This window comes from Miscanthus floridulus, chromosome 8 (genome assembly GCF_019320115.1).
Source record: "Miscanthus floridulus cultivar M001 chromosome 8, ASM1932011v1, whole genome shotgun sequence".
Classification (NCBI taxonomy): Eukaryota; Viridiplantae; Streptophyta; class Magnoliopsida; order Poales; family Poaceae; genus Miscanthus; species Miscanthus floridulus.
Genome location: NC_089587.1, coordinates 42,024,106 through 42,085,053, shown reverse-complemented (window position 1 = coordinate 42,085,053; position 60,948 = coordinate 42,024,106). Strand labels below are relative to the sequence as shown.

Genomic DNA, 60,948 nt, shown 5'->3' with positions numbered 1-60,948 from the left:
ATAGTGAACAGTGAAAGAAAGCAACTAAACAGCCTGTTCGTTTGGTCGTAAACAATCGTAAATTTCCAACCAGAACAGTATTTTTCTTTCACACCAAACCAATCAGCAGTAATAATCTACGATCATATACGATCGTATCAGCACTGGCCAAACATGCTTCTAGTTACTTGGCCAAGCCTGGCCCGTGGGGTGCAGCTTTAGATTGTTTGGTTGCCTGGGTGTGGCGTTGGGCCTGGCCCGTGGTACGCAAAAACATTGTTGAAGCCTGGCTCTCCAGAAACGAAAACGCGATCCGTTTCTCCTCGGCCAGGCTCGAGCGGTGCGACGCGTGAAGTTTTCGGTGACCGCTCGTAACTATCGCTTATGAGTCGAGTCCTTTCCTCCTCCACACGCGCGTTGGCCATGGCGGACGCACGCACGTTGACTCCGACTACTCAGCCTCCTACGCAGCAGCCTACTCCGTCTCCTCCTCCTCCTTGTGAAGGCCCTCGCCCATGGCAGACTACTCTACCTCCTCCTCGTGGCGCCACCGAGGGCGTCGAGCTGTGCGCTAGTAGCTGCATCGGATTTCAGTGAGAGCGGCCGACGGCAGCGGCGGAGGCGGACTAGCCGGATTTCAGTGAGAGTGGCCCGCGGCAGCGGTGGAGGCGGACTCCTGGTGGCTACTCTTTTGGGGGCGAGCGACCCGTCATGAAGTAGCTGGATCTCTAGGCCGTTCGCTGCTCGCAAATTTAATTTGTTTCTTCCCGGCATTAGTTGGCAACTTGGTATGCACGAGAGCTTGAGCTACTTGCTTGCTTAGGCGAAGAAGAGAACAGAAATCGTTGAAGAACTTGCTTGCTTAGATGAAGAAGAGAACAGAAATCGTTGAAGATGTTGGGTGGTAACTCTACCATGGACTCGTGCAAAGGTAAGCATAGACGGTTTGTACAACCAACCAAACAACTGATAAACTCATCTCGTACAGCGTGGTTCAGCCAACCGAAGGATGCTGCCGCCGGAAGCCAGGTCGCCACGGATGACGTTGGTCTTAGAATCAGCACACACATATTTTATCTGCTGCGTCACTGTCGATAGAATTTTGTCGGCAATGGGTATACAGTAGATAAATTGGTGGAGGTGCGCGAGATACACATAGATGCACGAGATATGGTATTAATATCTTTTTAATACCTGCGCAGGTGCTATGTCGATCATTTGAAAGACAAGGAACGATGTGGTGTTCAATAACAAGGTGATGACCTCGCCGACCACGCTCATCTTCGAGACGCTGACTTTGGTCAAATCCTGGCGCCCACTGCTCAAACCGAAGCCGAAGAACAAGGCGGATGATGAAGTTATCAGCTTGCTGACGGCACGCGCAGTGTAGAAGCAGTGTTAGCTGAGTTTTAGCTAGTGGTCTTTGCTAAGATGGATGTAATCACCTTTTATCTAGCTTCTTTAGTCGAGTTTGGTTCCGGGCGCTGTGTTCATAAGAGATCCAGAAGAAACTCTGTGTGCTTGGCTGTAAAACTGGAAACCCATCTTTGGTGTTCGATAAGCTTTCAATAAAGCCGGGGAATACCTTCGATCTAAAATAGTGACACAGGTGCAGAGACAGCGATTTAGACAGGTTCAGGTCGTCAAGTCGACGTAATACTCTACGTCATGTGTTTTTGGTGAATTGTATATTATGATGAGATGAAATCAAGGAGGGTCCCTACCCGCCTTATATAGCACGGGAGTAGGGTTACAAGTCGGTTGAATCTAATCCTGGTCGGTTACATGATATCTATTTATAAGGAATACGTCATCTTAGCATATCCGATCAGATCATCCTTCGTCATCAAGGATTCTTCATGTAGTCGTGCGGTGCACGTCGACCTGTGCCGTGCACTGCGCGGCTTGATCTTGTGGGTTGGGCTTCCCCTAGCGGCATGGCTCATGTACAGCCCTGTGGGTATCCGGGGTTATACACCCACAGCTAGTCCCTGAGCGCCTTGTATCCGCTAAGCAACGCCGTCTTGAACTTGTCTGAGCAGTTCAACTTGTAGCCGATCATCGAGAGCAGGCGTCCGACCAGTTTAACTGGAAGTCGAGCTGTTAAATCGAGTGTCCAACTAGTTTAACTGGTCAGCTGACCTCGGACTTACTCAAAGCTAAGGTTTGCCAGAAGAAGAATGTAAGGAGCTCAAGTTTAAAATTTAAAAACTCTTCACCTTAGGTGAAGTGTGCCCACTTAGGTTTCATGCGGCAAATTTGGATGCTTAGCATCCCTGGCTTAGTCAGTGCGGAAGAACTTAGTCCCTCGTGTGCAAAGTTAGATGCTTAGCATCCCTAACTTAAGTCAGTGCGGAGTTGGATGGTGATCACCCATGCCTTAGGAAAAAGAGACTCTTAGAGCCGAACGAAGAGCTTGGATGATTATCATCCACGACTTAGTCATTTAGGAAAGCACTGGGTCCTAGAAATAATCACATTCACCGTAAGGTGAAGTTTGTCCACGTAATCCCCGAGCCTGACAGTAGGTGAAGTATTCACGTGGTGCTATGGTCAAAAATAGTGGATTCTCGATGCCAAACCAGTACGGAGCTTAGCTTGAAACTAGTCCCCAGCTTAGCTAAGACAAAACCGATATACAAAAAATAGTACAGTCATCGCCAGATGACGTGTACACACGTAATCCCCGAGCCTGCTAAAAGAATAAGAAAAAATCTTGTGTCAGGATCAGAGAGAAAAACTACTTTTGATAATCCCAGAAATATCGACGAAACAGTGCTTAGCACTTAACTTCTACCGTAGCCCTCTATAATGTACTTATCTAAGGCCCCGACATGCTGCCCAGGATTAGCATCATGATCCAAACAGCATGGAGCAACTTAATAGCACATCCTCAAGGGACTCCTCAGCTTAGCTGGCGACTCTTGCACGAGGAATCCAAATACCGATTAATCCCCAACTTAATTGGTGAATCTTACGCCAAGAATCCAAAAACCAAGGAGTCCCCGGCTCAGCTGGCGAGCCCCAGCGTTGCTGACAATGAAGCCCAAGCGACGAGGAGCAATCTGACGAACTGGTCGGCGGTGAAAGGATCAAGATGCCCAAGAGGGGGGTGAATTGGGCTAATTCTAAATTTTCTTACAATAATCAAATCCTACGTATAGCCCAATTAACCTCTTGAGCCTAGAAAAGTGTTTCTATCAAATCAACGCACAAATGACTTACACCCTATGTTCCAAACTTACTCTAGCATAGCAATTCTATGAATGTAAAACAAGTATTGAAATGCTCAAGGTAAATACTCAAAGTAAGGGCTCAAAGTAAATAGGGAGAGAAAAGAACGCGGCGATGTTTTGCCGAGGTATCGGAGAGTCGCCACTCCCCACTAGTCCTCGTTGGAGCACCCGCGCAAGGGTGTAGCTCCCCCTTGATCCGCGCAAGGATCAACTGCTCTCTACAGGTTGATTCTTCGACACTCCGTCGCGGCGAATCACCCAAAGCCGCTCACAACTTGAGTTGGGTCATCCACAAGCTCCGCCGGGTGATCACCAAGCTCCCAATCACCACCAAGCCGTCAAGGTGATGGCGATCACCAAGAGTAACAAGCACGAACTCTCACTTGACCACGCGAAGCCTAATGAGAAAATGGATGCACACTTGTCTACTCTTGATTCACTAATGAGGTTTCACTCTTGGATTCTCAAATCACAAACACCTCACTAGAACCTTGCTCTTCTTTGCACTCACAAACGTGTTTCTCAGCTGTTGGAATGAGCAAAAGTATGTCCACTCACGAGTGGAGCAACTATTTATAAGGCAGCCTAAAAAACGAACTGTTATGAGCTTCTGCGGGGTGACCGGACGCTCCGATCGTTTTGACCGGACGCTCCGGTCAGTTCAACCCGCGCAACAGTTTTCACATGATGACCGGATGCTGTCAGGGTCCGGTCAGTACTGACCGGACGCGTCTGGTCGCTCTTGGATGCTTACTGTAAACGACCGGACGCTGGATACTCAGGGTCCGGTCAGCACTGACCGGACGCGTCCGGTCACTCTTTCTCAAGTCTGGACCCTTACTGGAGTCAACCGGACGCTGGCCTTTAGCGTCCGGTCACACGACCTTCCAGCGTCCGGTCACTCGAGACTTGTTCTCCTCAGTCAAATGAACTAACCGGACCCTACGGCCAGCGTCCGGTCGCACCGGAGCTAGCGTCCGGTCAGTGTTTGACCCTCCATTCACTTCCAACTTCCGATCATATGTGAATAAAGTTTGCTCCAAAGGATCTTAGGCATTCATAGGAGCTACCTAGAGCTAGTTTTAACAAGTGTGCACCACACCTAACTCACTAGACTCAACTAGGTAAGCTACCCGTTCATACCCCCCTTCATAGTATGGCCAAAAGAAAAACAAAGTCCTAAACTACTCTAAATGTCTCTCCAACTTCAAATGACACTTAGGACTAGTTATCCTTAACCTTGTCATCCATCCTTTGAAAACTGAAACGATTTCCATCGTAGGGGCATGACAACCTCGATTGCCCAATCGATCTCCATTACTATGACCTAACTTAATTGCCTCTGCAAAACACATGTTAGTCATAGTAATCTTGTATTGTCATTAATCACCAAAATCCACTTAGGGGCCTAGATGCTTTCAATCTCCCCCTTTTTGGTGATTGATGATAATACCACCTCGAGTATGTTAAAGAGTGAGGTTTTTGAAGGGCTTGGTTCATATAAGCTTTTGTCGATAAGAACAAAAGAGTTAGACAAGCTTATATGACCCAAGCCAACACAGTGTACTCAAAAAAATATGAATTAAGCATGCATACAAGTAACAAAGCTCATTTGCTTCGAAGTATAAATGCGGAAGCAAAAGCAAATGAGCATAACACAAGTGATATGACATATAGATAATGCAAAGTAGAAATCACACATGTCAAATATCACAATCACGTAGATAGCACTATCACATATATATAATAGAATGCATGAAAGTAAACACACGAATGCATAAGTAATAGTGTATCACACAAATTAAACTCCAAATGTATATAAGAAGCTAATACTATATAACTAGCTCCCCCTAAATGTAGCTCCCCCTGAGACTACATACTCGAACACCCTCTCCCCCTTTGGCGTCAAACACCAAAACCTAGGGCGGCGCTGCAGCGGACGAGCCGGGCGCTGAAGAACGTGGAGCTAGCTGGAATTGGGCACCATCATCATCGGACCCTGAGCTCTGAACTGACTGACCCTCTGTGGCAGGAAGTGTCGCTGAAGCAGTCTGGGTCTGAGCTAGGGCTGGGGCTGCCTATGAAGCTGCAAGTATGTCTGTCGTAGGATCGGACGAGGCGACAGACGAGGGGAGCCTCTGAGTAGTCACAGCGACTGGAGCTGCTGTAGACGGACCAGCGGTATGCATATGAGGCGGAGTAGGCATGCCGGTCAACTCGTTGAAGGATGCTCCAAGACTCTTGGAGACTGACGTCTCAGGCACGAATAGCGAGGAAGACTGTTCTGGTGTGAAGCCCGTCTGAAGTGGAGTGAACTGCGGGGCTACCACGGGTGAGGCTAACCACTGGGACACTTGTATAGGAGGTGAAGCAAACTGAGCTGGAGGCTGTCCCTGACTCTGGAGCCCACTGGGCTGTACTGCTGGAGTCATCGAAGTGGTAGGAGGCTGTGCAAGCTGGGGTGAAGGCTGTGGCAGTGGGACCCCAATGGCTGTCACTACATGCTGCATGAATCCTATGAGCTGCTGCTGCATAAGTAACTGCTGGTGCTGAAGGAGCTGCTGCTGCCGCTGGAACTTGTCCTGACGAGCTTGAAACTGTGCGAAGTTTGCAGCTGTCTCCTATGCCTGTCGTGTCTGATCCTGCTGCGTCCGCTCAAGAATAGCAATGAGAGCGGGGTCTGTCTGCAGAGTTGGTGGAGCAGAACTGGAGCTATCGGCCTCTGCATCGTGTCTGTGTGGCGGCATCTGAGGTATAGGCTGGTAGTCGTCGTCAGAGCTGTCACTGTACTCGCTCACCTCCTATTATGCCTCTAGCTCCTCCTCCTCAGTAGTTGCAATCCCTCTAATGATCTCATCCTGCTGAGCTGCTGACTCTGGCACGTCGGGACGACGGCTAGGCTATCTGGGTGCCTGAGGAGTGGTGTGTCTGATCCTCTGTGACAGGTTGTAAGCTGGGAACTCTGTGGTGGCACCTGTATACTCATCCATCATACCAGGGGGCTTATCAAGCACTACTCTGCGGATAAGAAACGTGATCTAGTACGCATAAGGAAGCTGCTTGTGACCCTTGAATCCCTCAGCTATAGTGTCCTCCATCTCTGAAAGAAGGAGGTCCCAGATATCAAATATTGTCTGCTGCATCAGGGCATTAAGAAGCCAGAGCTGTAAGCGAGTCAGACCCTCTCTATATCTCAACCTAGGAAGCAGTGTCCTCCTGATAATGGCCTCTAGCACTCTTGCTGTAGGAGTTAAGTCACCGGGGTTCCTCCTCGACCCCTCTCCAAAAGGCTCCTTGAAGCAATATCGCACTAAATCTGTAGGAGGCACCAACCCTCCATGAGGACGCCTAGGAGGCTCCTACTGTCCATAATAGACCTCATGCATCTTAACAGGCTGCTCCTGTAGCCTCAGTATTTCTCTGACCCCGCCACTCGTCACTCTGTAATCTTTGCCTCTGAAAGCAAAGTGAATAAACCTGTGATGTGGATCGATGAAGAGTGAAGCATAAAACTGACGAACCCAAGATGGTACATATATCCCCATCCATCCAATCAAATCTGTCAATCCTGGCAAATATGACAAGTATGGCCGAATGCTCTCTCCGGCTGCTGCCACAATAGACTCTATCTGACAGACTCTCTGAGATCTGAACACTGCCCCACTGTTGAGATAAGCATTGTAGAAATCCTCCTGTAGTGGCGTATAGAAACCCTCAGCTGCTCTCTCATCCCTCCTTGGAGGAAACCAAACCTCAAACTTAATAAATCGCAGCTGCTGAACCTGTCTAGCGGTGGCGGCCCTTAAGTCGAGGTGAACCACTGGAGGCGGACCCTGAGGTCTAGGCGGAGGACGTGAACCTCTGCGCTGCGTAACTGGCCTCGGTGGAACTATAGCACTGGTATGACTCGAGCGGCGTAGCTGAGGTGCCGGCTCGGTCTCCTGACCCTCCTGAGTCTCCTGGGCTGGCTGAGGCTCTGCTGGTGGGGGCTGCTGCTGTGCTGACAGACCCTCCTTAATGGCAACCCGTCGTCCTGCAAACGTGGCAGTCCCAGCTCTCAGTGCTGGTGAAACCGGCTGATCTGCAATGACAACTCCGCTGTGGACACCACCTCTCTCGGCACGCTCTACAGCCTCTGCAACAGCTGCTGCTCTCGCTGTCTCTGCGTCGGAGTACTTCCGCTTCTTGGATGTCACCTGCTTGGTTGACTTGCCCTTTGATTCGGCTGGCTGGCGAGGCGGGGGCCTCCGATCATCATCACCTGGGCCACCACCAACATTCTTGGTGCGAACCATCTAAACTGACAAGATGGTGAATTGACACTGATGAGGATCAACAGACAAGCTGAACCTCTCGAGGCTTGGCCTCGATCCTTACTCACGAGCTTGGCTCTGAGATGACTACCAACTGCCACAAGAACCACAACAGAACTGACTCGCTGCACGATAGAGTAGATGGATATACAAATAAATACAGTATGTCTAATAGATGCGAAACCCTAATAGAGAAAGCAATGTAGAAGCGAACTTGAATCGAATGGCTTTCTACCTGACGATCCGCGAACCGAGAAAAGATGAGATGTCGCGCGAGGAACTCAGAACCGGCTAGGGTTAGGTCAAATAGCCTGAATGCAATGGGGAATCAATGACTGCAACTTGATCTAGGTCACAACAGATCGAGATTGAAAAATTTGGTCATACCAACGATGTAGGAGGTAGGACTAGGGCATGACGATTCTTGATGACCCTGGAAGACCGGAGGCACGGTGGCGCACGGGGAGTTACGGCGGCGCGGCGAGCTCTGGTGGCGCGCGGGGAGTTACGGCGGCGCGGCGAGCTCTGGTGGTGCGCGGCTGGCGAGGAGGGCCGGGCGAGCGCGGGCAAGGGAGGTGCGGGCCATGCTGGCGTGGGGGCGCGTGGGGAGGCTCGGGCGCAGTGGGATGGCACGGCGAGGCAGAAGCACGACGGCGCGCTTGGCTGCGGCGACAAGATGACGGCGGCGCAGGCTAGGGCTCGAAGGTAAGGTCGCGACGAGATCCGAAAAAAAATATGCGGTGGTACGATTAAGTAATCCCCCAAACATGATAGAAAAGGAAACGGAAAAGAGTCCTAAAAACACGCGAGATCCACTGACCGGACGCTCCGGTGGTAGCGACCGGACGCTACCACCCAGCGTTCGGTCGATTCCAGAGAGGTCCAAATCCTCTGGAATCGGGACCGGACGCGTCCGGTAGTCCATGACCAGACGCAGGCAGGGTCCGGTCAGTACAACTTGGTCGTCCTTCGATCGACCGGACGCTGAACCCTTCCTGACCGGACGCACAGACGCAGCGTCCGGTCACTCCTTCACCAGCAGTTCACCTCCTATGAACTGACCGGACGCTGGACAGCAGCGTCCGGTGCAGCGTCCGGTGCACCTTTTCCAGCAAATCTTCAAACTTCCTTCGCGCTGCCTGTTCCCAATCAAGTCCCAACTTAAATAAGATCCAAATAAACACCAATTGGGACTGATGTGAGTGACCTCTCTCAAACCCTCATATTTTTCAAAATATTTTGCCTTAGGCTATAATTCTTTTTAAGAAAATAGGCAACAAGAGGGCAAAAGGAACAAAATGACAAAACAACATTCATGCATATGCAATACTTGTAAGTAAATCTAGTTACCTGTCAAGTTTGATCCAAGGTTAAGCTTCTTCACACGCTTTTCGGCGGTTATCTTAACCACGTTAGACAAGCCCAATGTGCATTGCCACAAATTAAACATGTTGTATATTACAATGAATGCAAGGGACAACACAAGCTCAATTTTTAGTGAAGTTACTAAAATCAAGTACATTGAGCTCATTTCGCAATCTACAAAATGTAGCCTCATCTAGCGGTTTTGTGAAGATATCCGCTAATTGATCTTCGGATCTTACACCTTCTAGTGATATATCATTTTTAGCCACATGATCTCTTAGAAAGTGATGGCGGATATCTATATGTTTGGTGCGAGAGTGTTGAACCGGATTATTTGCAAGTTTTACCGCACTTTCATTGTCGCACAAAAGAGGTACTTTCTCTAGAACTACTCCATAGTCTAGCAAAGTTTGTTTCATATATAATATTTGTGCGCAACAAGCACCCGCGGCAATGTATTCCGCTTCAGCGGTGGATAAAGCCACACTATTTTGTTTCTTGGAGGACCAAGACACAAGTGATCTACCAAGCAAATGGCACCCTCCGGATGTGCTTTTTCTATCAACTTTGCATCCGGCGTAATCTGAATCGGAATAGCCAATTAATTCAAATAAAGCTCCTTTGGGATACCAAAGACCAATGCTTGGTGTGTGCTTAAGATACCTAAGGATTCTTTTTACGGCAATTAAATATGTTTCCTTAGGACTAGCTTGAAATCTAGCACACATACACACACTAAACATGATGTCGGGCCTAGATGCGGTTAAATATAGCAAGCTACCAATCATAGAATGATAGAGAGTTTGATCAACCGGGTTACCTCCCTCATCTAGGTCGAGATGTCCATTTGTAGGCATTGGTGTCTTAATTGGCTTACATTCATCCATCTTGAATCTCTTAAGAAGATCTTTTGTGTATTTCTCTTGAGAGATGAAGATGTCTTCTTTCATTTGTTTGACTTGAAAACCAAGAAAGAATGTAAGCTCACCAATCATTGACATCTCGAACTCCTTCGACATCAATTCACCAAATTCTTTGCATGAGTCTTTATTTGATGATCCAAAGACGATATCATCAACATATACTTGACAAATGAAGATATGCCCATCAAGTTTCTTGGTAAATAGTGTGGTATCAACCTTCCCAATGGTGAAGCCATTCTCAATGAGGAAGTCCCGAAGGCGCTCATACCAAGCTTTTGGGGCTTGCTTAAGCTCATATAATGCCTTGGACAACCTATAAACATGATTAGGATATCTAGGGTCTTCAAACCCAGGAGGTTGATCAATATAGACTAATTCATTTATAAAGCCATTTAAAAATGCACCTTTCACATCCATTTGATATAGTTTCATTTTATGATGTGATGCATATGCAAGAAGGATACGGATGGCTTCTAATCTTGCAACCAGTGCAAAGGTCTCTCCAAAATCTAAACCTTCAACTTGAGAGAACCCCTTTGCAACTAGTCTTGCCTTGTTCCTCACAACAACACCTTGATCATCTTACTTGTTGCGGAACACCCACTTCGTTCCAATGACTCTTGCACCTTTTGGTCGCTCTTCAAGGTTCCAAACTTCATTGCGAGTGAAGTTGTTCAACTCTTCATGCATGGCATTTATCCAATCTGGATCTTTAAGAGCTTCTTCTACCTTGGTAGGCTCATAGCAAGAGACAAAAGAGTGATGAGCAATAAATGAAGTAAGTTTTTGAGATCGAGTCATTACACCCTTTGATGGACTCCTTATGATGAGATCTTGTGGATGATCTTGTAGGAGAGGTGTGTTTCTTCTATTGACCACTTGAGGAGGAGGTTGTGGAGCATCAACATCTTGTGCTTGTACCACCATTTGCTCATGAGAGATATGAGTATCTTCATTTTCCACTCTCCCATCTTTTTCACCATCTTATGGTACATTTGATGAAGAAGGTTGGTTAATGACTTGTACATCATCTTCATCATCTTTTGGCTTGATGTCTCCCACCGAAATGTTCTTCATAGCCTCCCTCAATGGTTCATCACCTACATCATCAAGATTCTCATGTGCTCCTTGGGAGCCGTTAGATTCATCAAATTCCACATCATATGTTTCTTCAACCAAGCCGGTGGCATGATTAAATACTCTATATGCTTTAGACTTCAATGAGTAACCAATAAGAAAACCTATATCACAACGTCTTTGAAACTTCCCTAGGTGTTGTCGCTTCTTGTAGATGTAGCACTTGCAACCAAACATCCTAAAGAAGGAGACGTCTAGCTTCTTCCCATTGAGCAACTCATACGGTGTCTTGACAAGGAACTTTTGAAGAAATAGGCGGTTGGATGCATAACATGCGGTGTTGATTGCTTCCGCCCATAGAGCTTCGGGGGTGTTGTACTCATTTAGCATTGTCCTTGCAAGAGTGATCAAAGTCCGGTTCTTCCTCTCAACTACACCATTTTGTTGAGTATAGGTTGCGGAGACCTCATGTTTGATTCCAACTTCATCACAATAAGCTTCTATGTTTGTGTTGTCAAACTCTTTGCCATTGTCACTTCTTATCTTCTTGAGCTTCACTTCAAATTCATTTTGAGCTCTCTTGGCAAACTTCTTGAAACAAGATGCAACTTCAGATTTGTCATGAAGGAAGAACACCCATGTATACCTTGAATAGTCATCCACAATCACAAGACAATAGAGATTTCCTCCCAAACTCTTGTATGTTGTTGGTCCAAATAAATCCATGTGTAGGAGTTCTAGCACTCTTGTGGTTGACATGAAAGCTTTGGTTGAATGAGTGTTTGCAACTTGCTTACCGGCTTGACATGCACTACAAAGCTTGTCCTTCTCAAACTTCACATCCTTCAACCCTCTTACCAAATCATTCTTCATAAGCTTCTTGAGTGAGCTCATCCCAACATGAGCAAGTCTTCTATGCCATAGCCACCCAAGTGTTGTTTTGGTGAATAGGCAAGTCTTCAAGTTTGCATCTTCGGAGGTAAAGTCAACTAGATATAAATTGTTGTATCTAAATCCATTGAATATCACTTGTTTGTCATCTACTTTGGATACAACAACTTCCTTCTCGGTGAATAAGCATTGGAAGCCAAGATCACACAATTGTCCAATGGATAGCAAGTTGAAACTCAATGAGGCAACATAGAGCACATTTGAGATGGAATGATCATTTGATATTGCCACTTTGCCCAATCCTTTAACCTTGCCCTTTGAATTATCTCCAAATATTATTTTCTCTTGTCCATCTACCTCTTCATCTAGTGAGGTGAACATACGAGGATCACCGGTCATATGTTGAGTGCAACCACTATCAATAACCCAATAACTTCCACCGATCTTGTAGTTCACCTACACACAAGAGATTCAAGCTTTAGGGATCCAAACTTGTTGAGGGCCCTTCACCTTCTCAACAAGTAACTTAGCCACCCAAATCTTCTTAGGCCTACTTTTGTTTAGGGGTTCTAAGAACATGACTTTTATCTTTCCACTAGAATCTTTTCTAAGTATGTAGTGAGCATTGAAAGCAAAGGGTCTAGCATGCTTGGGCAAGGGTTGTGGTGGTGGAGTTTGACACTCATGAGCAAAGTGGCCTTCTTGTCCACACTCAAAACATCTCTTTGGCTTTAGCTTTGGCTTTGATTGTTGGTGTTGAGCTTGAGCCTTCTTCTTCTCTACACTTGCCATATAACCAATGCCACTTCTATCCATCTTTATGACGGTATTCATGAGTAGCTCACTTTGGAGATGCTTGCCTCTAGCAAACTTGCTCAATCCCACCTTGAGATGCTCTTTCTCCATCTTGAGCTTCTTGTTCTCTTTCTTGAGAATATCATTATTCTTCTCTTCCTTGAGTTTCTTGTTTTCTTCTTTGAGCTTCTCATTCTCAAGGATCAACTCTTTGTCATGATCAAGAGTTTCTAGCACAATGGTGTTGTGACTTTTCATCTCTTCAAGATCTTTCATGAGCTTCTCATGGTCACTCTTGAGCTTGACATACTCATCATAGTCATTGCACTCAACCACTTGCTTGCCTTTGCTACTAGATCCATGCTCAATGCTCTCATAACTTAAATCATCACATGAGGTAGCTATATCAATCTTAACAACATGGTTAGTAGCAACATGTGGCTCATTTGGTAAGAATTCTTGTGCAATAACAAGGGTATCATAATTGATCTTTAGAGTTGTATATTCATCTTTTAGCTTGTTGTGACTAATGATAAGCTCATTGTGCACCCACTCAAGTTTATCATGTTTATCTTTAAGCTCTTTCTTAGAATATTTGAGCTCCTTGAGTTTGGATGATATAGAATCATTTATTTCTTTGAGCTCATCATTAGCCTTTTCTAATGTATCACACTTAGCTAAGAGTGAATCATTTTTAGCATCAAGTTTTTCATTTGTAGCTCTACTCTTTCTAATGATCTTAGTGTATTTTCTTAATATTTTGACAAGATCATCATATGTGGGTGAATCATCATCGCTATCACTATCATCATCACTAGCTTGTTCATCATCACTACTATCATCACTCTTAGTTACCTTGCGTTCACCCTTGGCCATAAGGCATAGGTGTGTAGAGGATGATGGCGATGGTGGCGATGGTGGCGGTGAGGATGCAAGATCAATAGCAATGGTGGCCACCTTCTCATTGTCACTCTCATCATCGGATGATCCACTTGATGAATCAATGTCCGTGAGCCAATCACCGACAATATAGGCCTTGCCACTCTTCTTCTTCTTCTTATAGAAGTCTCTCTTTTTGTCATCTCTCTTCTTGTATGGTTTGTTCTTTTTCTTTTCATCTTCATCACTTGAATCATCTTTCTTGCCCTTGTTCTTGAACTTGTCTTTCTTGGGCTTTGTGCATTGATGAGCTAGGTGGCCAAGTTCGCCACAATTGTAGCAATCCATCTCGGAGATTGGCTTTCTTCTTGAGCTAGTGAAGAACTTCTTTTTCTTGCCGTCAAACTTGATGCCACTCTTGTTTAGCTTCTTTAGCATCTTGGCGGTCTTTTTCACCATGAGAGCAAGACTTTTTTCATCATCTTCATCACTTGAGATCTCATACTCAAGTCTTGCCTTGCCCTTATCTTGGCTAGCTTTGAATGCTAAGTCCTTCTCTTTCTTCTTTGTAGAAGATGAGCCATCTTGTGGCGTGATGTGCATGTACATCTCATGAGCATTGATCTTTCCCAAGATTTGTGTCGGTGTAGCAGCGAAAAGATCACCTTGATGTAGCACGGTCACAATGTGCCCATATTTGTCAATGGGGAGGACACTCAAGATCTTTCTCACAACGTCGGATGGTGACATTTGAGTAAGTCCAAGCCCATTGACTTCCTCTACAAGAACATTCAAACGAGAATACATTTCATTAGCACTTTCTTTGGGAAGCATCTCAAAAGAATTTAGTTTTTTAATCATAAGATGATAGCGTTCCTCACGCTCACTCTTGGTTCCCTCATGGAGCGCACAAACGTCCGACCATAGTGCATGGGCGTCTTTGTGGTTCCTTACACGATTGAACACATCTTTGCAAAGGCCTCTAAAGATGGTGTTGCGAGCCTTTGCATTCTATTTTTCATAGTTTACTTCATCGCCTTAAAGTTGTGCGACATTTTTAGGTGTTGGGAACCCTTGAGAGGCTGCTCTAAGAATTCCAACATCTAGAGCTTCTAGGTAAGCCTTCATGCGAATTTTCCAATATGGAAAATCATCCCCCTCGAAGATAGGAGGAGGTCCATCCCCGTGAGACATCTTGCTCTAAGCGGTTAGGCTTAAAAACGTGAGCATGAGGCTCTGATACTAATTGAAAGGATCAAGATGCCCAAGAGGGGGGGTGAATTGGGCTAATTCTAAATTTTCTTGCAATAATCAAATCGTACGTATAGCCCAATTAACCCCTTGAGCCTAGAAAAGTATTTCTATCAAATCAATGCACAAATGACTTGCACCCTATGTTCCAAACTTACTCTAGCATAGCAATTCTATGAATGTAAAACAAGTATTGAAATGCTTAAGGTAAATACTCAAAGTAAGTGCTCAAAGTAAATAGGGAGAGAAAAGAACGCGACGATGTTTTGCCGAGGTATCGGAGAGTCGCCACTCCCCACTAGTCCTTGTTGGAGCACCCGCGTAAGGGTGTAGCTCCCCCTTGATCCGCGCAAGGATCAAGTGCTCTCTATGGGTTGATTCTTCGACACTCCGTCGCGGCGAATCACCCAAAGCCGCTCACAACTTGAGTTGGGTCACCCACAAGCTCCGCCGGGTGATCACCAAGCTTCCAATCACCATCAAGCCGTCTAGGTGATGGCGATCACCAAGAGTAACAAGCATGAACTCTCACTTGACCACGCGAAGCCTAATGAAAAGATGGATGCACACTTGTCTACTCTTGATTCACTAATGAGGTTTCACTCTTGGATTCTCAAATCACAAACACCTCACTAGGACCTTGCTCTTCTTTGCACTCACAAACGTGTTTCTCAGCTGTTGGAATGAGCAAAAGTATGTCCACTCACGAGTGGAGCAACTATTTATAAGGCAGCCTGAAAAACGAACCGTTATGAGCTTCTGTGGGGTGACCGGACGCTCCGATCATTTTGACCGAACGCTCTGGTCAGTTCAACCCACGCAACAGTTTTCACGTGATGATCGGACGCTGTTAGGGTCCGGTCAGTACTGACCGGACGCGTCCGGTCGCTCTTGGATGTTTACTATAAACGACCGGACGCTGGATACTCAGGGTCCGGTCAGCACTGACCGGACGCGTCCGGTCACTTTCTCAAGTCTAGACCCTTACTGGAGTCGACCGGACGCTAGCCTTCAGCGTCTGGTCACACGACCTTCCAGCGTCCGGTCACTCGAGACTTGTTCTCCTCAGTCAAATGAACTAACCGGACCCTGCGGCCAGCGTCCGGTCGCACCGGAGCCAGCGTCCGGTCAGTGTTTGACCCTCCATTCACTTCCAACTTCCGATCATATGTGAATGAAGTTTGCTCCAAAGGATCTTAGGCATTCATAGGAGCTACCTAGAGCTAGTTTTAACAAGTGTGCACCACACCTAACTCACTAGACTCAACTAGGTAAGCTACCCGTTCATACCCCCCTTCATAGTACGGCCAAAAGAAAAACAAAGTCCTAAACTACTCTAAGTGTCTCTCCAACTTCAAATGACACTTAGGACTAGTTATCCTTAACCTTGTCGTCCATCATTTGAAAACCGAAACGATTTCCATCGTAGGGGCATGACAACCTCGATTGCCCAATCGATCTCCATTACCATGACCTAACTTAATTGCCTCTGCAAAACACATGTTAGTCATAGTAATCTTGTATTGTCATTAATCACCAAAATCCACTTAGGGGCCTAGATGCTTTCAGGCGGCGAAGTGAGCGTCGAGCAGAAAGCGAGTGCCAAACAGTTCGATCAACTGGTCGGCGACGGAGTCCATGTGCCCAACGATCCGACTAATTGATCGGCGGTGAAGTCCGACTGCCAGGTGGTGCAACCACCCAGAATCCTCTTGTCCTTCTCGACTGATCCAGTCTCCGAGCATAAAAAATAAGCTCGGAAACCGAGCATGGCCCCTGTAATAAAAATATGGACAATGAATAGTATATGATGTAAAAATAAAATATATGAGCTCCGAAGAAAATCAGCACTTGATAAAACATTACGTTCGTTGTTGTATAAAGTGTTTATATTTAATATAAACGGTGCACGAGCAATTAGTTCGTCATTGAGCCCCTAGCCCCGACTAGCCTGTAGTCCATAACATAGAGCGCTAGAGGCCGTGCACGAGTAGGAAAACAAGCGTCACCGAGTAGCCTCTGCCGACCACCCATAATGCAGAGTGCTGGAGCTCGTGCACGTATAGGAATAAGCCGGGGACAGAGCCGTCTCTGGAAAACACAAGCGAAAACGTGGTGGTTGGGCGAGTTGTAAGGTGAAGTCATATGTCATCTTTAAGATGGTATAAATGGAGAAAAAATGGAGTGTCTTAGAGACATTACGCATGGAGAACGATCGAAATATCTTAAAGATATTAAACATGGAGAATAATTGGAGAAATAATAATTGGAGAAACACGACGAAAACTTGGATATAGGAAATGTACTTATTTTTTAGTCTGGATGGCAACGTATGACGTTATCTGGTCAGCGTTGACGAAATTGCCTGGCTCTTGAGCTTTTTGGACTGTCGTCGTGACGACGGTCGCAGTCATGGTAGCGCCGTTCGTCGCAGCGGTCATTGTTGCCATGTGACGCAGCCGTTCGGTCGGAACTGCTCCCGGTAGGTTCTTGATGCTGCCGAGTAGTTCTTGATCGTCCTCGTTGTTACCGTTGGTATACATGCAAGAAACCTGGTTTGGCTTGCATGTCGCTACACGAAACTCCTTGCTTGCTTGTGTTGCTGCCGATGCACATCGTTGTCGTGGTGCTCCGGCGTCAGGCGTGTGTCGATTCAGTTGAAGTCGCAGGGTCTATTCTCGCCCTTTAGCCGATCTTGCAGGGTGGTGGCGATTTTTGGCAGAAGTCCCCAGATGACTTGGGGCATCATGGTACCGGGGCGTCGAGCACTGGGGTCGCCTTGTGACGTCGCGTCGCGTTGCTGGAGAACGTCATCGTGGGACATCAAGTCCTTGCCGGCCGCCGCGTGCAGCCAACAAGATCCGTGCCGCCAACGTGAGACGACAGCGAAACGACGACGAACACGCAGTCAGATTCCTGCCGAAGTAAACATGTGCATATGTAGATAAAGGATACTAGATCGAAGATTAAAGAATTGACTTAGGCCTTGTTTAGATTACCCCAAAGTTTTAAGTTTTTTCACTCTCTCTCCATCACATCAATTTTTGGACGCATGCATGTAGCATTAAATGTAGGTAAAAAAAATAAATAAATTATACAGTTTAGTTGGAAATCACGAGATGAATCTTTTGAGCTTAGTTGGTCCACAATTGGACAATATTTACCAAATAAGACAAAAGTGCTAATATTCATCAATTTGAAATTTTTTGGCATTAGCATGTGCGAGGTCGAGCGGAGACGCCGACCGATCAGCTGCTGTAGAATCGCTCCATGGATAACATACGTGTATATAGCATTGCTTCAGTCTAGTTAGCCTGCCATGTAGATCGAGTACACCCTATTTTTCGTTGCTGGCTTGCGTGGTGATGTAGATCAGACGTGGCCATGTTTGCTGTTGCTAATCGGGAGAAGTAGTAGTGCATAGCAGCTTTGCCTCCGACGGAGACGAAGAGTTCGGCGCGGGATGACGACGTCGGCGCATGACACCGATGAGTCGATGTCGATGACAGCAGCACATTCGAGATCTTAGCTTTGGATGAAAGTGCATGAGTACGAGGGAGTCTTGCTATCCTGATTATTACTAGCTCGCATCCCACGGCTCCGTAGATCCAGATGTATAAGGCCTTGATTGGTTACCGAAATTTTTTAGGAAATGTTACTGTAGCATTTTCGTTGTTATTTGGCAATTAGTGTCCAATCATAGTCTAATTAGGGTTAAAAGATTCGTCTCGTGGATTTTGTCTAAACTGTGTAATTAGTTTTATGTTTTATTTATATTTAATGCTTCATGCATACGTCCAAAATTCGATGTGACGGAGAATCTTGAAAAATTTGGTAAAATTTTGGAAACTAAACTGGCCCTAAGTGCTTGTATATCTTCCTCGATTACTCCAGTTAGCTTGTACGGCCGATTACATCTCCGATGGAAACACAGCTCTATGTTGATTTATCGCCGGCCGCCGCTTGATCGTCGGAATGCAGTAGATGCAAAATTAGATCCGGATGCCGAAGGATGCTGCCGCCGGAAGCCAGGTGCCATGATGACGTTGGTTTTGAGATACGCTATCTGGTTCGTTATGGGATCAACACGCACATTCTTTACCTGGCACGTCGCTATCGACGGAATATAGTTGACAATCTATCGAGGGGTATACTTATGATAGTAAATGAATTAATGAAGGTGCACGAGATACGAACTAGATGGTAACACAAGCGCGGAGACAGCGATTTAAGTAGATTCAGGCCGTGAAGTCAACATAATACCCTATGTTATGTGTATTTGATAGATTGTATATTATGATGAGATGAAATCGAGGGGTCCCTACCCGCCTTATATAGCACGGGGTAGGGTTACAGGTTGGTTGAATCTAATCCTGATGATTACATAATATCTACTTCCTCCGTTCCAAAATAAGTGATATTTTAGGTTTGTCATAAGTCAAATCATTTTAAGTTTAACCAAATTTATAGAAAATACTATATCAATATTTATGATACTAAATAGGTAGAATATATAAATATATTTCATAATAAATCTCACAATACTTATTAGGTGTTGTAAGTATTAGTAGTTTTTTTTTTGTAAATTTGGTTAAATTTAAAAAAGTTTGATTTGGGACAAACCCAAAACATCACTTATTTTGGAACGGAGTGAGTATTTATAAGAAATACGGCATCTTAGCATATCCAATCAGTTAATCCTTCGTCGTCAAGGATTCTTCATGTAGTCTTGTAACGCGTGGCTTGATCTTATGGGCTGGGTTTTTCCTAGCGGCGTGACCGATGTATAGCCCTGTAGGTATCTAAGATTATACCTCCCACTTGGTTTGGTTTAGTTTGGGTTAGCACCTGGTGTGGATCGGATTGGTTTAGATCGGTACGCACTTCCTTTTCCCCCAAAAGGCCCGAGTCCCCTACCCGATCCCCAGCCGGCCGTGGTCGTCGCTGCCGTCAGCAACGACGAGGAGACGGTGGAGGCACAACTGATGCATCTCGGCAACATCGTCGGCCTGAGGACGGACGCAGTCAGAGCCACAGCCTTGGCGAGCTGCGCTAAGACGTTCTTCATGCCTAGGACCTCGCCGAGTCACCGTTGCCTATGCCTACGGCTGTGACGAACAACTCCTACAGCCTGCACTTCGAGTCCCTGGCAGAACAACGCGTGGGAAGAACAACTTCATCCGCGCGCATGCCGTAGATTGGGTTCGTTTGGTTTAACCAATGTTTTGGTTTAGGAGAAAGGAGAAACGGAGTGGAGACAGTTTGGATGCACGTGCATTAATCAAATGGTTTGGTGTGGGTAATGTTGGGGGTTTTGGCCCATTACCAGGTTTACTTGCGACTCACGAGGTGAGTGTCCGCTAGAATCCGCTTGATTCCTTAGGTAAGGTGCAGGGCTATTTTGGTCTTTTATTGTGACCTGAGTATATATGAGAATATATTAAGAATGGATAGAAAATGAGAGAAAAAGATAGAAATTCCTCAGATTAAATTTTCAAAAATATATGAACTGAATGTCGAATGTAGAGAGGTGCGCATATTGAGAGTGAAATATCCAGATTTGTCTTCTCTTTTTGACTAAGTCAAATGCATACAACTAATGTTCATCGATTGCCAAAATCCAAAAAATCACTGCACCGGAGCCTACATGCATTCAAATATGAGCTGCATTATAAAGTTGCAATTTTATTTTATTTAAAATCAAAATCACATATAACATCTGAGTATATTTTTTAATTGCTTAATCCCTGGCAATATCTTAATTATTGGTTGCAGTTCGGGGTTCCGTCCATTTCCCTCAGGCTCTCACAGAGGACTGGCCCGCACGAACCCTAAAACCTCCAAACCCCAGCAATGGCGGATTCCCCCTCGTTCCGCCGCCACCCGCTCGCCTCCTCCGTCGACCTCGTCCGCTGGCTCCCTTCCTCCTCCTCCTCCCCTTCCGGTCGCCTCCTCGCCGCTGCCGTCCACGACCCCACCTCCGGCCCCGCCGCCTCCAGCATCCACCTTCTCCCCCTCTCCGACCCCGGCTCCCCGCTCCCGTCCCGCGCCACGGCACTCCGCTGCTCCCCTGCTGCGCTCGCCGCTGCCACCTCCTCGGGCTCGCTCCACTTCCTCCCCTCCTCGTTCGACTCGGACGCCGCAGTGTCCGTCCCCGGCGGCGCGGGTTTCCATGTGGGCCCTGTCCGGGGCCTCGACTGCGGTGGGGAGGAGTGGGTCACGGCGGGGGAGGACGGAAGAGTGCATTTGGTCGGCGGTGCAGCGGACGGGAGAGTGGTGGCGAGGAGGTTGTGGGACGGGAAAGGAATGTCAGGGTATGAAGCCGCCAGGTGGGCGTCGCCGGTGGAGTTCGCCACGGGGGGCGCCGGATGTGGTGTGCAATGGTGGGATAGGAGGAAAGGGGACGCCGTCGTGGCGCAGTGTAACGGCATCTGGTGAGTGTAGGAAAGCCTGGATCTTTAGGATTGCCTTTCTGGTTTATGTTCCTGTTAACGATGGATTTCTGGTAGTTGTAATAGATTACTTTTATGGTTTCTTGTGGATTGGTACATTATGTCAGCACCTTTCAAAATATTGGTACATCCACACATTGCTTTGATGAACATGTTTCACGAACATTTTAGTTATGTCAGCACCTTTCAAAATATTGGCACATCCACACATTACTTTGATTAACATGTTTCACAAACATTTTAGTTATGTTATGTCAGTACCTTTCAAAATATTTTCACATCCATATCTTCCACTATGAAAGCCCAACTCAATGTTCACCATTTGTAATAAATGTTCCTAGCTATGCATAAGCTCTGGTGCAGAGTTCGGTTTATTGTGCATCTCTATCAATTTTGGTTTAGGCTGTGCATTACCAAAGATGCTTTCAGTACGGTTTGGTGCATGCCTGTTAATATTGAAGATACTTTCTGGATGGTTTGATGCATGTCTGTTTCTGTCTTTGTTCTGAACTGATAAATGGGACTGCCATTTAAGTTTATTGTAGTTGTAGTCACTGCTTGGTTTCATTCCAATCTCGCCCACTACACTTTTATGTGAGTACATTTGTAAGATCTTGATGACATCTGTGAATTATGGTTAAAAGAAAATCTGGTGTACCAAAAACATGCTTATTCTCCAAAACTCGTGTCATGTATTACAGATTTATGGTACATACACAGAAAGTTTACATTGAGCCATTGAGGTGAAATTTATAGATTTAAATTTGTTTTCAACTGGTGGCTGAACCATGTATTCTACAAGATCGAAGTAGTTTTTGTATATTAATTGAAAATCCCAGCTCTGGTGGCCTCCTGTAACTGCCCTCTTTAAAGTAAGCTGTCAACTATGCTGCTAACAGATGAGATAAAATAGAAAATAGCGAACTCCAAACATTCTTGGTGTCATGTGTTTTTCATTGTATCTGTTATGCCAAGCGCTGCTATCTTGCTGACAATGGGTGAACTTGCAAATACAGGGGTCGTGGCATAGTTACTGGAATGGTGCATTCCATTGACATTCATCCGTCAAGAAAGCATATCTGTGTGGTAAGATCAATATGTGGTATCAAATGCAAGTTTACTTTGAATAAATAAATGATTTTAGTTAAGTGTTATGTTTCATCTGAATAGATTTGAGGATCTAACCTCTAGGATAACAAATCGTCCCAAGTACCATGTAACTAAGTGATGAACTGATTTAGGTTGTTGATGGTTGAGCAAATTAATGTACACCAATAAGCTTCCATTTGAAATATGGAATTCATTTGGGAAATAAGATGTCAAGTGTCAACTATATCAAGCAGCGTTCAATCTTTTTTCCCCAAAATTCCTTTGAAAATTCATATATATCCCAAACAGGTCTTGATTTTTCAATAAGAGGTAACCTAGATCAATGCACTAGAGAAATCTTGCAAGTGAGGTTTAGACAAATGGAAAAGAATCAACAGCACCTTGTTTGTCAGTTTCAGTTGTGTTATTTTCTGACTTCGGCGGTTCGGCCAGTGGTGTTATTTTCTGACTTCAGTCTCAGAGCTAATGGTAATTAATACCTTTGTAATGATCTCCATGTTAAGAAGAAGCTTACCTTGTGTATAATCCAAAGTATTAAAATGGAAAATACAGAACTATGATCTATATACACCTTGAAGGCATTAGGTTATATTTGTCGAAGCCGTTTCACTTTCTATATTTTTCAAATGTAAAATGTTTAACAGAGCAGCTTTTTCATGCAATCAAGAACCAGAGGTTTATGTTGGCTTACCTCTTTTTTCTGAAACTGATTTGCTGTTTTATAGAATTATTTTGCCCTATGATATGAAATATCCAAATTCATCTAAATATTTAGTTAAATTGAGATGAGTTGGTTAATGTACTAGTGTCCATGCCCTCTAGTGTATGCTCTTGCACCCGCGGATACCTAATAAGTGAGCCTGAGCAGTGAGGCATACTGGGCCTAGAGGACTCTAGCTAACATAGTCCACTGGGAGCTTGGACTGTATGGATGCAGGTCACTGCATTGGTGACAGTGAGGAGCACAAAGCTCATGTTATTGCTAGTGCGCAGACCCTTACTGTTCCAATTTTAGTCCACCCCTGTTGAGCACATAGTTGAAATGAGTTTTATGGGTGTGATTACGTGAGTCATATCTGCAGCATGGCTCATTTCTGAATGTTTGCAGGTGGGAGGGTCATCAGGGACCATATTTGCCTGGGATCTGCGGTGGCCGCAGCAGCCGATACCACTCTCTGGTGTAGGCCTTAATGGAACAGCTGAGCCTGTGTGTGAAAGTGAGGTGTGGGAGGTTCTTTTTGACACTTACACACAGTCTTCTGATATCATCTCGTCTGCATCCGCAAGAATATTGCCAGTGATGATGTGTTCAGAGGATGGGATCCTTGCAGTTGTCGAACAAGGTAAGTGAGATGTACATGTAGCGTTCGGGTTGTCGGTGTTTAGTGTTCACCCATCTTTACTTAACGTGCCTTTTTTCGATTAGCAGATGAGAGACCTTTTGAATTGCTTGCTGAAGCTTGTGCTATCAACTCCTTTGACATAGATCCTCAGAACCCCTCTGTAAGTCCTTGACTTCACCTGGTCAAGTGAACAGTTTTTGTTATTTTTTGAGGGGTAACAGTTTTTGTTATTTATAGGTAATGTCAATATGTTATGTTAATACTGTTATGGATTTTCGCAGGATGTTGTTTGCGCATTGGAATGGGAATCGATTGGTGTCCTAACTCGTGGGAGAGATGCAATGGCAGAAGAATGAAAAGTTTCACCACCCAGGGATCTCAATCAGAATTTTCTGCAATGTTGCTGAAACTACTGTTATCTTCTGACTTCTGAGAGCTTCCATATTCAGGGACCATTCTAATACTCATGGTCTTGGGCAACGGTAGAAGGAATAAAGCGTGCATGACAAGGGCTCTTTCCTGTCTTACTAACCCTGTGTTGTATCGTTGGAAGTTTTACTAATTATATGAGCTTCTGTTGCCATGGGTAGTTGCAGATTGTAGAAACCTTTTCTGGTCTAGCTTCAAACTGTCATGCTAACTGCTGACAGTTTGAAGGAGAGTGATCACAAACAATTCAATCCTTTTAGTTGGGGGCTAATGGACTTGAGCTATAATTTGTTTCATAATGTTTCCGTTTTCCCTAGCACGCCGTGTGGTATTAAATCGGCTCCTGGACATTATGGATTCCATTACGTATTTGGTTCATCTGGCTGACAATTTAGAAATTCTTGTTACTACTGCATAACTGAATCTGAAGGTGGACAGTGCTTGTCGAGGGGTACATCCATCTATGTATATAAGCCAAGGGCAAGACACCGACAGCTCACACTGCTGCTATACAAATTTTGAAATGGAATGGATGTAAATTTTGAAATGGAAAGGATGTAAATTTTGAAATTTTGTTCATCTAGCTGAGCCAACACCGACAACAAGACAGGAAGGCACCGTTTTGTTTTAAAAGATATCTTGTTTCAGGGTCCGTTTGGTTGGGCTTTTGGTTTTGGCTTTTGGCCCTAAAAGTCAAAAGCTCAACAAAAAAGAGGCTGCTTTTTCAGAAGCAGCTGTTTTTCTGTAGTACATTTTTGAAAGTTGTTTGACCCTGTTTTTGGCTTTTGGCTTTCTGTTTTTCGAAATTGGTGGAATAAAAAGCTCTTCCATAGTTGTTTCAAGAGAGATAAAGATAGAAGGTATATTTTATACTTGTTTAATCAAACAGTTTTTAGCTTTTCTACAGCTCACAGCCCACATCAGCTTTCCCATAGCTCACAGCCCACAACAGCTTTTTCCCACGGTCACAGCTCAACCAAACACACCCTCATTTTGTTCCAAGTGTAACTTCTTTAATTTTGATCAAGTTTACAAAATGGTGTATCAATATTTACAGCTTCGAACTAGTTTTGTTGAATCCGCCTCCAATTGAGGTTTTATAGAAGCATTTAATGATGGAGGAGATATCTTTTATTAGAACGAAACTGGATGTACACTGTTTTCAAAACTATAAGGTTATGAAACATGTGGAACTATCATTCTAAATTTTGATCAAATATATATATAAAAAATATTCTCTCGATTTATTTTGAGACGGAGAGAGTAGACACGTTTGGATCCGAGTACACTGTTTGATTTGTTTATCTATTCTCTTGATTTATGCTTAAAAAGTTTTTATTGCTAGCAAGGGCGAGTCAGAACTGTTCCCCATTCCTAGCAAAGGCTAGCCTTGTCGAATTAGACAAGGCGATGTGGGTACGTGAGAAAACCAAATGCATCCTAATAATTTGTTCCGGTGGGAGAGCTAAATGGGCTCCTGTGGCGATGCAAGGCAAAACCACCAAATGGGCTGCTTGGTTCTTTTTTCCGTGCACACCCGTCAACACGGCATCTTTTTTCCGTGCACACACCGGCCGCTCGCCGCCAACGCGGGAGAGCAGAATCGGCTTGCCTGGTTCGGCAAGGAAAAGCTTTGCCCAAACAAGCTAGCTTGCTAAGCAAAGCAAGGTCCTAAAACAACCCTTGTTGCGCACTATTGTGCCTTGCTGGACGAGGATACCAAAAAAGGCATTGCGTTTGGTAATCTTGTCTGAGCGTTTCGTGGACCGTGCTGACAAGATTCGGCTTCAAATTGGCTCGCCCGCAGAAGCGAGCCGGGTCAGCCAGGTGAGGCGAGGCAAGCCTTTGCCAACAACCAAGCAGACATTCTTGCCAGGTAAAGCTAGGCAAGGCAAAAGAACCCAGAAGGCCAGAACCCCAACAGGCAGAGAGAGTCCACAGCACAGCTTGTTCCATTTCATATACCTACCCCTTTACCAACCATGGCCGCGGCGGACCCTCGCCGGTGGCCGCTCCTCCTGCGCCTCGGCATCGCCCTTGGCATCCTGCTCGCGGCGGCTGAGGCTTGGACGGGGGAGATCCGCGGCCGCGTCGTCTGCGACGTCTGCGGCGACGCCGCCATCGGCCCGGAGGATCACGCCCTCGAAGGTCAGTCTCAGCCCCGTACACCTGCCTCCTCTTCTCCCCTCGTGCGGATTTATCGACCGCCGTCTGCGCTGCGCCCTGTGGTTCCCCAGCTAGGACCGCTCGAGCGGATCTGGGGTTAGGCGGTTGGCTGCGTCAGGTCTCGAAGTCATCCGATTAATCGCCAATAGTCGTCCTAATTGATATCCTGAACTCGCCTAGGGGCCACGACTCGATTAGGCCGATTAGTTTTCTTGTCGCCTGATTATTCAACGACTAATCACGGTTAATCGGATGACTAGAGAGTGGATGGCCAGAAACAGAATGGAATTGCTGGGCAGCTAAGAACATGGGCTGCATCTGGGACCCCATTTCAAAGGCGTCACCAGACGTCCAGGCGTACCCAGCTCGCCTTGGGGAACAGTGGCGCCTTGTCGCCTAGGTGCCACCTAGGTGTCCTGGCACACCCAGCTCTCGCTTGGACGCCTAGTCGCCTTTGAAACCATGATCTGGGATGGTTTGGGCTTATGCTTTTCATCCCAATTTGCAACTCAACATGCAGCCACCACCCTAACCCTTACTCTCACTCTGTCTCGCATCTCACTTGTCCAGCCACTCTACCAGCCAACTGATCAATCCAGAGTCATCTTCATGATCTGTGCTCTAGAACATATAGTATATTAGTATATACTAGCTAAATGCCTGTGCGTTGCTACAGGCAAACAAAAGAATTCTTGCAATACCTCAACAAATAAAGATCCAGCATTTTGTTGTTCACGTTAGCGTGTAGCAGGACATCTTTCATCCAAGGTTTTCTTGGAACTATGGATCGAGCAAGATTAACATCATCACATTCTTCACCATTTTCATAACTAATTATTCACATTTTTGCTGGAACCAAGTCTGAACACAATAAACTACATGCTTGAATAACATGCTTGATCAAAGACATGTCCATTTACATGTTAATCAACCTCAAATGATATGTCATTTTCTTCAAACAAAAAAGGATGACCAGAATAGGCCTGCAAAAGGTGCGGATTGATGCGACCCATTTGATTAATTTAGAAGGTAAAGGTCCATCAGTTGGAAAACTTTCTTATTCACCACATAAGAAATGCTGTTATTCTCATTGTCTGATGAATGTGTTATACTGAAGTTTGCTTCTGTTGTTATTGTCAGTTAAGTTAGCACTAGAATTCTAGTATTAGTACGTGTGTCAAACATCATATCTCTAGAACATGCCACAAGCATGATTTCATATTTCGAATATAACATTTGGGAGATGCTAAATCCTTTATAATTTCTGTGAAAGTTGGGTCCAAATTTCTCCAATGCTCTGTTACTGTGTTTCCAGTAAAAGGTGGGCCTATGCCCTTCAGTAATCAGTATTTTTGAATTAAAAAAAAGTCCATTTGATGTGACACGGTATTTTACTATATTTCAGTATTTATACCACTGTTTTCTTGATTTGGGTTCAATATGTTCTGTTCAAATTGTTTTAAGATCGTTCCTAAACTAATCTTTATGATGTTTCTTTCTTGTATAGGTGCCGAGGTTGCTGTCCTTTGCATCACAAAATCCGGTGAGGTTATCAACTACCAAGCCTTCACAAACTCCAAGGGCATGTATACTGTTGCCGAGACTATGCCAGAGAGCGACAGGTGGGACTCGTGCTTGGCGAGGCCTATTAGCAGCTTCCATCTGCATTGCACACGGAGGGGTGATGCTCACTCTGGGGTAAAGTTCACTTACAACAAACCGTCTGGGAACTCACACACTGTCAAGACTTTCCTCTACAAGCCGGTCACCGCCCCTCTGTATTGTAGTTAAACAGTTCCATCACATTTTGTTGGAAGGCAAAAGATAGGAACATGCAGGAAGGATATGTATTTGTGCCTCGACTCCATATATAAGTAAAAGTAAACATAGTTTTCATTGTAAATCAAAGATTCAGTTGTCTATGGGAATGTGTTGTCCTAGTGTCTGGTCACCCATACCTGCAAGGAAACAGATGGTGCGTGCTTCATGTTGATAAATCAGTGTTTTTCAACTGTTGTAAATGTTTTGCGAGTGCTATTCTTATCTTGGTTATGACCAGGATGATTTTGTTCATGTATGGTGCATGTCATTGCTCTCGAGAGGGACCATCCACCTGGCTGTGGTGCAGTAGGGTTGGCTTAAGCTTTGGTGTGAAGCTGACCAGGCCCAACACGCGGGAGGGACCGAGGGAGCGGATGTGCTCGTGCATCCACTAGACATCTCTACTCCTAAATAGACAAAAGGAATTGCTAATATAATTGGTACTTATAAATCTGTAGCTCTCTCTATGATGTCAGTTAGCCTGTTCGTTTCGTCGTAAACGATCGTGGATTATTTACTGCTGGCTGATTTGGTGTGAGAGAAAAATACTGTTGCAGCTTATAATCCACGATCGTATACGAGCAAGCGAACAGGCTGAGTATATATATGCCCTAAATGTTAAATTCAGCGAAGAATTTATTGCGTACCACTAACCTGAAACGTAGTGTTTTTAGTGAGCGCATTACATAGGTATTTGAAAAACGAAAGCGAAACCAATGGATGACATCTATGTTTTTTCAAGTACAGACTGAATCTGCTGTAAAAGTTTCTTTCTCTGATAGTGCATGGCTGGTAATAACTTTCTCTCCGTGTGTGGCCAAAAGTACTCTAGCCGCCATCAAATTGGTCCAATCAAAACAAATTAAATTGAACCAGGCACATCAAGCCAGCTATTCATGTTTTCCACAAGTCTAAAAGGCAATGCTGTGACACAGGTTCGTTTGATACCTTGGAGTGGGGACATGGTTTTGATGTTTTCTTAGGTCTGTGAATCTGATTTCCATCCATCCCTTGCTTTGACGTTTCTTTCATGGTGCATGTTTCTGCAGATGGTTTCTGTTCTACGTCTGTTAAGTATGAGATACGTTGTGATTATGGATTCTTTATTTGAGTCTACATAAATTTCAAAATAATAGCAGCACAGTATCAATGGTTGAATTTGGCTCGACAGTGAAATGTATTTGAGCATCACAATATAGCATGGGCTCAGCAGATGAATATTGCCCCCGCGCAGTTGGAAGTTCAATGCTCAGAGCTCATGCCGGCCTGTGCTGAAACTAAAAATACCCTACTCTTTATTCTGGCCATGAAACATAGAATTAGAATACTATATCCAAGAAGTTCAAATTTCAAAATACATATTCAAAACACACAAGTAAAGGGCGTACCCAGTGCAGAGAGCTCCCGCTCCGTGCGGAGTCTGAGGAAGGGTGTCAGTGGTGAGCCTTACCCTCGCCTGTGCAATAAAGGAAACCGCAACTCAAACCCGGGACCTTCCGGTCACAGACGGTAAGACTCTACCACTTGCACCAGGCGGTAAGACTACATATTCAAAACACGCAAGTAATGAGACAAAAATATAATTGCCTACATTTTGGATGCATCCGAGTGTGAAATGCCCAGAAGTTAATTCTAGCATAATACAAACACCTGACATGATTAAAAATACTTTGCAGGATCAAATCCCCTGCTCCAGCACCTTGTATACATAGTAACACTCAACAACGGTCCACATGCTCGGTGGTAAAAAGAAAGGTAAAATTGCCCGGGCAGTTTAAAAAAAGAAAGAAAAGAAAGGTAATTCTATACATTAGAATTAAAAGGCAACTGGTTCAATACAACAATTGCTACCTACTATTTCGAAACACTAGCATTACAATAAATGTGCGCTTGATATCTCAAAAACTAGGCACCGATGTGGTTAGCGATCAACAAACTTGACTTGATAGAAGAGAAGAAAAACTGTGACCGGATAGAACCCCTCCAAAAAAAAACATTTCTGGGTCTTACTTTTTACTGCCTACTAATTTCCGCAAGTTAACTATGCAATCAAATCTCATCTCCACTGAAGCTTTGCTTCTAGCCTCAAAGCACCAAACACCAATAATGAATCCCAGATTCCATCTTCACCAATTCTTTGTGTTATCCAGTGATTACTGACAGATGAGGAGCAGTCAGTAACCAGTGACTAAACAACCCTTATTTCTGTGGTTGAAGTTTTCCAACTGAGTGCAGGTACACTGAGACAGACACAACCCTGAAAGTTTACCAGATTACATTATTCTATCATGAGTTTGAAAGCTCTGATCAGCAGAAGCTGCAATAAAATTATCATTAAAACTTACGTGGATCCAAGGAAGAATGCGAGGGATAAATGGAAGCTAAACAAGAAGACAGATACAACTGCTGTCAGAAGCATTGCGACTGAAGTTGAATAAACCTGTAAATACATATTGTCAGTAAAAACTGCTGTAATATTTAACTGCATCGAAGCACACTAAGAAGACCAAAATTAAGGTAGTGTTTGCTTCATGGGATGGGGCAGGACGGGACACGATAGGAAGGGCCCATTCAGTTAACATCCACATAAAAGATGCATCTGGGTTAAAGCACCTATATGGCTGATGTTGTTTGGGAGTATCTATATTTGTTCTCCTGGAGCACTGCCAACAACAACAGAGCCTTTTAGTCCCAACCAAGTTGGGGTAGACTAGAGATAAAATCCCCCTTTTTGCAACACAAGAGATAAATTCAAGTGCTCTAAATTATTACTATTTAAGCTAATGACCTAGGTACTTGCTCCCAGAAAGATTAAACAAAAATATGCATGTCTGAAACAATAGGAAAACAGTAAAATACATGCATCAACAATGTATCCAGTATCGACTTCAGTGCCATTAAGAATTATTGTGCATATAATAAAACAAGTTTACTATTCCTAGCTACTTCTCTGAAATGATCTAATTCAAATCTAATCCTCAATTTGTGACCCTCATGGCAGGGTCTAAATCCAGGGAGTTAGCAGGTTGGTGGATACTTAGACTAGAGATTTCTTTCATATTTCTATTAGCTTAATTGAAATGATGACAGTGACCTAGGGACTAGGGCTAACTCATATGAAATATTCAACAGAAAACACCTTAATGGCAGCAATTAAACAAAACAAAATATCTAATTTGGAAGCTAACAAACCTATCCATCTAATCCTAACTAATGTAGTCGCCATACTCACGAGTTGCTGCAGTAGCCATTTATTGGCTACAATGCCACATATAAACAGTAGTCAGGCTCTAGTGGGCAGCACATATATATACAATACAACTGAATCAACAGTAGGTCAGTAGCACCATCTATCATGCTCATACATAAATTTAAATGCTAGTGCACATGCCTTGACTATGTTATCAGCATATTTCATCACCATTGAAACAGCAATTCCACTGCACAGTAAATGAAACCATTGTAAGCTGCTTGGTTAAGTCACCAAGTGAAACAAGTTAAACTGATAGTGTTTGGTACCTCAGTGCATGGTTCAGAATCATCAAAACTGTGATGAATGAATACCCATGGAAAAAGCCTCTGTGTCAGATATAAGTCAGTGTTAAATCCATAAATTATACTGAAGACAACATAATAGTTTAGTAGTTTCCATGTGCACTAACTTATTCATAACTGCATCATAATCCTGAACACAGATTGCAACTAGATTGAAGATCACCCCAAAAATGTATAGCCAAAAGTTCTGCACGTTGATGTTTCTTGATGGCCGTTTTTTAATGATAGCCTGCAGTGTTCAAAGATAAATAAAAACATTCCTAATGTTTTACACCCCCAATGAATTCACTTAAAGTCAGACATATAAGAGAACATAAACAAAGAGTAACAAGACGTACTTCTGTATATACCCCAGCAAAACCACTCAAAAGAGCCATCACCTGCATGAGAATGATCAATTCAGCAACGTGAGTGAAGACACTTCCAACAGTAATCTTAATGAAACTGTATATATCTTCTATTACAACTCACAATTGCCATCATCCAACCTTGAATAGGTGTTTGAAGCACATGGTCAGACCTAAATAGGGGCAGATAACATTTCAACTAATCAAAATTCATGTTTAATTAAATGACCAAATGATGACTAGATAATGAGAGAGAGAATTGAAGTGGAATATATTTAGTGCTTACGAAGGATTAAGTTGAGCTGTTGTGCAACCAGCACATAGAAGAACAAATGCTGCCCACTGAATTTCACTTAACCTAAAGGGGACAGGGAAGAAACTGAATATATATACACACAGAGTGAAAGACTGCAGAACAGTGAACAGGTACTGATGACATAAAGATTGTAAGACGTTCTAGCAAGAAGGTGAACAAAACTTGCGGTCAGCTAGAAGGCCAATCACACAGAGCTATAGTTCTTTTCTTTCAGGTCTGGTATCTGTCATAGACTCATAGGCCAAAAAGATTTGAAATTCTGATTCGGCTTCTATCCAAGTCAAACCATAATAGAATCAACAAAATAAACTGCGACCATGATCCTTAGAGTTCCACTTCTAGAGTAAAGCAAATATGTAAAGATAATTTCCAATTGCTCAGAAGATACTAACTTTTTCTTCAAAATGATACGGTACAAAACACCTGTGCTGATGATATTTAGGTTCTTCAAGATCTGATAAGCTGGTGCGTCCACATAGGCAAAGATATAGTACTGGCAGATAACAGCAAATGGAAGGGCATGTCAACATGCTTAAACATCATGGAATTAAATTGGCCATATCACAAAAGTACCACCGCACCTGCAATAGGTTCTTTACCATGTAAAGAACAGCAGGAATTGGATATACACCAACTTCGTCAAAAGATGTGGTTAACCTGAAAACAGCAAAATCAAATGGCTGCTGAACAGAGTTAACAGAAGCAACAGTTTTTAGATTGCAATCGCAAGTCTCAGTTTCCCATATTCACAGAAAAATTCATAACATGTTACAAATTTCTTTGAAACATAATTGCCATGTTAATGACTTGAATTAGTAAAACAAACTTATAATAAATTGACTTTAGCTTAATGTAAAAGTATAATTATACACTCATGTTAGAAATGTAGGAACTAAGGGCGTGTTTGGATAGCACCCTGACCCAGGCAGCGTTGGCCAGGCAGCGCATTCGACCCTAGGCGTCCAAAATCGGACGCCTGAGAACTCTTGCCTCGGCCAGGCAAGTTCTCTGGCGTTGAAGCAAACACGCCGTTAGTCTGAGTAGCACAGTTGCCATAAGCCCAAAGTGCAGTCCTCACCTATTATCATCAGTGACACCATGGCGGTTCCACGTCCTAAAAAGAGCAGCTAGTGATAGAAGGCATTTTAAAGCCTCCACCTAGACATATACAAACAAATATTACTAAAATAAGATTTATTGGAAGAACAAAAGGGATAATCTGAGAATACAGTCTACACACTAGTTCATGCAAATTGATGGGCAATCAAAGATATATGTAATATACATCTTGAGACGTGCTTTCTCACCGAAAAATTAGCTGTTGTGACACTATATTCATACTTTCCAGCTCTTTTTGACCACACAATTAATATTGCCTGAGAACTTGTTAGTAATGTCAATGCAAGAGTAACAACAGACCTGTCGCAAATATAAGGATAAGAGATATGATAATATTCAAGAAAGTATGTGGTCGAAAAATAAGGTTAAGACTTAAGAGGAAACTGACACTTACTTTAGTTTCCAACTAGACTTGCCTTTTGCGCCTCCTGCAGAGCTGAGACCACTAGCTGTAGCTGACGGAATCCATAATGAGTTCCAGTGTTAAAATAAGAAGGGAACATTTCGACGAAGTATCAATAACTTACTGTTGGCGCTAGATAGTGTCCTCCCGCTCAGGCTTTCCACATCCTTCTGAGATAAATCATCATAAATCTCCTTCAGGGACAGAAGATACGTTAGAGAGTGTTCTAGAGATGAAATACGGGGCTGGCATAGTGAATAAACAAACAAAAGCAACATGCAGGCTAGATACTACTAGCTTTTCTTTTCATGTGGACACTTCTGGGAGATAGGGACTGGATCAAAGCTGGTCTAATTAAACCCCTACATACCAAGAATGGCACAAGCTGGTCCAGTGTAGTTCACCCTGCAAGAGTTGCGTAACAGATATACCATTTTGTGAACCATCAGTTCAGTCTTCAGCTTACGTTTGAAGCAGTTCAGATACAAGTTCTCATAACCAGTGTACACCAAAGAACAGAGTTCCAGAGCAAAATGGGGGGAAAAAAAGGATATGCTATATTTAAACTGTAGATGTCCCAAGCACAAATAGAAAAAGGTTAGAATTCCAAGTTTGCTGAGTTATCAACAACATGAGTCAGTCGAACAACTGAACTGAATCACAATGCCTTTAGTTTTGGAGTTTGGACACTTCCGATTGTGCAAGCACCAGCCAATTATCAAGTAGTGAATTATCCAGCCAATTATCAAGTAGTGAATTATTTTTTAATCCCTACAGCAGCTGTGCCAAAAAAGCAAAACTGAACTTGTTGCACGTGAAAGAACTAGAGCAAACTTGTAGCTTCAACCTAGGCCCAGAACAGCGTTCTAGCAAGCTATTCAACAGTAAATGCACAAGCGTCTTTAGTTCAAACCGTCTTCCAACTTAAACAATAAATATATGCCACAATCTGGGTTCATTGAGTTAAACCAAAATGAGTGCTGCCATTGTCGATGGCATGGCCAATCCGAGTAAACAATACAGTTATAAACTCCGATCTCCTTGCCAAAACCAACTAGCCGGGACACGGACACGGAACACGGCCAACCTCCCAAAACAGAAGTTGCAAGCATGTCAATCTCACACACATTCAACCTGGCACTCGCTATGGCCACAAGATTAGCAACCCTATTCATCTAAGGGTTATTTGGATTCATACCATTATAATTTTCTATGTTTGGAGAAACGCCATTACTATTCGCCTATTTTGAAACATGCCATTATAATTCTTCGTTTCTCACGAGAATGCCACAAAATACGTATGGAGACGATTTGGGCCCAGCTGCAAGCGTATACAAATACGTATATCTCATCGCAGCCCCTTTCCTGTCACTGACGCGCGGGCCCCACATGTCATCTCCTTCCTCCTCTTGCCATCTTCCATTGTTGAGCAGCGTATCCATAGCGAGCAGCAGCAGCAGCACGCGGGCGCGCAGCAGCAGCACACGGGCGAGCAACCAACGGTGGGGCGCACGTGGCCGGCGGAGCACGCGGCCTGGGCAACGCGCGGAGCTCGCAGCCTTGGCGGCGCGCGGAGCACGCAGCAGGGAGCTCGCGGCCTGGGCGCGCGGTGCGCGGAGCACGCAGCAGGGAGCTCGCGGCCTGGGCGCGCGGTGCACGGAGCATGCGATCTTCGCGGAGCTCGCCCGACGTGCTGCTGCTGCTGTTGCTCTCCCGACGTGCTGCTGCTGCTGCTGCTCGCCATCGACGGCCGTCGTGGAGCTCGCCCGACGTGCTGCTGCTGCTGCTGCTCGCCATTGGCGGCGCACGGAGCTCGCGGCCTGGGCGGCGCGCCGAGGACGCAGCCGGCGCGGAGCGGGCGAACTGGGCGGCGCACGGAGCACGCGGACGGCGTGGAGCGGGCGAGCTGGCGAGCCGCCGCGGCGGCAGCCACATGGCCATGCGGGCAAGCAGCAGCACGTCGGTCTGGGAGCTCCGACGTCATGCAGCACAGTCATGCGGGCGAGCAGCAGCAGCACGCTGGCCGCGTCCTCCGCACGCCGCCCAGGCCGTGAGCACCGCTCACCAGCGTGCTGCTGCTGCTCGCCATCGACGCGCTCAGCAAGGGAAGATGAGGAGAGGTGGTAGAATATGATGACATGCTGGCCCAAAATCGTCTCCATACGTATTGTGTGGCATTCTCGTGAGAAACGAAGAATTATAATGGCATATTTCAAAATAGACGAATATTAACGGTGTTTCTCCAAACATCGAAAATTATAATGGTATGAATCCAAATAACCCATCATCTAAGACCTACAAACAACGAAAGGTACAGTACATATGCACCGCCCAGCTAAACAATTCCCAATAGATTGTACGAACCCTAGGTAAAGACAATGCCGCAAAAACTTTGGGGAAAAAAACGAAAAGGAAGAGATTCTTCCTAGATCGAAGAGGCAGCCAACGCGACCTCATCGGAGGGGCGCCTTGAATCTGATAAACTCCTCTAGGTTTAGACTTTAGAGGCTTCTGCAATCGCTAGTCTAGACATGGGATTTACCTGATCCTTCACCCTCCTGTACTCCATTGCCGCCTCTCCGCCACGCTCCGCCTTGGAATCGCTTAATCGCGTGGGGTCGAGAGACCGAGGAGGGCTGCAGCTGCCGCTCGCTGGTATGGAAAGGCAGGTGGGTGGGATCCGGCGGTCGGTGGCACGAGCACTGGAGCCGAGGAGTGTGTAGTGTGGAGCAGGACGGCGGCGGTGAACGGTGGTCGGTGGAAGCGTCGAGTTAGTACTCGACTCGAGGAGTCGAGGGTGACTGAGCGAGCGCGAGTGGCGAAAATCTCCAGCAAGCGAGTTGGGGCGGACCGGCCGGCGGTTCACTGTACCCACTGCATGACTGTTTTTTTTCTATTTTAAGTCTTTTTAATTTTTTTAAAGTAACTCACCTGTTTTTTCTATTTCTAACTCTTTTGCGCCTGCATGGACAACAAAACTACGCTACCACACCACATGCGTTAATGCGGTAAAATTCATCATATCGAATGACGATTTTCACGTGAAAAAGGTTGCATTGGAAATCCTAGAATGCAAAATCTTACTGTCGGTGTTTTGAGTTGCCATCGACGAGTAAATTTCTAATATTATGCGTCTGGTTCGGATGGTGTGCTTAAAGGACACAGGATTTATACTGATTCGGGCAGAATGTCCCTATGTCCAGTTCGTTGCTGCTGCTCGTGTTACTAGCACTGAAAATTCGTAGTAGGGGTTACAAACGGGCGAGAGAGGGACAGGTCCCAAGTCTCTAGTGAAAGGAGTGAATGGGTGCGGAGAGAGCTCGGTTGCTACTCAGTCGTGTGTTCGGGGTTCAATGGGTTCGTGATGGTTCGATCGGATCTAGCCTGAATCGATGTGATGTGTTTCGATGCCCTTTATGGGACGTCCTGCTTTCCCTTTTACAGGCCAAGGGAAAGCATGGGTTACAGCGAAGGAAAAAAGAAGAACGAAAGAGAGAGAGAGAGCCGAAGGCCTTCAGGATCGTTGGGTACTTCTTCTCCTTCATACGGGTCCCGTCGACCCTGTAGATGTCAACAGGGATGGCTTCGCGTCGCGGTCCTGTCCGTCACTAGCGCCATGCGCATGCGTCCTATGCCGGTCATGGCGCTCCACTCCGTCCTAGCAAACGTCGTGGTGAACTGACGCGCCCGTCAGTGCTCGTATGGGGGTTAGGCAGAACAACACCGGTACGCCCGACGTTGTTCTTGATGTGAATCCTCCGGTATGGCCCGTCAAGGCCACGGGTTACATCGGGACGTGCCGGTCTCTTTCCTGGTGTTAGAGCTTTGACTCAGGCCCATACGCTTGGACCTAGAGTGGTTGACGATGGTATGGGTCTCCGTCGGGCGAGGCGAAGCCCGCAGCCTCGGGGTTGGATGAGGCAGAGTCCTTCCCCAGAGGTCGAGCGAGGCGGAGCGCAGACCCAAGGGTCGAGCGAGGCGGAGCCCACGACCTCGGGGTCGGGTGAGGCGGAGTCCTCCCCCAGAGACTGGACGAGGCGAAGCGCAGACCCAAGGGTCAGACGAGGCAGAGCGTCGGACGAGGCGGAGCGCAGACCCAAGGGTCGGGCGAGGCGGAGCACAGGCCCTAGGGTCGGGCGAGCCGGAGCGCAGACCCAAGGGTCGGGCGAGGCGGAGCGCAGGCCCCAGGGTCGGGCGAGGCGGAGCACAGGCCCAAGGGTCAGGCGAGGCGGAGCGCAGGCCCCAGGGTCGGGTGAGGCGGAGCGCAGGCCCAAGGGTCGGACGAGGCAGAGCCCGCGACCTCGGGGTCGGGCGAGACAGAGTCCTCCCCCAGAGGCCGGGTGAGGCAAAGCGCAGACCCAAGGGTCGAGCAAGGTGGAGCGTAGGCCCAAGGGTCGGGCGAGGTGAAACGCAGACCCAAAGGTCGGGCGAGGTGGTGCCCTCTCCCAGAGGCCGGAAGAAGCAAAGCTTGCGCGTCGGGGGGTCGGTTGGAGCTGTAGTCGCACTATTGACTGCTCGGATGAGTCAATGTTGATGGTCATTAGCTCCTCCTCTTCGGGTACCCTAGTATTGGTCCCCGACAGTAGCCCCCAAGCCTACGGAGGAGTAGAAAACTCCTTCAGAGGTTTTTCTGAGCTGGAGGACTCTGATGGCCTTGGACTTCTTTTGTCGCCCACGGCGTGACCTGGGGACGGTGATTCCCTTTCGTCGAGATCAGACCCCTTGGGGGTATAGCCGTGAGTTTTGGTGGGTCGAAAAAGGTCCTTCCCTGATTTCGACCCCTTCAGGGGTCTGTCGTTCTACGACCGTGTGTTCGGTCTCCTTGCGAGCCAAACTTTCCACGAGCCCCTACGCGTAGCAGGGGTCCGGTCGAGGGTCGGCTCGTCTTTGTGATCATCACCCTGTCCATGGTTTCCGCAACCGGAGGGGCTAAGCCATGCAGTGATTTTCCTCTATGGATGAGCCACGGTGCTCGGTGAGTTGTTAGCCGGCTAGTCTGAGTGGGGTCCCGGCATCCCGTTCGTGGGAATCCGGCTTGGGTCAACTGGTGACCGACTCTAGACCCTCGGTGGTCAATCCATATAGTTCTTGGGTCCGTTCGACCGGTCCCGAGGGCCTTCTGCCTTTCTTGTGAGGAAAAACCCATGGATCGTATCCGGCCGAGACTCGAACATGGGTCGGGATGCCTGCGGCGCTCATGCGTCTAGGTACCAACCGCTAGCGAGACCATCCCTTTCCACCCCTCACTTCAAAAAGGCGCCCGGAGCGGTTGTCGAACCTATCGGTGGGCCAACCTTCGAACTCCTGGGCCTAGACGAGCCGCAGTAGAGTTTTTAGCTCTATATCCCTTACCTGTGATGGGTCGTGGCCCGTCCGGAGAGGCAAAACGTCTAGTGAGTTTTTTGAGGGAATGGACAGAGATTGCGTGCACATGTCCCGTGGCGAGACGTGGTGGCAGATCATGGCAGGCGCGGAGATCTAGGCCGGTGGTTTGTTTCCTCGGACCCGTCGCCCCTATAAAACCAAAGGGTTCGCCTCCCGAGTTCCATACCTTGCATCCTTGCCTCCGCAGCCACGACTGCCATAGCCAATCGCTTAGGTTTCCTGCCTCCACATTCCCATCACCATCGAGCCCGCATCCGTTTGCCCCCACCTCCAATGGATCTGTGGTGCCGCTCCGACATCACCTTCCAGCGCATGGAAGGCCTCGTCCATTGTGGTCTTCTTCGCGTGCGGACCTTAGCCGAGGAGTGGCTGCTGCTCGGCGAGGAGGATCTACCGTCGCTGCCCGATGGCTATGTGATGTCGTTCGCCCACTTCGATGAGCGTGGGTTCGTGACCCCCACCCACAAATTTCTTCAGGGGCTGCTGCACTATTACAAGATCGAGCTGCAGCATCTGAACCCCAACAGGATCCAACACATGGCGGCGTTCGTCGCCTTGTGCGAGGGGTTCCTGGGGATCAGCCCCCACTTCGATCTATGGAGGTACTTCTTCGTTGTCACCCTCTAGAAAAAGAGGGAGAAGAGCAGCAGGCAGGAGCTGCATATGTCGATGGGGTGCGTCGGCATCCAGCTCTGGGACAATCAGGTCAGCGAGTACCCGTCCATGTAGCTCTTGATGTCCAACAAGGAGTGGCACTCATAGTGGTTCTACCTCAAGAACGACCTCGCTGTCGCTCTACCGGAGTTCACTGGGCGCCTGATCGAAGAGGCCCTGAAGTCATGGAGGAAGTGGGGCATCCCGAAGAAGGACAAGAAGAAGATCTGGTACCACATCGCCGCCATCCACATCCTAAAGGAGAATGGCCTAAAGGGGTTAGGCATCATCGAGGCCTACCACAAAAGGAGGGTGGCACCGTTGATGATGTGTGCACTCCCACTATACGTGATGGTGCCCGAGGCATCGTTCGACGGAACGACGCTCACCGAGGGGGCGCTCCCCAACTCCGAGATCGCGCAACGCATCAAGGAGGCAATGGATCCCTCACGAGACGATGTGGGTGCCCCTTGATTTTGTCTTCCCGATGCTGGGACATCCTCCGATGCGGCCGAAACTAGGCCACATCATCTTCGTAAGTTTCCCCTTCTCTTGCCTTCTCTTCAATTGATTTCCTGACCCCTTAATACTAACTTTGAAAGGGGCGGGGCCAGCCAAGGGATCTCATCCTCACGGATCACCCAACGCCATTGCCGAGGGATTTGGCCGTGAGGATGGTGAATCGTGCCAAGGTTGAGCGGCTAAGGAAGGCGAAGGAGGACAGGAAGAGGAAGAAACAGCGAAAGCTATGGGCGTGAGAACGAGGAGAGGACACTAATAGTGATGATGATGATGATGACACCGACGATGAGGTAGCCGAAGACATTGAGTGGGATGACCTGGAGAATGAGGATGCGCTGATAGGTATCGGTTCGTGCTTGTAGGCGTCGGGACCCTTCTCGTTCCACATAGGGCAGGGTACATCTGGGGAGCCGGTGGAGATGGGCCGTACCTTTGGCCTGCCTTAGGAGCCAATAGGGGTGAACAGCTCTGTCGCCGCGCCCGAGGTGCCAGTGAAGGCGGGTGGCTCCACCATCGTGCCCCAAGAGCCAAGGGGAGCGAGCCCCTCTGCCAACGAGCAGAGGGCGGCTCAAAACGGCCTTGTTTCGATGAGGCAGAGCAAAGGTCGGGGGGTTCACCCCCCGAACGCATCTACCGCCCGACGGCGCTGAGGTGAGTTGTCAGTTCCTCTATTTTTTTCCTGTTTTAGTCGGATTTCATCGTGACTTATGCTTTTCGTCCCTTGCAGCATTGGCAGGCAGCGTAATCCTTTGGCGCTGGCGCAAAGAAGAGCGTTGCCCTCCAATTGAGGCGGCAACCGCCGGCTGGTGTCATGCCTATTTCTAGCGGGAGCGGCACCACTGTGATCGCGTTGTCGGCCGGTCGGACGCTACCCATGGTGGCACCCATGCCCTTAGCAGAACGGGCGGACACAGGGGCTCAAAGGGCACCTTCGGAGGTCACAGAGTAGCCGGCGATGACCACAATACCGATGCTGACGACGAGGCGGACGGGGCTACCAAACGCGCTCGTGGCACCGACCGTGGCGGGCGCGATGCAGCCGGTCATGACCCCGCCAACATAGGTGGAGGTGGCAACGACCGTGATAGATGGGTCACAACCAAGAGCAACCGCAGTGGCGCCTGAGGCACCGGCATGACCCGCGCCATTGGTGGCCCAAGCGATGGTGCCTAGCGTGGGCCAGACGAAGGGGGACGTGGCTAAGGTGTCCTCGGGAGTCATGTTGGTGGCAAAGAGGTTGGCATTGACACCGCTAACCACTTCCGTCACCGGAGGAGGTCCCTCAGTGGGGACGTCATGGCAAGAGGGGTCGGTGACGTTGGTAGGCAGCGACTTGCCCACGCGGGGCGAGCCTCTGCTCTGGTGGACAAATCCACAGGATCCGGCATCGATGCTCTTCACCCTCGACGACGACACCGAGAGCATTGAGTGGGAGAGCCTCAACATGGGGATCGCATCCATGCTGGAAAGCCTTGGACCACGCCAGGGGTGCCTTGCGCGATGTTGTCATTCCCTATGGCTGGGTATTTGCCTGATCCTGCTTCTCTATATACTTTTTGTATTCTGACCATCGTTTCCCTACAGTCCCTCATAGCTCATAGCTGAGGGAAGTCTCAGTTCCTTCATCAATAGAAGGAGACCTGGGACCACCTCATTGAGGAGGCACGGCTGCACAGGGAGGTATCAGCTCAACTTGTTGCCGCCCAGCAGAGGGTGGTCGAGCTGACTCTCCTCGGTGAGGAAGTAGACAGTCTTCAGTCACGGGTGGCCAAGGCCCGTCGGGACGCTGATGAGGCCGAGAAGGCATTCGAGGCCCTATCGGCAAGGTCACAGAGGGATGAGGAGGAGGCCGCCAAAGTCAGGAAGGAGCGGGACAAGCTGCTCCAGAAGGACACCAAGACCCGCCAGTGGATCCTCAACCTTTTGGCCGAGGTTAAGAAGGAAAGGGAGCTGAAGCTAGGGGCCGAGGAGAAGCTCGTGGCCCTAGAGAAGCGGGCGAGCATGGATGCCGTGGTGATCGCTCGACTACGCAAGGAGTGGGATGACCTGCTTCAAACCTCGGATAGGCTCTACTCAGAACATGGCATGGCTCATGAGGAGCGTGACCAGGCCTTCTAAGAGTGTGACCAAGCCTGCCAAGAGTGCGACGATGCACAACAAAAGGTCGGCTCCCTCTAGGCCGAGCTTGAAAGCACGATGACCCAAAAGCTAGAGGCTAAGAGCGTTTTCGCTGGGCTAGCTATGGATCTCGCCGAGGTAAGGAGAAATCTTCAGGCGGAGGGTGACAAGCTCGGTATCTTGAGCGCCACCCTTGGAGTGGTCTGCGACAACCCTGAGGTGGTGCGGTCGGAGGGGACCAGCTCGCTTGTGGCCCGTGCCGTCGAGATCACGACTCGGGTGCATCAGCTCGAGAGGAATGCCCTTCATGCTAGGGTCAATCAATCCTTCATGATCGCTCATTCTCATTATGGGGACAACATCAATCTAGAGACGATGAGCCATGGCTACGTGCCCGGCTATGAAGTCCACGAGCTGGAGGAGATGGAAGCGGCGATGGCTCCCCTTTCGCAGGACCTGGTGGATAGGATAGAAGACGTAGTTCTCCCCTGGAGGAGATAGTTAGTCAGATTGGTCGGATGATCCTTTTTGTCATAATCAGACAAGTTGTCGACCCCTATGTATCGCTTAATCAAACTCGTCATTGCATGTGATCAAATCTGTTTTTTTTGTTTTGGTGTGAACGAATTTGTTTCTCCTCCCTTTTTATGTGTGAAGAGAAGGGGTAATGTGTTTTGACCCTTCCATTTGTTAAGACCATAAAGTTCGAGGTATAGGAGGGAAACTCTAATCATGCTGGTAAGCAAGAGTGTCGTAGCCACTGGGACATAGGTTTCTTGAAGTCCGACCAGCCTTACTCGGTCGTTCGTTTCCACAGACCTTGCCACTAGGTTTTTTAACATGAGGAAGGGGTTGGGCGTGGCGACTATTTTAGAGAGGGTGTATATATACCCTTATTAGCCCCTGAGTGAGACTCGACCCCTTGCCGTTGCTGGGTTCGGGTGTCACTAAAGATCAAGGAGAGGATAGCAAAACTAGTAAGAGAAAGCGTCTCTTATTTTTGTACGTACCCCCTCCCTGGGATCTGAGCCATCGTTCTGCGACCATGCATTCGGTCTCCTTGTGAGTCCAACTTTCCTCAAGCCCCCGCATATAGTGGGGGTCCAGTCGAGGGTCAGCTCGTCTTTGTGATCGTCACCCCGTCCTTGGTTTCCTCAACAAAAGGGGTTGAGCTAGCGTCACTTGCCTTGATGGCTCGAGTGATGTGCTCGGTGAGCTCGCTAACGGGCATGTTCAAGTGGAATTCAGGTTCGTCATTTGTGAGGGGGTCAGCATAGCCCTCATATGGCATTCCACTGCTCCTTAACCCGCCTCCTGGTAGATGCTCGAGTCATTCCGGAGAGCGACTCAGGTGGCCCGCTGGCCTCTCCTCGATGGAGATTCTGTGGACTTGGCTCGAGGTCCGGATCAAATGAGAAGGTTGAGATGACCCTTTTCGCTTCTAAGCGGGTCGGGTGAAGGCCGCTGGGGCTCATCTTCATTTTCTCCCCTGGCTCTGGTCGATGTGAGGTGGCCTTGAACCCTTCATGGGTCGTCCTTTGAACCCCAGTCAGTTGGATTCCTAAGTTAGGGTTAGGCGGCTCGAGCCTCGAGCCTTGTTGGGCTCGGTAGGGGTCGGCTGAGTTTCATGCGTCACCCCGTCCATGGTTTCCACAACTAGAGGGGTTGAGCTAACGACACTTGCCTTGATGACTCGAGTGTCGCGCTCAGTGAGCTCACTAACAGGCATGTCCGAGCGGAAGCTGGGTCCATCATTCGCTGATGTGGTCGGCATAGCCCTCATGTAGCGCTCCACTACTCCTTAACTCGCCTCCCGGTAGATGCCCATGTTGCTCCGGAGAGCGACTCAGGTGGCCCGCTGCCCTCTCCTCAAGGGAGATTCTATGGGCTTGGCTCGAGGTTAGGATTGAACGAGAAAGGTCGAGATGTCCCTGTCTGCTTCTGAGCGGGGTCGGGCAAGGCCGCTGGGGCTCATCTATGTTTTTCTCCCTTGGCTTTGTTTGACGCGAGGTGGCCTTGAGCCCTTTGTGGGCCAGCCTTTGAATCTTGGTCGGTCGCCGCTCATATCGAATAAGACGACTACCGCTTCGTGACGTGACCGAAGCGTTGCGATGCAACAATTGCATATGCAATGCTTGGATGTATGGGATGAATGTATGGATGAATGGAGGAATGAATAAATGAATGAATGTATGTATGAATGCATGCATGAGAACAGATGAATGAATGATCATGCAATGGAAAAGAAAAGTGGGGGTCGGTAAAGTTACCTCGATGGCTCGAGTGATGGGTTCGAGGAGCTCTTACCAGATATGTTCGTGTGGGGTCTGGGTCCGTCATTCATGATGGAGCTGGCATAACCTGCATGGGGCATCCACTGCTCCCTATCCGTTTCTCGGCAATGGCCCAAGTCATTCGATCGACTTGGGTGACTTGTCGACCTCTCCTCGATGGAGATTCCTCAGGTGGGCCCCTCCAAACCCTTCCTGAGAAGGCGGAGGCTAAAGCTCGGGGTGCGGGGACAAAAACTCTGATCACGCTGGTGAGCAAAAACGTCGTAGCCACTGGGGCGTAGGTTATTTATGGTCTGACCACTTTTACTCAGAGTTTGTTTTCGCACACCTTGCTTCTAGTTTTTTAACATGAGAAGGGGTCGGGCATAAAGAATGTCTAGCAAATAGATACTCTTGCCAACCCTCGAGTGAGGCTCGACCCCTTGCCGTTGTTGGGATCAGGGGCTCGATAGCGAAATTGATAAGAGAAAACATGTGTAAATTAAGGGCGACCTGCTGGCGTAGGACCTACCTTGATGGCACAAGTGATGGGTTCGGGGAGCTCTTGCCGGACATATTCGAGTGGAATTTGGGTCCATCGTTCGTGACGGGGTTAGCATAACCCACATGGGGCATCTTGGTGCTCCCTACCCGTCTCTCAGCAGCAGCCAAGCCATCTGATCGACTTATGTTACCCGCTGGGACATGACTTACCTGCGGAGATAGGGGATGAGAACATCACGCCCAAAAACTTAGTTAGACAGATAAGCCAGGCGATGAACTTGTAATAAATGGACAAGCTCTTAGATTTCGTTATGGCCAAATAGTTTTTTAGCCGTTCTCCCCCTTTCGTATAAAAAGGTTGGTGTGTTCCAACCCTTTCCGTTGTTAAGGCTGGGTGTGGGTGAACAAATTCTGATCACGCTGGTGAGCAAAGACGCTGTAGCCATCAGGGCGTAGGTTTCTCGTAGTCTGACCAGTTTTACTCAGAGTTTGTTTTTGTATCCTTAGCTTCTAGGTCTCAACGTGAGAGGGGGTCGGGCATGGAGAATGTTTGCCAGGTGGATATATTCTTAGACATGCACCGAATTTTTTGGTAGCTAAGGCCAAAAAGCCCAAGGTGCGGAAAAAACTCCGATCACACTGGTGAGCAAAGATGCCGTAGCCATCGGGGCGTAAGTTTCTCATAGTTTGACCAGTTTTACTCAGTATTTGTTTCTGTAAACCTCGCTTCTGGGTCTTAACGTGAGAGAAGGTCGGTGTAGAGAAATGTCTACCAGATAGGTACGCTCTTATTAGCCCCCGAGTTAAGCTCGACCCCTTGCCATTGCTGGGGTTGGGTGTCACTAAAGATCAGGGAGGCGATAGCGAAACTAATAAGAGAAAGTTGCATTTATTAAGGGTAAAAGCGACGTAGCTGCTCGATGTTCTAGGCATTGACGAAGACCTTGTCGTCGATGGTCTTGAGCTTGTAAACGCCTGGCCGAAGCACCTCCATGACGACGTATGGTCCCTCCCATGGTAGAGAGAGCTTATGGCGGTCCTTGTTGCTCTGGACGAGGTAGAGCACCAAGTCTCCGACATTGAAGGCCCAACCCCGCACTCGATGGCTATGGTACCTACGCAATGCTTGCTAGTATTTGGTCGAGCAAAGGAGGGCGACATCACGCGCTTTGTCTAGCTGGTCCATGGCATCTTCGAGGGACACCTTGGCTCCCTATTCATCATACGCCCTGACCCTTGGTGCTCCATAGTCGAGGTCGGTCGGGAGGATAGCCTCGCAATCCATCATCTGCCAAATTTGTTCAATCGGTTGAAGATCCTAGGCTTGAGGCCTTGTAGGACCATGCCATTTGCGTGCTTGACATTCCTGTTTGTGTGGGGGTGCGCCATGGTAGCCCAATCGATGTGGATGTGGTATTCATCGCATAATCGGAGGAACTTCTTTCTGGTGAACTATGTGTTGTTGTCCATGATAATGGAGTTCGGGACCCTAAAGCTATGGAAGATGTCGAGGAAGAACAGCATGACTTGCTCAAACTTGGTCGTGGAGATCGGTCGAGCCTCTATCCACTTCGTAAATTTCTCCACGGTGACAAGCAAGTGTGTATAGCCCCCGGGTGCCCTCTTGAGAGGTCCGACTAGATCGAGCCCCTAGACCACGAATGGCCACATGATGGGGATCGTCTGGAGTGCTTGGGCTGGTAGGTGGGTCTACCGAGCGTAGTACTTACACCCTTCGCAGGTGCGCACAATATGTTCAGCGTCGACTACCGCAGTCGGCCAGTAGAAGCCTTGTTGGAATGCGTTTCCAACCAGGGTTCTAGACACGACATGGTGACCGCAGACCCCACCATGGATATCACTCAGCAACTGTTTCCCTTGCTCGATGGGGATGCAGCGCTGCAGGATTCTGGTGTGGCTCCACCTATAGAGTTCGCCATCAACAATGGCACACACGACGCGCGAGCCGCCGAGCCTCCGTCTTGTCCATTGGCAATGCCTCGAGGAGGAGGTAGTCGAGGTAAGGCGTCCTCTAGTCGGCCAGAGGGTCGGGCTCGGTCACTAGATCCTCATCAAGCTCCATGACCTCAAGGTTGGATGGAGCCGATGGCTGGTTTACCCCTGAGCCTAGGTAGGTGGTCCATCACCAGCCTGTTCTAGCTCCTCGTAGCAGACTGAGGGCTTATATTGATCGCTAGTGAAGACACCCATTGGCATCGGCTCTCGACCGGACGCTGCTTTCGCCAGCGCGTCGGCCACCTCGTTGAGACGCCTTAGGATGTGGTTGAGCTCGAGACTGTCAAACTTGCCCTCTAGCTGGTGGACTTCTTGGTAATATACAGCCATCTTGGTGTTGTGACAGCTCGACTCCTTTATGACTTAGTCGATGACCAGCTAGGAGTCGCCCTGGACGTCGAGGCGTCGGATACCCAACTCGATGGCGATGTGTAGGCCATTGATAAGCGTCTCATACTCGGCCACATTATTGGAGGAGGGGAAATAGATGTGAACCATGTACCTTATGCATACCTCGAGGGGCAAAACGAAGACTAGCCCGCACTGACGCCTTTCTTCATCAGCGATCTGTCGAAGTACATCATCCAATACTCCTGGTCGATGACTACCGGTGGCATTTGGACCTCGGTCCACTCTACAACGATATCAGCCAGCACTTGGGACTTGCTAGCCATCCTGGGGGCATATGAAATGCCTTGACTCATCAGCTCAAGTGCCCACTTTACGATTCTTCTTGTGGCATCCTAGTTTTGGACAACCTCGCTGAGGGGGAAGGATGTCATGACCATCACCGTATGTGACTTGAAGTAGTGATGCAGCTTCCTCTTGGCGATAAGGACAGTGTACAGGAGCTTCTGGATTTGGGGGTAGTGGGTCTTGGAATTGGACAAGCCCTCGCTAACGAAGTACATGGGATGCTGCACTTTAAGGGCGTGCCCTTCTTCTTCTTGCTCCACCACTAGGGCGACGCTGACCACTTGTGTGGTGGCCACAATGTAGAGCAGAAGCGGTTCTCCGTCGGTCGGAGGGACCAGGATCGGGGCCTTCATCAGTAGCTGCTTGACCGCGTCAAGTGCCTCCTAGGCCTTGGGCGTCCATTTGAAATGGTCGGCCTTCTTCAGAAGCCAATAGAGGGGGAGACCTCATTTATCGAGGCACGAGATGAAGCGACTGAGCGTGGTGAGGCACCCTACAACTCGCTATATCCCCTTTACATTCTGAATTAGGCCCATCCTTGTGATGGCTGAGATCTTCTCCGAGTTGGCCTCGATGCCACGCTCAGAGATGATGAAACCTAGCAGCATACCCCTCGGGACCCCAAAAACGCACTTCTCGGAGTTGAGCTTAATGTCGTTTGCTCGAAGTTTTGTGAAGGTCTGCTCAAGGTTGGCTATGACCTGGTCAGCCCATTTGCATTTGACCACGATGTCATCCATGTAGGCCTCAACCAATGAGGTCCCCAAAACACTTGAGCATACAACGCTGGTACGTAGCCCTCACATTTTTTAGACCGAACAGCATTGTGACATAGCAGAACGATCCGAATGGAGTGATGAAAGATGTTGCGAGCTGGTCGAACTCTTTCATCACAATTTGATGGTACCTGGAGTATGCATCAAGGAAGCAAAGGGTTTCACACCCTGAGGTTGAGTCGACTACTTGGTCTATGCGTGGCAAAGGAAATGGATCCTTTGGACATGCCTTGTTGAGACCCATGTAGTCAACACACATTCTCCATTTCCCACACTTCTTTCATACAAGAACGGGATTGGCTAACCATTCAGGGTGGAATACTTCCTTGATGAACCCGGCCACCAAAAGGTTCACAATTTCCTCACTGATGGCCCTGCGTGTCCCCTCGTCGAAGCAACATAGGCGCTCCTTCACCAGCTTGGATCCTAGCCTGATCTTTAAGGCATGCTCATTGACTTCTCTTGGAATGCCTAGCATGTCCGAGGGTTTCCACGCAAAGATATTTCTGTTGGCGCGGAGGAAGTCGACGAGCGTGCTTTCCTATTCAGAGGAAAGCATGGTGCCAATGTGCACTACTTTGCCTTTGGAGCCACTATGGTCTATGAGGACCTCCTTAGCGCCCTCCATAGGCTCAAAAGACCTGGCCGACCGCTTGGGGTCGGGCACTTCTTCGGCGACCTCCTCCCTGATGGCCGAAAGCTCCTTGGAGGCGACGATTGACGTGGCGTGTTCGCAACACTCAACCTCGCACTCATAGGCACGTTGGAAGGAGGTGCCGATGGCGATGACCCCGCATGATCATAGCATCTTCAGCTTTAGGTAGGTGTAGTTAGGGACGGCCATGAACTTCGTGTAGCATGGACGTCCCAGGATGGCGTGGTAGGTTCCATGGAACCTAAACACCTCGAAGGTGAGGGTCTTCATCCTATAATTGGATGGATCCCCAAAGGTGATGGGCAGATTGATCTGCCTAAGTGGCATGGCCTGCTTTCCAGGCACGATGCCATGGAAGGTGCTCTGGTCGGTCGGATGCGCGATCGGTCGATGCCCATGGTGTCGAGTGTTTCGGCATACATGATGTTGAGGCCACTTCCTCCATCCATCAGTACCTTAGTGAGCCGCTTCATGTCGATGATCGGGTCGACCATGAGTGGATATCTCCTCAGTTGCGGGACGCTCTCTAAGTGGTCATTCTGATCAAAGGTTATGGCGGACTCCAACCATCAGATAAAGGTAGGCATGGCCGGCTCGGCCGTATAGACCTCGCGGCATGCAAGCTTCTGGCGGTGCTTGGAGTCATAGGCCGCCGACCCTCCGAAGATCATGAGGTAGCCATCTAGCATCGGAAAGACACCGTCATTCCCCTCGGCGTCGTCTACGGCCGGCTTGGGGTCCTCCCTGTGCTCCCCCTTGTTGGAGCCTTCGGACAAGAACCACTTCATGAGACCATAGTTCTTGTAGAGATGCTTGATGGGGAAGGCATGGTTTGGGCACGGCCCTTCGAGCAACTTCTTGAAATGGTTTAGGATACCTTCTACGGGCTTCCAACCCCCTTACGATCGGCGACGGCCATGAGTGAGCCCTCGTGCCGCTGCTTGCTCTTCTTCTTGCTAGGGGGGTTCGAGGCGCTATCACTAGCGTCCTCGTCCCGCTTTGCCTTGCCCTTGAGGCGGTCAAAGATCGCCCTGACCGCCTCCTCGCCCGAGGCGTGGCTGGTGGCGATGTCGAGGAGCTCCTTGGTGGTTTGCGGGCCCTTACATCCTAACTTATGGATCAGGGACTCGCAAGTGGTCCTAGATAGGAAAGCTCCTATGACGTCAGTGTCGGTGACGTTAGGCAGCTTGTTGCACTACTGGGAGAAGCGCCAAATGTACCCCTGAAGGGTTTCCTTAGCCTTCTGTCGGCAGTTTTTGAGATCCCATGGGTTCCTAGGATGCTTGTACATGCCCTGGAAGTTTCCCACAAAGATCTCCTTCAGGTCTGCCCAACTCTGGATTCTGTTGGGTGAAAGGTGTTCCAACCACGTCCGCATCAAATCGGCCAAGAACAGTGGAAGGTTACGGATAGGGATGAAAATGGATTGGATACGGACGGATATCACCGATATTACATTTGTTTTCGTATTTCTGTCCGGATTTGGATTCGAATACGGATAGTGTCAACTATGTTGGATAGGATACGATTAGATATCGACATCATAAATATGCGATTTGAGTATTCGGATATGGATACGGTATCAGATGTTGGATATCTGGACTCAGATACGTATAGATCTCAACCCCTCTAAACGAATTCGGTTTCGAATATGGTTGGAAAATATCTGTACCGTTTTCATCCCTAGTTATGGATAATGAAATCGTCATCATCTGCTCCACCGGCTTGGCCAACAAGCCGATAATCCTCGAGCCACAGTTCGGGGTTCATTTCCCTAGAGTATTTTGGGATGTTAGTCGGTGGTCGGTACCATGGCAGGAAGGTGGCATTGAGGATATGTTGGCCAAAGGCCTAAGGTCCTAGTAGGCCGAGGCTTGGGCTTCGGTCCTCACCACTATCGTAGTGTCTGCCTCGACGAGAGTGGTAGCCGTGGCTAGCTCCCTCCCTCGCATTGTTGCGGGCACGCCTGTGGGCATTGAGGGTGTCACGCGTGTCACGGTGGCGGCCAAGACGCTCATGCACTGGGACCGCAGTGCGTGGCCTGCCGCCTTGTGGCGCCAGGTGGACTGACGCATTCTTGTTGGGTTGCTCTGAGGGAGTGCGCTGGCTGGCGTTAAGCTCGCGTCATTGAGACAGCGAGCTCTCAGCCTATTTCACCACCGCATGCTCAAGGAGCATGCAAATCTCATGATGGGCCCAACAGTCTTTGGGCGTCGCAAGTCCTAGAAGCCCCTGGAGCAAGACGACCATAGCTGCGATGTTCTGGCTTGCCTGGGAGAAGTGTGGGAGCGCTTTATCATCCTCGATGATCCTTCGGTTCACGTCGTGGGCCATGGCGTGCGCACCCACCATCTCCGTGGTGCTCGATCTCTCGCTCGAGCTCCACGTGTTCCTGCTTGAGCTGGAGTCATGCTTGAAAGGTCCTAATGGCTAGAGGGGGGTGAATAGCCTATTAAAAATTTCTACAACAACACTTAACAAATCGGTTAGACAATTATGAGGTGAAGCAAGTGTTGCACCAGCCTACTAAAATTGCAAGCCACCTACCACAGTTCTAGTTTATATGGTTTCTATCCACACAATAGCTATGTCACTACACTAAGTTAGTGCGCTCTCAAATGCTAACTAAAGAGCCACACTAACCAAACTAACAAGCTCTCACAACTAGCTACACTAAAGAGCTTAACAACTAGTTTGCGGTATTGTAAAGAGAGAGAGCAAGATAGTTATACTGCCGTGTCGAAGAGTGAACCTATCAATCACAAGGATGAATACCAATGAAGACCAATCACCTCAAAATCAAATGATGACACAATGATTTTTTACCGAGGTTCACTTGCTTGCCGGCAAGCTAGTCCTGTTGTGGTGATTCACTCACTTGGAGGTTCACGCGCTAATTGGCATCACACGCCAAACCCTCAATAGGGTGTCGCACAACCAACACAAGATGAGGATCACATAAGCCACGAGCAATTCACTAGAGTACCTTTTTGGCTCTCCGCCGGGAAAAGGTCAAGAACCCCTCATAATCACCACGATCGGAGCCGAAGACAATCACCAACCTCCACTCAACAATCCTCATTGCTCTAAGCCATCTAGGTGGTGGCAACCACCAAGAGTAACAAGTGAATCCCGCAGCGAAACACAAACACCAAGTGCCTCTAGATGCAAACACTCAAGCAATGCACTTGGATTCACTCCCAATCTCACAAAGATGTTGAATCTATGATGGAGATGAGTGTGAGGGCTTTGGCTAAGCTCACAAGGTTGCTATGTCAATGCAAATGGCCAAGAGAGTGAGCTAGAGCCGGCCATGGGGCTTCAATAGAAGCCCCCACGAAATAGAGCCGTTGTACCCCTTCACTAGGCACAACATAGGGTGATCGGACGCTTTGGTCAGATCAACCGGACGCACCCTGCCAGCGTCCGATCAATGGATGGCTACCATGTCATCCCTCTCTTCAAATACTGAGCGCCCAATCCCAATGGTCAAGTGATGATCGGATGCAGCACAGCGCCACGACCGGATGCAGGACCCCAACGTCCGGCCACTTCCAGTAAGGTTCTAACTACGACCGGACACGTTAGTTGGATCACGACTGGACATAGGACCCCAGCGTCTGATCACTTCTAGTAAGCCTCCACTCGCGATCAGATGCATCTGGTCATGCCCGACTGGACTCACCCAACGTCTGGCCACTCACTGTCTCCTCTGTGCGCTGCCACGTCAGTAGGACCAGACGCACCCCGCCAGCGTCCAGTCGAAGACCGTCACCAGCATCTTCACTGCTTCCACTGACCGGACGCTCCGGTCCAATTGAGACTAGTGTCCGATGCACTCTGTGAAACGCTATCATTTTTGTACAGTGCGCCGGTGGTACCGTCGGACTGTCCAAACTCTATGGGCGGACACTCCACCGGTGAAGTTTCTTACCCTTGCTCAAATGTGCCAACCACAAAGTGTATCACCTTGTGCACATGTGTGTTAGCATATGTTCACAAACATTTCCAAGGGTGTTATCATTCCACTAGATCCTAAATGCATATGTATTGAGTTAGAGCATCTAGTGGTACCTAAAAGGAATTGATCTTCTTTTGTAGGTCAATTACAAAGCTAGAGGAAGGCATTGGGTTCTTGATAGTGGGTGCACTCAACACATGGCCGGTGATGCAAGAATGTTCAACTCAATCAACACCAATGGCAATGATGGTTATGATAGTATCATATTTGGTGACAATGGCAAAGGCAAGGTCAAAGGACTTGGTAAGATTGCAATATAAAATGACATGAGCATATCCAATGTGTTGCTAGTAGAGAGCTTGAATTTTAATTTGCTATCCGTGGCTCAATTGTGTGATCTTGGATTCAAATGCAAATTTGGGGTAGATGATGTAGAGATCATAAGTGTAGATGGCTCCAACTTAATCTTCAAAGGATTTAGATATGAGAATCTATACTTGGTTGATTTCAATGCTAGTGAAGCTAGATTATCAACATGCTTGTTCACTAAGTCTAGCATGGGTTGGTTATGGCATAGAAGGCTTGGTCATGTTGGAATGAAACAATTAAATAGATTGGTTAAGCATGACTTGGTTAGAGGCTTAAAAGATGTTGTGTTTGAGAAGGATAAACTTTATAGCTCTTGTCAAGCCAGCAAACAAGTTGGAAACACTCATCCTAAGAAAAGCATGATGATCACTAGTAAAGCATTTGAGTTATTGCACATGGATTTGTTTGGGCCAACTCAATACACTAGCATTGGTGATAACAAATATGGCTTTGTGATAGTGGATGATTACATTAGATACACTTGGGTATTCTTTCTAGTGGACAAAAGTGATGTGTTTGCAACATTCAAAACATTTGTCAAGGGCATTCACAATGAGTTTAAAACAACCATCAAGAGAGTTAGAAGTGACAATGGTAGTGAGTTCAAGAACACTAGAATTGATGAGTTGTGTGATGAATTTGGAATTAGACATCAATTCTCGGCCAAGTACACTCCACAATCAAATGGCCTGATTGAGAGGAAGAATAGAACACTCATTGACATGGCAAGGTCTATGCTTAGTGAGTACAATGTGAGTCAATCCTTTTGGGCCGAAGCTATCAACACGGCTTGCTATTGTAGCAACTGCCTCTATTGTCACCGATTGAAAGAGAAGACACCATATGAGCTCTTGAATGGTAGAAAGCCCAACATTGCATATTTTTAGGTGTTTGGTTGCAAATACTATATCTTGAAGAAAGGCACTATATTGGGCAAGTTTGACAAGAAATGTGATGAAGGATTCCTACTTGGTTATTCCACTACAAGCAAAGCATATAGAGTTTGGAATTTTGATAGTGGTACTCTTGAGAAAGTTCATGATGTTGAATTTGATGAAACCAAGGGTTCACAAGTAGAGAATGAGAACTTGGAAGATGTTAGAGGCATTCAACTTTCAAATGCCATGAAGAACATGGATATTGGTGAATTGAGGCCTATGCAAGTGAATGATGATGAAGATGATCAAGTGCAAGTGCTCTCTAACTCAAATGTGCAAGATGATACAAATCAAGCTAGTACAAGTGGCTCTCATGACAATGAACAAGATCAAGTGGCTAGTACATCATCTCAACCCAATGATCATGCAAATGCAAGCAATCAAGTTCCTATCCTCCAACCAACCAATATTGCAAGGGATCATCCATTGGACACTATAATTGGTGATATTTCAAGAGGTGTGCAAACAAGATCAAGATTGGCATCATTTTGTGAGCATTTCTCATTTGTGTCATCCATTGAACCAAAGAAGATAGATGAAGCTTTGAAGGATGTTGATTGGGTGAATGCTATGCATGAAGAGTTGAATAACTTCACAAGAAATCAAGTATGGGAATTAGTAGAAAGACCAAAGGGACATAATGTGATTGGAACCAAATGGGTCTTTAGAAACAAGCAATATCAAGATGGGATAGTACTATCATAGTAGTAAGGAATAAAGCAAGATTGGTAGCACAAGGCTATACACAAGTTGAAGGTCTTGACTTTGGAGAAATATATGCCCCGGTTGCTAGATTGGAAGCAATTAGAATCTTGCTAGCCTATACTTGTGCCCACAACATCAAGCTCTATCAAATGGATGTCAGGAGTGCGTTTCTCAATGGTTACATCAATGAAGAAGTATATGTTAAGCAACCTCCCAGTTTTGAAGATGATAAGAAGCCCAACCATATGTACAAGTTGAAGAAGACATTGTATGGTTTGAAGCAAGCACCTAGAGCATGGTATGAGAGATTGAGAGACTTCCTACTCTTTAAAGGGTTCACAATGGGCAAGGTTGACACCACTCTTTTCATCAAGAAGATTGGAAAAGATCTATTTGTATTGCAAATCTATGTTGATGACATCATATTTGGATCAACCAATCAAGATTTTTGTGATGAGTTTGGAAAGATGATGGCTAATGAGTTTGAGATGTCCATGATTGGAGAGTTAAGTTACTTCCTTGGTCTTTAAATCAAGCAATTAAAGAATGGTACATTTATGAGTCAAGGCAAGTATATCAAGGACATGGTCAAGAAGTTTGGCATGAGTGATAGCAAAGTCATTAACACACCAATGGGAACCAATGGCAACTTGGATAGTAATGCAAGTGGAAATATGGTGGATCAAAAGTTGTATCGGTCTATGATTAGAAGCCTACTCTATGTGACCGCATCAAGGCCGGATGTCATGTTTAGTGTATGCATGTATGCAAGATTTCAAGCCTCACCAAGAGAAAGTCATTTGAAGGCTACAAAGAGAATATTGAGGTACTTGAAGCATACACCAAATGTTGGATTGTGGTATCCCAAAGGAGCAAAGTTTGAGCTAGTTGGTTACTCCGACTCGGATTATGCGGGATGTAAGGTTGAAAGGAAGAGCACTTCGGGCACATGTCAATTGTTGGGAAGATCACTTGTTTCATGGTCATCAAAGAAGCAAAATAGTATTGTATTATCAACCGCCGAAGCTAAATACATATCCACCGATAGTTGTTGTGCATAAATACTTTGGATGAAGGCCACTTTGAGTGACTTTGGAATCAAGTTCAAGAAAGTGCCATTGCTATGTGACAATGAGAGTGTAATCAAGTTAACCAACAATCCGGTTCAACATGCAAGAACAAATCACATTGATGTCCGCCACCATTTCATAAGAGATCACTAATAAAAAGGGGACATTTGCATTGAGAGTGTAGGCACCGAAGATCAACTTGCCGATATATTCACCAAGCCATTGGATGAGAAAAGGTTTTGCAAGATAAGGAATAAGTTGAACATATTGGATTTCTCAAATATGTGTTTATGCACCCCCACTTATATGACTTGCCTCTCCTTTGAGCAATCCAAGGTAAAAGTTGATTGGCATGACATACATCCTTGCTAAGGACATGTTTAGTGCATCTAGTCATCTCTTCATTTTATTAGGCTCATTCATAACAATCAAATAAATTTGATGTTCATATGGTATCACTATTGCTTCTATGCTTGACTTGATCTAGTGATAGCATATGACATGTTTGTGGGCTTGTAAACCTAGTGTTTAATCTAGAAAATGAGCTCTAAGTGTTTAACTCAACATGGTACAAGATAACCCTTATTAGGAGGTGTGAAGAAGCTTGTCCTTGGATCAAACTGAGTTAAATATCTTTGGCAAATGATCTAGATTGGACCAATTTTGAACATATGATCCTCACTCCATTGATTGACATTGATAATCTCGACCCTACAACTGGTATTATCTATCTATTTGAACCTTTGTGGTCATTGATGACAAAGGAAGAGAAATAGTGTACAAAGATAGAGTGAAAAGACAACAAAGGGGGAGAGAAATAAAGATATAAGATATAAGTGATAGGGGGAGAACGTGAAATAAGGAAGAGATATGACAAATGATAGGGATCAATTAAAATATGGATCAATTAAATAAGGATCAATTAAAATCTTAAGTACACAAGTAGGGGGAGCAAGCTCATAAACTTGTATGGTGCATTTGAATGTGCATTTCATATGTTTGCTTGCATAGCACAAATTTTATTTTAAATATCCATGATTGTGTGATGAATGATAATTGTAAACTTGAATGATGAAATCAAAATCTAACATGCATAGGTTTATTCACAAGTAATATTATTTTCAACTATTATCAAGTGACATCTATTCCAAATAGATTTTCAAGTAGTATCTCTTACAAAGTTTTTACAAGTGGTATCTAGCTATCCTTTCGAAGTATTTTTCAAGTGGTATCTAGCTAACTATGGTGCTAAGGATGGTATAATGGTGCACTCCGATTGGTATCACGCTTCAAAGGTCCATCTTTTATACCTTAGCATCATTTGGTAGACATTGTCTCCTATATTTCCTATCTAATCATATGTGCAAGCTACAATCCAAACTCTTAGCACATATGTAGGGGGAGCAATTGCTACCATATGGAGTTCATGAAACTTGTCCATATTCTTTTACACATGGTAAATATGCTTGGACAAGCAACATGGATTTAATTGAATCTTATTTCATATCTTTGTATATGGGTTATCATCAATTACCAAAAAGGGGGAGATTGAAAGCTCTAGTTTGGTTTTGGTGAATTGATGAAACCCTAAGTGCTAACCTAGTTTATCAAGTGATCATGAGATAGGTAGCACACTCCAAGTGGTGAAGTAAATGAAGATCATAGCATGATGATGATGATGGCATGGTGATGATCAAGTGCTTCGACTTGGAAAGAAGAAAGAGAAAAACAAAAAGCTCAAGGCAAAGGTATAATTTGTAGGAGCTATTTTGTTTTGGTGATCAAGACACTTAGAGAGTGTGATCATATTTAGGTTTGATAGCCGTACTATTAAGAAGGGTGAAACTTGTATCGGAATGCGGTTATCAAAGTGCCACTAGATGCTCTAACTCATTGCATGTGCATTTAGGATCTAGTGGAGTGCTAATAGCCTTGAAAATGTTTGTGAAAATATGCTAACACATGTGCACAAGGTGATACACTTGGTGGTTGGCACATTTGAGCAAGGGTGAAGAAGATAGACGTGAAGAGGAGTTGGTCTCGCTGGTCACAAAGTAACCAGACGCTGGTCTTAATGGAACCAGCGCGTCCGGTCAGTTGTAACAGCGAAGACGCTGGCGTCGGTCAAACGACCGGACGCTGGGTCGCTCAGCGACCGGACACTGGAGGGATGTGTCTGGTCGTGTTAACCAACGACATAGTGTGAAGTCAACAAGTGATCGGACGCTAGCTGTGTCCGGTCAAGCATGATCGGATGTGTCCGGTCGTGAAATATCGTTTCTGGAACCTTACTGGAAATGACCGGACACTGGAGGCTGAGAGTCCGGTCAGTTTGTGCGCAGTGTCCGGTCAACAGACGACCGTTGAAATCTGACGAACAACATTTGAAGCAGGGGACACGTGGCGAGTATCACGTGACCGGACGCTGAGGGCCAGCGTCCGGTCAATCAGACCGAAGCGTCTGGTCACCCCACGTTTTACCCAGTGAAAGGGTACAATAGCTCTATTTCGTGGGGGCTTCTATTTAAGCCCCATGGCCGGTTCAAGCTCACTCTCTTGGCTATTTGCATTGACATAGCAACCTTGTGAGCTTAGCCAAACCCCTCCCACTCATCTCCATCATTGATTCATCATCTTTGTGAGATTGGGAGAGAATCCAAGTGTATTACTTGAGTGTTTGCATCTAGAGGCACTTGGTGTTCATGTTTTGCTGTGGGATTCACTTGTTACTCTTGGTGGTTGCCGCCACCTAGATGGCTTGGAGCAACGAGGATCATCGAGTGGAGGGTGGTGATTGTCTCTGGCTCTGATCGTGGTGATTGTGAGGGTTCTTGAGTCTTGACCTTTCCCCGGTGGAGCGCCAAAAGTTACTCTAGTGGATTGCTCATGGCTTGTGTGATCCTCATCTTGGGTTGGTTGTGCGACACCCTATTGAGGGTTTGGCGTATGAAGCCAATTAGCGCGTGAACCTTCAAGTGAGTGAATCGCCACAACGAGGACTAGCTTACCGGCAAGCAAGTGAAACTCGGTAAAAAATCATTGTGTTCATCATTGATTCAGAGGTGATTGGTCTTCATCGTTATCCACACTTGTGATTGATTGGTTCATACATCTACACGGCGGTATAACCTTCTTGCCTACTCTTTACATTACCGCAAACTAGTTGTCAAGCTCTTTAGTGTAACTAGTTGTGAGAGCTTGTTAGTTTGGTTAGTGTGGCTCTTTAGTTAGCATTTAAGAGCACACTAACTTAGTGTAGTGATATAGCTATTGTGTGGATATACTCCATCTAAACTAGAATTGTGGTAGGTGGCTTGTATTTTGGTAGGCTAGCGCAAAACTCGCGTCACCTCATAATTGTCTAATCCTTTTGTTAAGTGTTGTTGTAGAAATTTTATTAGGCTATTCACCCCCTCTAGCCATTAGGACCTTTCACCTGGCGCGCCAACTATCGGTGTTTTAAGTTGCCACCGACAAGTAAATTTCTAATATTGCACGTCTGGCTCGGATGGTGTGCTTAGAGGACACAAGGTTTATACTAGTTCGGGCAGAATGTCTCTACGTCCAGTTCATTGTTGCAGCTTGTGTTACTAGCACTGAAAGTTCGTAGTAAGGGTTATAAACAGGTGAGAGAGGGATAGGTCCCAAGTCTCTGGTGAAAGGAGTGAACGGGTGCTGAGAGAGCTCGGTTGCTACTCAGCCGTGTGTTCGGGGTTCGATAGTTTCGTGATGGTTCGATCAGATCTAGCCTGAATCAATGTGATGTGTTCCGATGCTCCTTATGGGATGCCCTGCTTTCTCTTGTATAGGCCAAGGGAAAGCATGGGTTACAGTGGAGGAAAAAGAAGAATGAGAGAGAGAGAGAGCCGAGGGCCTTCAGGATCGTCGGGTCCTTCTTCTCCTTCATGCGGGTCCCACCGATCCTGTAGATGTCAATAGGGACGGGATTCGTGTCGTGGTCCTGTCCGTCACTAGCGCCATGCGCAGGCGTCATATGCCGGTCATGGCGCTCCACTCCGTCCTAGCAAACGTTGTGGTGAACTAACACACCCGTCAGTGTTCGTACGGGGGTTAGGCGGAACAGCACCGGTACGTCCGACGCTGTTCTTGATGTGAATCCTCCGGTATGGCCCGTCAAGGCCATGGGTTATGTCGGGGCATGTCGGTCTCTTCCCTGGTGTCAGAGCTTTGACTTAGGCCCATACGCTTGGACCTGGAGTGGTTGGCAGCGGTATGGGTCTCCATCGGGCGAGGCAGAGCCCGCGGCCTTGGGGTCGGGCGAGGCGGAGTCGTCCCCCAGAGGTCGGGCGAGGCGGAGCGCAGACCCAAGGGTCGGGTGAGGCGGAGCCCATGGCCTCGGGGTCAGGCGAGACGGAGTCCTCCCCTAGAGGCTGGGCGAGGCGAAGCGCAGACCCAAGGGTCGGGTGAGGCGGAGCGCAGACCCAAGAGTCGAGCGAGGCGGAGCGTAGGACCAAGGGTCGGGCGAGGCGGAGTCCTCCCCCAGAGGCCGAGCGAGGTGAAGCGCAGGCCCAAGGG

The 60,948-nt window shown here is 47.1% G+C and overlaps 4 protein-coding genes across 5 annotated transcripts; 3 read left to right on the top strand and 1 right to left on the bottom strand.

Annotated features, from left to right (window-relative positions):
* The first annotated feature begins 20,505 nt into the window (after positions 1-20,505).
* Positions 20,506-24,314, top strand: LOC136471763 (nuclear pore complex protein NUP43-like). Its single transcript, XM_066469518.1, has 5 exons — positions 20,506-21,143; positions 22,178-22,247; positions 23,380-23,614; positions 23,701-23,774; positions 23,896-24,314. The coding sequence occupies exons 1-5, from the start codon at positions 20,563-20,565 to the stop codon at positions 23,968-23,970; spliced, it is 1,035 nt and encodes a 344-aa protein (XP_066325615.1). The 5' UTR covers positions 20,506-20,562; the 3' UTR covers positions 23,971-24,314.
* A 1,648-nt stretch (positions 24,315-25,962) lies between these two features.
* On the top strand, positions 25,963-28,230 carry LOC136471762 (uncharacterized). Its single transcript, XM_066469517.1, has 2 exons — positions 25,963-26,191; positions 27,717-28,230. Exons 1-2 carry the CDS (start codon positions 26,026-26,028, stop codon positions 27,998-28,000), a joined length of 450 nt encoding a protein of 149 aa, XP_066325614.1. The 5' UTR covers positions 25,963-26,025; the 3' UTR covers positions 28,001-28,230.
* A 1,500-nt stretch (positions 28,231-29,730) lies between these two features.
* LOC136471761 (CMP-sialic acid transporter 2-like) lies at positions 29,731-36,593 on the bottom strand. Of its 2 annotated transcripts, none has more exons than XM_066469516.1 (15): positions 36,313-36,593; positions 33,895-33,964; positions 33,762-33,816; positions 33,556-33,667; positions 33,327-33,406; positions 32,830-32,905; positions 32,641-32,741; positions 32,219-32,290; positions 32,057-32,105; positions 31,924-31,965; positions 31,693-31,814; positions 31,550-31,609; positions 31,422-31,470; positions 30,376-30,470; positions 29,731-30,287 (listed from the first exon to the last, which is right to left on the bottom strand). In XM_066469516.1, exons 1-15 carry the CDS (start codon positions 36,337-36,339, stop codon positions 30,230-30,232), a joined length of 1,068 nt encoding a protein of 355 aa, XP_066325613.1. In that variant the 5' UTR covers positions 36,340-36,593; the 3' UTR covers positions 29,731-30,229. The 2 variants fall into 2 exon arrangements, with proteins under 2 accessions (XP_066325613.1, XP_066325612.1); XM_066469515.1 differs by having other exon boundaries at positions 29,732-30,287; positions 33,762-33,822.
* Positions 36,594-41,831: 5,238 nt separating this feature from the next.
* LOC136468936 (uncharacterized) lies at positions 41,832-42,449 on the top strand. Its single transcript, XM_066467329.1, has 2 exons — positions 41,832-41,903; positions 41,964-42,449. The coding sequence occupies exons 1-2, from the start codon at positions 41,832-41,834 to the stop codon at positions 42,447-42,449; spliced, it is 558 nt and encodes a 185-aa protein (XP_066323426.1).
* The last annotated feature ends 18,499 nt before the right edge of the window (positions 42,450-60,948 follow it).

What these genes read in the sequence shown, in the direction of transcription:
- LOC136471763 (XM_066469518.1), top strand. Translation starts at nt 20,563, where the DNA reads ATGGCGGATTCCCCCTCGTTCCGCCGCCACCCGCTCGCCTCCTCCGTC. An exon ending in CAAGAAAGCATATCTGTGTG is followed by an intron (nt 22,248 to 23,379) that starts GTAAGATCAATA and finishes GAATGTTTGCAG; the next exon opens with GTGGGAGGGTCATCAGGGAC. An exon ending in TAGATCCTCAGAACCCCTCT is followed by an intron (nt 23,775 to 23,895) that starts GTAAGTCCTTGA and finishes GGATTTTCGCAG; the next exon opens with GATGTTGTTTGCGCATTGGA.
- LOC136471762 (XM_066469517.1), top strand. Translation starts at nt 26,026, where the DNA reads ATGGCCGCGGCGGACCCTCGCCGGTGGCCGCTCCTCCTGCGCCTCGGC. An exon ending in GGAGGATCACGCCCTCGAAG is followed by an intron (nt 26,192 to 27,716) that starts GTCAGTCTCAGC and finishes TTTCTTGTATAG; the next exon opens with GTGCCGAGGTTGCTGTCCTT.
- LOC136471761 (XM_066469515.1), bottom strand. Translation starts at nt 36,339, where the DNA reads ATGGAGTACAGGAGGGTGAAGGATCAG. An exon ending in AAGTCTAGTTGGAAACTAAA is followed by an intron (nt 33,668 to 33,761) that starts GTAAGTGTCAGT and finishes TATTTGCGACAG; the next exon opens with GTCTGTTGTTACTCTTGCAT. An exon ending in ACAGCTCAACTTAATCCTTC is followed by an intron (nt 32,106 to 32,218) that starts GTAAGCACTAAA and finishes GCCCCTATTTAG; the next exon opens with GTCTGACCATGTGCTTCAAA.
- LOC136468936 (XM_066467329.1), top strand. Translation starts at nt 41,832, where the DNA reads ATGTTGTCATTCCCTATGGCTGGGTATTTGCCTGATCCTGCTTCTCTA. An exon ending in CTTTTTGTATTCTGACCATC is followed by an intron (nt 41,904 to 41,963) that starts GTTTCCCTACAG and finishes CTTCATCAATAG; the next exon opens with AAGGAGACCTGGGACCACCT.